The 72,089-nt window shown below is 39.7% G+C and overlaps 1 protein-coding gene and 1 pseudogene across 3 annotated transcripts; both read right to left on the bottom strand.

Moving 5' to 3' along the window:
* Positions 1-24,208: 24,208 nt before the first annotated feature.
* On the bottom strand, positions 24,209-33,863 carry LOC132091061 (zinc finger protein ZXDC-like; annotated as a pseudogene).
* Positions 33,864-39,445: 5,582 nt separating this feature from the next.
* Positions 39,446-57,733, bottom strand: thumpd3 (THUMP domain containing 3). Of its 3 annotated transcripts, none has more exons than XM_059571293.1 (10): positions 57,627-57,733; positions 56,752-56,930; positions 45,785-45,862; positions 45,224-45,676; positions 44,507-44,637; positions 43,565-43,634; positions 43,371-43,486; positions 40,235-40,339; positions 39,947-40,070; positions 39,446-39,799 (listed from the first exon to the last, which is right to left on the bottom strand). In XM_059571293.1, the coding sequence occupies exons 2-10, from the start codon at positions 56,911-56,913 to the stop codon at positions 39,611-39,613; spliced, it is 1,428 nt and encodes a 475-aa protein (XP_059427276.1). In that variant the 5' UTR covers positions 56,914-56,930; positions 57,627-57,733; the 3' UTR covers positions 39,446-39,610. The 3 variants fall into 3 exon arrangements, with proteins under 3 accessions (XP_059427276.1, XP_059427274.1, XP_059427275.1); XM_059571291.1 differs by lacking the exon at positions 57,627-57,733 and adding an exon at positions 57,198-57,320; XM_059571292.1 differs by lacking the exon at positions 57,627-57,733 and adding an exon at positions 57,113-57,216.
* Positions 57,734-72,089: the final 14,356 nt, after the last annotated feature.

Genomic DNA, 72,089 nt, shown 5'->3' on the forward strand with positions numbered 1-72,089 from the left:
TTTTTCATAAAGTATGGTGCTAGAACACCATTAATCATTTCTGTGCACTTTGTCCTGTGCATCTTGAAATGGGTAGCAGCAGTGGAGTCTGAGAAAGCAGCTCTACATGCTTCTCCAGTGTGATCACATGCTAGCATGGAACAGTGTTCAGCGATAGCTAATGCCATGGTGGCCTCAGCCTTTTTAGCGGAGTCAATTGTTTTAAGCATAAGTGGCAGGTTTTTTTGGGTGGAACTATCATAAGACTTTGCCTTTTGAGTGTGTTTTTGAGTTTTTTGTGTTTCTTTACATCGCTAAGTTTGGCGTAGAAATCAGCCTTACAATACAGACAGTGTATTATCGCCAATAAACGGCTTTAACCAGCCTTTGAATTCAGGGTTTGATTCCCACTCCTTTCTGTATTTTTGAGTGTACAGTTTCGACATGATGAGCTAGCCAGCTAGTTTAGGTTATGTCACAGAGAGGCACAAACACAGAGTGGACGAGAGTAAGTGACTGAGGCTGTGTGAGTCAAAAAAATGCAGCAATTTATTTTTGTTTAGTGATTTAATTATTTTAGACAAAGAACATTTTACATCCCATGCTGAATGTAAGCCAGGGCGGGATCAGGCGGCAGTTCGCGCACGTGATGCACCGCCGCGCAATTCATTTGCAGTCTGGACGCTGAGGGGTGAACATCTCCTGCTCTGACTGCAGCTGGGAAGGGCTGCTGCGCGAGGACTCGGCCACCTGTGAGTGCTTTGGGACGGGGGTGGGGCCCTCGGCAGCACCAGCTGCTCGTGGAGAAGAGTAAGAACGAAATGTGATTTCACGTCAGAGAGTCTCCAAAAGTCTCCAATGACAACAGAAAAAGTCGTTAGATTTGTCGCTAGTCGCTTTTTTGAAAATGTGTCGCTAGAGGGGTCTGAATACTCGCTAAATATAGCGACAAAGGCGCTAAGTTGGCAACACTGAGGTGAGCGGCTACCGGCGCCTCGTGGGAATCCTGATTGGCCACCGGCGCCTCGTGGGAATCCTAAGAGGCCATCGGCGCCTCGTGGGAATCCTGAGCAGCCACCGCCGCCTCGTGGGAATCCTGAGCGTCCACCGCCGACTCGTGGGAATCCGGAGCGGACACCGGTTCTTCGTGGGCATCGTGAGTGGACGCCGCCTCCTCGGGGGCATCGTGAGCGGACACCGCCGCCTCGGGGGACTTGCGAGCAGACACCGCCGCCTGGGGGGATTCGTGAGCGGACACTGCTGACTTGGGGGCTTCGTGAGTGGATACCGCCGCCTCTGGGACATTGTGAGTGGATGCTGCCACCTTCGGGTAACTGTGAGGGGACGCCGCCACCTCGGACAACTTGTGAGCGGACGCAAACGCCTCAGGAGGATCAGAATAGCATTCATTCTTACAACTAGACTGAACACAGGACAGCCAGACATCAACGACATGAACCAGTACATACGTGAGACAAACAAGCCCAGAACAGAAAACACAGGAAGCTTATAAAGGAAAGGCAATCAGGTAAACAGCAGGGACAAATTAAATCAAGGAATAAGGTAACGAGAGAACAGGTGAGTGGAGTTTAGGGGAAATGGAGTCCAGAGGAAAGGGAGAAACACAGGTGGAACAGCTAAAACAATAATGAGATAACAAGATGGGCGGGGTCAGAAAAAGACAGGAGAGAGCACATGGCACCAAACAAACACAACACTCACAGAAGACAGTTCTATTATTAGACTTATTGTAAATTTGGCATGAATTGTGGAGTTGAATCTTTACCAATGAAGAGAATGTAGATGGTGAACCAATAATAAACTATTTTTCTGAAATAGCTCAAAGGTTCATCTCATGAATCTTCAGTTAAAGCTTATAGACAGAGGACAACACAAGAGTTACAAATTCTGACAATGGAATTATTTTCATCTTTGTGCCCATATTTCTTTTTCCTTTTCTATATCACAATGACATTATAAAGGTTTTTTTTTTTTGGTCAGACCACAGTTTTTCTCAGTCTGGTTTTTCTGGTACATTTCTCAAATCAGAAATGAAATTCTCAAAACTACTTGTACAACTTCCACATCATCTAGTTATTTGTACACATCATAAAACCAGTTTCTCATTCTTTTGAACAAGTTGCGATTGCTTTTGTACATTCATGCAATTGATTATGCACATTTATCTGTGGTTTCCTACATTATGAGTTGCTAATGTCATGTTGCTCAAAATGTATTACATAGTTTTCTCTGCAATAGTCTTACCCCTCAAAACATCTAGTCTTGAATTCATTGTATAAGTCATTAAATGCAAAATTGTTAATCTAGTTGTCATAAACTGCCAAGCACACTTTTTATTTTTTACACATTATTATTAGACTTATAGTAAATTTGCCATGAATTGTGCAGTTGAATCTCGAGTAATGAAGAGAATGTAGATCAAACAATGATAAACCATTTTTCTCTGAAATGGCTCAAAGGTTCATCTCATGAATCTTCAGTTGGAAAGCTTATACTGTATAGACAGAGGACAACACAATAGTTACAAATTCTGAAAAATGACTTATTTTCATCTTTGTGTCCATATTTCTTTTTCCTTTTCTATATCACAATGACATTGTAAAGGTTTTGTATATTTTTTTTTCTGACAACTGAAAAAAAGTCAGACCACTAGTACAGTTTTTCTCAGTTGCTTTGGTACATTTCTCGAATCATCCTTGTGATTTGCAAAACAGTAAGTGCATTTCTCAAAACAACTCGTACAAATAGCAAAACACCATGGATTACCTGAAAAAGCCATAATTCTCAAAATCCTTAATTCATCTCTCAAAAATAAATATCTGTGTCAATGAACATGTCAGTGCCATCAGAATGACAAGTCCTTGTGTCATAGTTTACGGATAAGACAGTCAAATTGCTTAGTCATGTTGTCAATATAACAGTGTACTCTGGAAGGATGTTCTGATGTATACTATGGTAACATTTTGGATGACAGTTACTGTATTGAACAGTATGCCATATGCTTATGTATGCCATAGGATTCTGAGCAAGAGACTGGCTTTTGCAGGTAATCCATTGTGTTTTGCTATTTGTACGAGTTGTTTTGAGAAATGCACTTACAGTTTTGCAAATCTCAAGGATGATTCGAGAAATGTACCAAAGCGACTGAGAAAAACTGTAATGATTGATGTCTGAGATGTCTATTGACCCTTATTCTGGAGAAGTGAATGATTCAGCAAAAACTCAAGTAAATTTTTCTAACCCACATAGCAGATTAAATTCATTTAAGTGAAATAAAATGAGATTAAAATATCTGCACTATTGTATTAGACTATTCATCAGAAAACCTATTAATTAAACAACAATCAGTACAGTGTAGCAGCAAATGATTAAAAAAGTTGACCTTCTTGATCTGTTATGTGATCTACCATTTCATTAACGTTCTGCATATGAATCACATCACATAGGTTAGCCTTTAGTGATATTTTTCACCCCAAAATGAAAATTCTGTCAAGTTATTCCAAACGTATGAGTTTCTTTCTTCTGTTGAACACAAAGGAAGATATTTTAAGAATGTGTGTAACCAAAAATAAATTGATGGTAGCCACTGACATATAGTATAACAAAATATTATGGAAGTCAATGGGGACCAGTGACAATTTTGTGTTTTTTTTTTTGAGATTATTTGTAAGATAAAAGTCATCTCCTTATTGCATAGACCTCATAATATAGATAGATAGATAGATAGATAGATAGATAGATAGATAGATAGATAGATAGATAGATAGATAGATATTACGTTCCTACTCATTTACAAAAAAACAAAAAAAAAAACCTTTTTGAAGAAGTGTTCCAGTCTGCTTTTAAATCCCTTCACAGCACTGAAACAGAAATGGTAATTTTTTTTTAATGATCTGTTACTAGCCACTGACTCAGATGATTATGCTGTTCTCATGATACTGTACACTATAACATCATGAATTTATTGCATTGTATTGGCATTAAATGTATTTTTTGGAGAGGTTTCGATCTTATCTGTCTGACATAAGTTTTTCTGTCTGCCATGAGAATTTTGTGTCCTCCTCATCATCTATTTTGTCCCTCAAGTCCCTCAAGGATTCATTCTTGGACCTATCCTGTTCTCCTTATATATGCTTCTCTTATTAGATAGATAGATAGATAGATAGATAGATAGATAGATAGATAGATAGATAGATAGATAGATAGATAGATAGATAGATAGATAGATAGATAGATCTTTAGTTACTATGCCGCCCGCAGTTGGAATCAACTTCCAGAAGAGATCAGATGTGCTAAAACACTTGTCACATTTAAATCTAGACTTAAAACTCATCTGTTTAGCTGTGCATTTATTGAATGAGCTCTGTGCAATGTCCGAACTGATTGCACTATATTTTCACTGTTTTTTATTTTATTTTATTCTATGTAAAATCATTTTCTAACTGTTTTAAATTCATTTGTTAAATAAGTAAATTTTTTAATAATTTTAAAAGTTTTAAAATTGCTTGTTTTATTCATTATTATTTTACTTTCTTTTATGTAAAGCACTTTGAATTACCATTTGTGTACGAAATGTACTATATAAATAAACTTGCCTTGCCTTATTTTCTGGAAGTATGAAATCTCATTCACTGTTAGGCAGATTATACACAGCTTTCTCAGCCTTTGAAAAAGAAACATGCAAATTCCATAGCACCATTGATGGACTTTCTTAAGGATATTAAAGCCTGGATGGCATTAATCTAAATGTCCTCTTATCGAGATGCTATAAAATCATAAACCTGTGTAATTATAGACATTGACTTTAAAGTGGATAAACAAATTAAACCAGTTCTACTAGTTTTTCCAGTTGAAGCAATTATCCAACATCAACAGATGGTAAGAATTAATCAATGAGATAAACTACTGGTGCATTTTGATAGGATAGCATCTCGCAGTTGATGGAGATTTGTGGGATGCACATCCAGGACACGAAGCTCCCGTTCCACCACATCCCAAAGATGCTCTATTGGGTTGAGATCTGGTGACTGTGGGGGCCATTTTAGTACAGTGAACTCATTGACATGTTCAAGAAACCAATTTGAAATGATTCGAGCTTTGTGACATGGTGCATTATCCTGCTGGAAATAGCCATCAGAGGATGGGTACATGGTGTTCATAAAGGGTTGGACATGGTCAGAAACAATTCTCAGGTAGGCCGTGGCATTTAAATGATGCCCAATTGGCACTAAGGGGCCTAAAGTGTGCCAAGAAAACATCCCCCACACCATTACACCACCACCACCACCAGCCTGCATAATGGTAACAAGGCATGATGGATCCATGTTCTCGTTCTGTTTACGCCAAATTCTGACTCTACCATCTGAATGTCTCAACAGAAATCGAGACTCATCAGACTAGGCAACATTTTTCCAGTCTTCAACTGTCCAATTTTTGTGAGCTTGTGCAAATTGTAGCCGCTTTTTCCTATTTGTAGTGGAGATGAGTGGTACCCGGTGGGGTCTTTTGCTGTTGGCCCATTCTCCTCTGACCTCTAGCATCAACAAGGCATTTTCGCCCACAGGACTGCCTCATACTGGATGTTTTTCCCTTTTCACAATATTCTTTGTAAACCCTAGAAATGGTTGAGCGTGAAAATCCCAGTAACTGAGCAGATTGTGAAATACTCAGACCGGCCGGTCTGGCACCAACAACCATGCCATGCTCAAAATTGCTTAAATCACCTTTCTTTCCCACCTTTTTTTCTTTCTTTTGAAATTAGGAGATTGTCTTGACCAGGACCACACCCGTAAATGCATTGAAGCAACTGCCATGTGATTGGTTGATTAGATAATTGCATTAATGAGAAATTGAACAGGTGTTCTTAATAATCCTTTAGGTGAGTGTGTATATACATATATATGCTCTGTGTAAAAAGTGTTATGTCACTGAAATGGAAATGTCCTTTTGATTGAATATGCATGTATGTGTTTCTGATTTAGAAAGCATTGATGATGTGAGCCCATTCAAAATCCCTGAACACAATGATTTTTTCCATATGAGGAACAAAGAAAAATCTCAGAGGAAACTGGGATTGTCAGCTCAGATTCAACATTCTGTTGAATTAAGTAGCCAGTTTATTATTCATTTATATTTTTTCAATAATTACAAGTTTTTTAGGACCTACTTTAATGATCACTGTGATGTCCCCTTCAGTGGGAAACCAGAGATCTGTTGAAGAACCTCAGGATCTGTTGAATCTAATGACTGAGGTGGAAGAGCAGAATCTTTCCCTCATCCAAGTCAAGTCAAGTCACCTTTATTTATAAAGCGCTTTAAACAAAATAAATTGTGTCAAAGCAACTGAACAACAATCATTAGGAAAACAGTGTGTCAATAATGCAAAATGTCAGTTAAAGGCAGTTCATCATTGAATTCAGTGATGACATCTCTGTTCAGTTTAAATAGTGTCTGTGCATTTATTTGCAATCAAGTCAACAATATTGCTGTAGATGAAGAGTCCCCATCTAAGCAAGCCAGAGGCGACAGCGACAAGGAACCGAAACTCCATCTGACCAGACAAAAGCAGCAGTTTAATTCCAGGCTGCAGCAAAGTCAGATTGTGCAGAAGAATCATCTGTTTCCTGTGGCCTTGTCCTGGTGGTCATCTGAGACAAGGTCTTTACAGGGGATCTGTATCTGGGGCTCTAGTTGTCCTCGTCTCCGCTGTCTTTCAGGGATGTAGAGGTTCTTTCTAGGTGCCGATCCACCATCACGTACTGGATCTGGGTGACTGCAGTGACCCTCTGATCTGGATACGGACTGGAACTGGTGGCTACGGTGACCTCGGAATAAGAGAGAAACAGACTAATATTAGCGTAGATGCCATTCTTCTAATGATGTAGCAAGTACATCGGGTGTTATGGGAAGTGTTCCCGGTTCCGGTTTACCTAATTAATGCAGCCTAAAAATCCTTTAACGGATTTGGATATTAAAAGCATATTAGTATGTTATGTGTAAGCCAGGTTAAACAGATGGGTCTTTAACCTAGATTTAAACTGCAAGAGTGTGTCTGCCTCCCGAACAATGTTAGGTAGGTTATTCCAGAGTTTAGGCGCCAAATAGGAAAAGGATCTGCCGCCCGCAGTTGATTTTGATATTCTAGGTATTATCAAATTGCCTGAGTTTTGAGAATGTAGCGGACGTGGAGGATTATAATTTAATAGGAGCTCATTCAAATACTGAGGTGCTAAACCATTCAGAGCTTTATAAGTAATAAGCAATAATTTAAAACCTATACGATGTTTGATAGGGAGCCAGTGCAGTGTTGACAGGACCGGGCTAATATTGTCATACTTCCTGGTTCTTGTAAGAACTCTTGTTGCTGCATTTTGGACTAGCTGTAGTTTGTTTACTAAGGCTGCATTTACACTGCAGGTCTTGGTGCCCAAATCCGATTTTCTGACTATATCCGATTTTTCTGACGACCCGCTTACATCATCTTTAAAAAGTGACCGATATCCGATTTTTGCATTTACACTATACACTGCTGAAACTACCAAACGTAGACGTTCTGACCCGGAAAAGGAAGTAAAACAACACGAAATACAATGGATGCAGATGCAAATAAAATTATACAGTGTTTTGCTTTCCACAATATTTTGAAAAGTCAACAAAAAAAAAAATCAGCTTAACATTGGTCTTGTATGGCGGAGAAAAAAAAGGAGAGCCCTTTATTTCTGTGTCTCTTCGCCCCAAAGACTTAAAAGACATGAAACCTCCACATTGCTCCACTGTGTGTAATCTTCGTCCTCCATCGCGCCTATAATAAGTCATGTGATCTCAGTTGACGTCACTTTTTTAATGACATATGACTCACATTTACTGGGGAATATCCGATATCCGATGTCTGCTTACATGACACATGTAAATGCACGTATCCGATTCATATCCGTATAATATATTTATTACCACATATGAATGAGGCCTGAATCCGATCTAAGAAAATCGGAATCCATGCGTTTTTTTCCTGCGTACACGTTCACCGGTCATATCCGATCTGTGCCACATGAGAGGAAAAAATTGGATTTGGGTCACTTGAACCATGCAGTGTAAATGGGGCCTTAGAGTGCTGAACAACCACCCAATAAAGCTTTACAATAATCCAACCTTGAGGTCATAAGTGCATGGATTAACATTTCTGCATTTGACATTGAGAGGCCGTAATTTAGATGTATTTTTGAGATGGAAAAAGTATTACAAATGCTAGAAACATGGCTTTCTAAGGAAAGATTGCTATCAAATAGCACACCTAGGCTCCTAACTGATGATGAAGAATTGACAGCAGCCATCAAGTCATAGACAGTGTTCTAGGTTATTACATGCAGAGTTTTTAGGTCCTATAATTAACACCTATGTTTTTTCAGAATTTAGCAGTAAGAAATTACTCGTCATCCAGTTTTTTATATCGACTATGCATTCCATTAGTTTTTCAAATTGGTGTGTTTCTCCAGGCCGCGAAAAAATATAGAGATGAGTATCATCAGCATAACAGTGAAAGCTAACACCATGTTTCCTGATGATATCTCCCAAGGGTAACATATAAAGCTTAAAGAGTAGTGGCCCTAGTACTGAGCCTTGAGGTACTCCATACTGCACTTGTGATCGATATAATACCTCTTCATTCACTGCTACGAATTGATGGCAGTCATATAAGTACAATTTAAACCATGCTAATGCACTGCCATTAATGCCAACAGTGATCAAGTCTATGAAAAAGAATATTGTGGTCAAAAGTGTCAAACGCAGCAGTAAGATCCAATAGAACTAATAGAGAGATACAACCACGATCAGATGATAAGAGCAGGTAATTTGTTACTCTAAGGAGAGCAGTCTCAGTACTATGATACGGTCTAAATACTGAAATCCTAAATCCAAAACACTAGAGAAATAGAAGAGGCTTTGGAGGAGTTCAGACAGAATGCTGAACTGACTTGCATAAACGTGTGTATTTGTGTGCACCAAGATATTTTTTTTAATTTATTCCAGTAAAAAATACTATTTGTTTGTGTGTTTACAAGGAGTCTGAATCAAAGCAGCTAAAAGAGCAGATTGATATCATGACTGATACCATTCAGAGGGAGAAAGAGAGAGCAGCAGAGCTGGAAATGAAAGCCAAATTGTTCAGCTTTGAACAGTTTAAACCAGAGGACCAGGTAAGATATTTGTCTTTTGATGTCCTACTTTGTCATTTTCTTTGTAACTTGCAGTGACAAACAAAACACCTGTTGATTAAAACAATTTATCATGATTTCTGTGTTGACATGATCGTGAATTTCAAATTCTTAACATTTTGTATACTGAATATTTTCCCTTCCAAATGTAATGCATTCAGTTTCTGAATAAAAAGCAATATATTTTTTGCCACTAGTCTGCAGAAGTCCACTGTTGGCTTTTTCATTAAGTGTGATTCACTCACTGACATGTCATCTTGAAAGAACTATTATTTATAAATATGCATGTAAGAAGGATTTAAGAAAAGCATATTAAACACAGTGTTATTCATATTTAATATTTAATAAATCTCACATGTTAACATGATAACTTTGGCAGCCTGTTTAGATCTGAACTGATACATAATGAGTTGCAGAAAGTGTCTGGATTGTAAAATCTTTCTCTATAAACTTCCAAGTGAACAGTTAATGAAAAATAGTGATTTTAACTGTTTTAATTCAGTTCGATTAAAGGTAGTAAGGGCACTGACAGGTTAATGACCTCGATGAGCCAGATCCAACAATGTACAGGTGTGGTTGGAGAAAGACACAAACTGACACAAATTAACTTTGTAAGTACAGCCCTGGGGTCATTTTACCTAAAGAATGTTCTCCATTCTGGCTACAGTCAGTTGATTTTATGTTTTAAAGGTGTGAACTCAAAAACATAGCCAAATACTAGCAGTTAACACTAGCTGACAGCCATTGAGGAAATATTTGGGGAGCTTCTGGATAATGCAGATATGATTCCAAAAGACCAATGAGTATAGCTGAATGTGCCAAAGAGAAAGAGAGGAGAATGAGGTGACCTCATCCAGATCTACAGTACTGTGCAAAAGTCTTCTTAGGCCACTATTATTTTCACCAACTAAAATGGTGAAACAGTTATTTCTATCTTTTGCAGTAGTTTGTTATGAAATAACACATTTCAAGAAACCTACCTGCAAAGCAACCTGAAAAAATATGTGCAGGTGTACCCAAATGGTGGTCACACCAAATGTTTAATTTAGTTAATATAAGTTAATTTGATATATACAATATTTATGACATTATTTTTTCCTAACATTTTTCACAGTACTGTAGTGTTGTAGGATTCTTGAAGCATCTTGGAGATGTTGCCATCCTCTTTCTGGATTTAGTATGTCTAAATTTTTTCTGATTCATCCAGAACGACTGGATGATGATGAGATCAGATCTTTGTGTGGAGCACTGGCTGTTGTCAGATTCCTAATGCACACCTTACGGGAAGTCGTGGCCTAGGGGTTAGAGAGTTTGACTCCTAACCCTAGGGTTGTGGGTTCAAATCCTGGGCCGGCAATAACACGACTTAGATGCCCTTGAGCAAGGCATCGAATCCCAAACTGCTCCCTGGGCGCTGCAGCATAAATGGCTGCCCACTGCTCTGGGTGTGTGTTCACAGTGTGTGTGTGTGTGTGTGTGTGTTCGCTGCTCTGTGTGTGTGCACTCGGGATGGGTTAAATGCAGAACATGAATGTTACGCTAAATGTCATGTCCCTTTTCACTTCACACAAAATCTCACTAGATTATTACAAATAATGGCAAAAGGGATGTTTGAAAACTGATACATGACACACTACAGCAAAAGATAAAAATAACTGACCATTTTTAAAACCATTTTTTGTTGGTGAAAATACTAGTGATTTTAGACTGTTGCACAGTAGTGTACATCTAAATAAATGAACATTTCCACGACATTCTAATTTATTGAGATGCACCTGTATTAGCTTAAAAACTTCAAGCAAATATATTAGGTGAAAGAGGTTCAGCTGCCAAAAACATTTTGGCAATACATGCATTACATAATACGAAATAATGTGAATTGAGTAACAACTAAGGAAAATCCCTAATTCAGTATCTCAGAAAATTAGAATATTGTGAAAAGGTTCAATATTGAAGACACCTGGTGCCACACTCTAATCAGCTAATTAACGCAAATCACCTGCAAAGGCCTTTAAATGGTCTCTCATTCAGCTACACAATCATGGGGACAACTGCTGACTTGACAGTTGTCCAAAAGATGACCGTTGACACCTTGCACAAGGAGGGCAAGACATAAAAGGTCATTGCAAAATAGGCTGGCTGTTCACAGTGCGCTGTGTCCAAGCACATTAATAGAGAGGCGAAGGGAAGGAAAAGATGTGGTAGAAAAAAAGTGTACAACCAATAGGGATAACCGCATCCTGGAGAGGATTGTGAAACAAAACCCATTCAAAAATGTGGGGGAGATTCACAAAGAGTGGACTGCAGCTGGAGTCAGTGCTTCAAGAACCACTACGCACAGACGTATGCAAGACATGGGTTTCAGCTGTCGCTTTCCTTGTGTCAAGCCACTCTTGAACAGCACACAGCGTCAGAAGCGTCTCTCGCCTGGGCTATAGACAAAAAGGACTGGACTGCTGCTGAGTGGTCCAAAGTTATGTTCTCTGATGAAACTTAATTTTGCATTTGCTTTGGAAATCAGGGTCCCCAAGTCTGGGGGAAGAGAGGATAGGCACACAATCCACGTTGTTTGAGGTCCAGTGTAAAGTTTCCACAGTCATTGATGCTTTGTGGTGCCATGTCATCTGCTGGTGTTGGTCCACTGTGTTTTCTGAGGTCCAAGGTCAACGAGCCATATACCAGGAAGTTTTAGCGCACTTCATGCTTCCTGCTGCTGACCAACTTTATGGAGATGCAGATTTCATTTTCCAACAGGACTTGGCACCTGCACACAGTGCCAAAGCTACCAGTACCTGGTTTAAGGACCATGGTATCCCTGTTCTTAACTGGCCAGCAAACTCGCCTGACCTTAACCCCATAGAAAATGTATGGGGTATTGTGAAAACGAAGACGCGATATGTCAGATCCAACAATGCAGAAGAGCTGAAGGCCACTATCAGAGCAACCTGGGCTCTCATAACACCTGAGCAGTGCCACAGACTGATCGACTCCATGCCACGCCGCATTGCTGCAGTAATTCAGGCAAAAGGAGCCCCAACTAAGTATTAAGTGCTGTACATGCTCATACTTTTCATGTTCATACTTTTCAGTTGGCCAAGATTTCTAAAAAACCTTTCTTTGTATTGGTCTTAAGTAATATTCTAATTTTCTGAGATACTGAATTTGGGATTTTCCTTAGTTGTCAGTTATAATCATGAAAATTAAAAGAAATAAACAGTTGAAATATATCAGTATGTGTGTAATGAATGAATATAATATACAAGTTTCACTTTTAGAATGGAAGTAGTGAAATAAATCAACTTTTTGGTGATATTCTAATTAGAGCAGATCAGTGATGATGTTCACTGCCATTAATCGTTTATGTGCTCACAAATCATTATACTGAAATATGAACTTTAGAAAAATCGAGCCAAAATTCAAAAATCAAGTCACATGATCAAAATTTAAAAAAAAAACTAAATGTGCATTGTTTTTGGTCAAATTATCTATCTGTATGGAACACAGTACTATTATGACTTCATGTATTAAACATGAATGCAATGATTTTCTTAAATTAGATGATGATGAAAACCAGTGGAGGCACTGAGAAAAGGTACAAGATCATCTGTGAAAGAGACTGAGAGACTAAGGGGAGACAGCCTGACATGGGTCTTTTAGAGGCATGTTCTGTTTCCACCATTACTCCAGGTCTTGTAAATTGATGGTGCTCCCAGTGAATTGGGAGTTATCAGATGCATTTTGATCTTCAGTCATGACTGTCGGTTCTTACAAGAGATAATATTTAGGTACGTTTGCAGGATACTGTGTAACAGAGTTGCAGTAACCAAATTTCAAAATACAATGGGAAAATTATGGCACATAATCGCAATGGATATATATGGGCCATTCTACAGAATTGATGCAAAGTCTTTTCCCCCAAAAAATGATATGCATGCAAACTGTATCATATCTAAGGTAAAAAAAAAATTGTCACTACTGAAACACAGTAATAAGTTAATTAGAAGGGTTTTATTGACCTATTAAGATTCAGCTTACATCTAAGTTGTAAAAACATTTTTTTCTATTTTATAAAATCTTTCCGGAGGTTAATCAATTGCAATTACATTTTTACCAATATTTAAATTTCAATTAATGAGATTTGTTGTATTTTGGATAAAATATTTATTTGTAAAATGCAAAAGGTTGATCATACTGATTTCAGAGTTAAGGATTTGTTAGTTTGAAAATATTTCTTCCAAATATGAGAATTGTGTTTCCTTTGTGGTTGTGACGGTTCCGTTAGTGACAATTTTATGGGATATCACCACAAACCAAGGACAAAAAGTAGTGCAATGATTATGAGGCAAGTAGGTGTATGAACCCGTAGGATGTTGACAGGCAGATCCACAGTGAGCTGAGAGTGTGAACATGAGGTCTGTGAACTCAACTGGAAAGCCAGGTCTCCATCTGCAGCAGGGTCATCCTACAACAAACACACTCAAATCAATATACAGTACAGAAGTGATAACCAGAGGTCGACCAATGTTTTTTTCACTGGCCGATGCAGAAATGTAGAAATCAGGGCAGCTGATGACCAATATATGATGCTGATATGTTGGAGCTGATTTTTTTTTATTCATCTCATAAAAGTGAGTGCGAGCAAATTATTATTGCAGGGTACAAGATAGTAATAGTAGTAGTGGCCCAATTTAGAGTAATACCACATGGCTCAAAACTTAAGCACCTTCTCTTAAAAAAGTTCTGAAGCATGCTTTTTGTAGGGCTGGGTATTGTTCAAAATCTTTCGATCCGGTGCCAATTTCGATACCTCAGTTTCGATACCGGTTTCTAACAATACTTTTTTCGATACCATATGTTTTAAAATCCATTTCAACATCAACACAAATACATTAAACACAAAACTTTTATTTTTCACCTTAATTAAAACAAATTCTTGTAACACTTCACACTCAGGATAACATTATTAATACAACTGGTTGTGCTTTTTGGATAGGGGTGCCCCATTCAGGGGCGGACTGGGACCAAAAAGTTGCCCTGGACTTTCTGGCCCACAGCAGCCCACCACATCATAACGCAAAAGCCCCTGTTTTGATGTCATTTATTAATTTAATATTTAAGTAACAGTTTGGGGATTTTAACCAATAGGGCAACTGATCCTGTATTGAAAAAAAAAAGAAAAAAAAAGAACAGCAGCTGTTCATTTAGCGACTCCTGTTGAGCGATACATGCTCATCAAAACAGAAACATTCTTCTAGAACTCACACTTCGCATTCAGTTATCAGATCCATACGAATCATGCATGAAATAAAAGTTTATAAACTCAAAGCTTTATGTGCTTTACAGATGAACTTGAAGTCTTTATTCATTCGAGATGTTCAATAGATAATCTTTGGCTCGGTAATACAAGTTCATGATCCGATTAGTGAACCGATGATTCCTTTCAATCTTCGAGTCAATCTTTTAAAATAATAATTTATTTTGTTTAACGAAACGAGTGTGTAAACCAGTGTTTCACAAACTGGATAGATCTGAGGTGCAGGGCTCGCAAAATCGTTAGCCCTAATCGTTAGGCTATTGTGTTTTCCAGTCCGATGGGCTATCGTGATAATGATGTAACATTTGATTCGCGTTGCACTTGATTGCACTTGTTTCTAAATATTGCTGATTCAAGCATTTTAAACAATTTGCGCGCGTTCGGAGCTGGTGCTCACTCATTCAAAGCATGCGCAGCGAGCAGCATTTTAGACAATGCGCGTACAGAGAATTAATTCATCTTTCACGTATCGTATTCTGAATGAACACAGAGGGTGCTTCTCAATTCATATTTGTGCATCCTCGTTTCCTTTCCTCGCTTCCTTTCCTCGTGTCTTAGCTCCACCCTTTCAGGATGCGAGGGAAGGACGCAAGGAAAAGACGTGAGGATGGAGGACTTGAATCAAGTGAAATGATTTATCCTCGCTACCTTCAGCGTTACTTCAAAGTGACATCAGCTGTAATTAAAGGGATCTGCCCTTATGTTGTTAAAGTTTGTTAATTAAGACATTCATACTAAATATTAATAAAGCAAGATGCCCTGTTTGAAATATATGACATGCATGGTTTATTTGAAGTGAAAAGGTAAAATATAAATAAAAATTGTTACAACAGATGTGAAGGGGGAGGAGAATTTATACGTGCGTCACGTTAAGTCGATAAAATACTTCCGCATAGGATACACCTGTGTATCCTCGCTCATCTCTCCTCATGAAGCCTCCTCGATCCTCGTCTCCTCGTGGTGCAATTAGAGAATTGAGATGTCCTTCAAGATGGCTGTGTTCGATCGGTTTCCGGGTCATAGGATGGAGGACGGAGGAGCGAGGAGACGAGTAGGGATATTGAGAAGCACCCAGAGAGTCTCTCTCTCTCTGTTTTTTAGACGACGTGAAAGGGGGCGTGTTTCAAGATACGCAATGGAGTAGACCAAACTAAACAGGGAGGGACGGAGGGCAAAACACTCATTCAAACAAATGCTTCATTAACACCGGCTTATCGCATATGTTGCACTTTGCTGACTCGGCATCCATTTTTATAAAGTGTAGCCACAATTTAGACCTCTTTGGCATTGTAAAACGGAAACGTTTTGAGAAAAAAACAACTACACTTGTGTTGTGTGACTGCGAGTATCTTCAGTTCCCTGAATAGGTCACTTCGATGCTGCAGTGACGTCACCACGTATGGGAACACCTTCGGTGTGACGAATGTCTGAAGCCCTATACCATCCCGCCAATCCTATTGGCCAAATAGCGCGTGGCACCGCCCATGCATGCGTACGCATATATATACCTGGTGCCGCGCGCCATTTCACTCAGATTTAATTCCTTCAGTAACGATCGAAGCGAATCTGTGCCATATTATCTCGCGTTCAACAGTGATCGTTACGAGCAGTATACTCCTCTCCGTGGACGCGATGAGTCAACGAAAGGTAAGAGCCGTATGATGGGTTATCACGAGGAGGCACTTATGAGAGGTTCGTTGCAGCCTCTCTACAGGTTCTCTCCCTGATAGCCTACGGCTACAGTAAAATATATAAGAAAGTATCCGCGCTCTGGAGTGTATTTCTTAAAGGACAACTCCGGTATTTAACACCTTGAGTCTATTTTGTAGTTTGTTTTGGATGAGCAAGAGTGGTGGACAAATAAATTTTGACAATGGTTCCTGTCGCGACTTTTTGACTATTTTAGAATTGCCCATGACCGCATTTGAATGGGAGTCAATGGCCATGCACAAACATGCCTTTAAAACAACCCTTAACGTTCGTTTTCGAAACTGTGCAACTCACCGAGTGGTTAGTGGTGTTCGTTGATGATTAAAAACAAATATATCGGCACAATGTATGATTTCGATCCGTTTATTTTTCTATTTTTTCAGATACCTCACAACCGCGTATAAACTTCCGCTCGATATTTGAGTCTGAAGCGTTGGCACTCCCGACCACTTGATGACGATAACGTGTCTAGCTAGCGCATAGAGTAAAAAAAAAAGGTTTCGTGGGAAAGTCACTCTCACAGTCGAGTTCAACTACCAGGCTTTAACATTGCATCCAATATGGTAAAACTTTGTGCGGTCAGAAAACTGCGGTAAAATCCCTAAAAATAGGAGTTGTCATCGGATTCCTTTCCACAACTTTGAACGAGTAAAGTTTTGGCTTTTATTCCTCGGGTTTGACATAAACACCCCTTTAGATGTTCTTCGAAAAGCTGACCATCGTGTTTGTGCATTTCACTTTCGGGACGAGGACTATGTTAAATCTACAGGTTCTCGAAAAAAGTCTCCGAAGAAACTCTATCTGAAAAGGACAGCTGTAACGTACCGACGCTCAGTGGACCAACGCAAGACGAAGAAGACCTTGGGGTAAGCTAAACAACATAAAATGATGTGTTATTTGTATGCAGTGCGGCCATTTCACTCGCACATGCGAGTAAATATTTCGGCGCGCGAACGTGAAAAAATATTTGGGCGCACTCGTGCGAGTTTTTGTGTGGGAGAAAAACGTTGTCTGAGGAAAATCTTACTCCGAGCGAACCGAGCGAAAAGACCATAGAAGACTACAACCACATGTAAACAGCCCCCTTTCCGTTTCCGGTAGCGATGTAATATCAACGAGCAATGAGTCCTCCAACGGAAATTAATGTGATTTTACAAAATGCCAAATAAAACACTGCAGAAAATGTATTTCGCTACGCTACTTGTTTTTAATCATCAACGAACACCACTAACCACTCGGTGAGTTGCACAGTTTCGAAAACAAACATTAAGGGTTGTTTTAAAGGCATGTTTGTGCATGGCCATTGACTCCCATTCAAATGCGGTCATGGGCAATTCTAAAATAGTCAAAAAGTCGCGACAGGAACCATTGTCAAAATTTCTTAGTCCACCACTCTTGTTCATCCAAAACAAACTACAAAATAGACTCAAGGTGTTAAATACCGGAGTTGTCCTTTAAGTCGCCTCGCGTCTAACCCCCACCGTTTCGCTTCTGCGGTCGCCGAGGCCCGGCACGAGGTGTTGGTTAGGGGCGATATGTGCGGCTTGACTATGAATACAGTGATGCACTGGAGTTCCATGTGCTCGCTCTCCCCACTCGAGCGCGTTAATCAGCAGTTTTGCTCTTCAAACTTTGTTTGTCCGACTGCGGCCTCGAACTCTGAGTAGGCTCTGGCCGGCATACGCGGTTCTCTCCCTCCGAGCGGACAGGAGAAACGCGCCTCTCCTTCCTCAGTGAGCTATTTATGTGGCTACTCGCATGGTGGATTACGGCTCACACAGACGCCGCGTTTTCGCTAGCGGCTTGGCCCGATGTTTATCTTGTTGGATTAAATCCTGCCGTGGATACGCTTCAGGATTATATACAACGAAACGCAGCGAGTTTGACGCACACGCTTTTCTTTCATGTTAAAATGCCAGGGACTGTGCCCTCCACTGAGAGTGCTGTTGGACTGCTAATGTACATCTACCCTCTCACTGCAGTCCCCACACTCTAACTTTGACTGTCTCGCAGCAAAGGCACCTCGAGCGTCATTGAACTGAGCTATCCTTCGCGCGCCCCCTCAGACACTCTGCACAATCTAGCCTTCAGAGTTTGAGGGACGGCGCGGAGGCTGGCAAAGATGGCCAGTGTATGAATGCTCACACAGCTGCCGCGTTCTCGCTAGCGGCGTGGCTCGATGTTTATCTTGTTGGATTAAATCCTGCCGTGGATACGCTTCAGGATTATACACAACGAAACGCAGCGAGTTTGACGCATGCGTTTTCCTTCATGTTTGCCAGGGACTGTGCCGTCCACCAGAGAGTGCTGTTGGATTTCTATGCACATCTAACCCTCTCACTGCAGTCCCCACACTCTACATTGACTGCCTCGCAGCAAACAGTGCTTCGAGCAGCATTGGATTGAGCTGTAACGCCAAACGTTCCCTCAGACACTCTGCGCAATCCAGCTTTCAGAATTCGAGGGGCGATTCAAGGGTCCTGCACAGACGACCCATTTATGACGGCTCGCACAGCCGCCACTTTTCGCTAGCGGCAGAGCCCGATGTTCAATCTGTTGGCCTAATTCCTGCCGTGGACACGTTTCAGGATTATACACAACGAGACGCAACGGCTCTTATAGACTTCCCCTGTGCACGAACGCCACAAGCTTTTCGTGCCCGGACATTTTAACATGTATGACAGCGTTGCAGGAAGCGGAAAATTTGAGACCGCTAGTATGGCTAAGGGAAGTCGTGGCCTAATGGTTAGAGAGTCGGACTGGCAATCGAAAGGTTGTGAGTTCGAGTCTCGGGCCGGCAGGAATTGTGGGTGGGGTGAGTGCATGTACAGTTCTCTCTCCACCCTCAATACCACGACTTAGGTGCCCTTGAGCAAGGCACTGAACCCCCAACTGCTCCCCGGGCGCCGCAGCATAAATGGCTGCCCACTGCTCTGGGTGTGTGTTCACAGTGTGTGTGTGTGTGTGTGTGTTCACTGCTCTGTGTGTGTGCACTTCGGATGGGTTAAATGCAGAGCACAAATTCTGAGTATGGGTCACCATACTTGGCTGAATGTCACTTCACTTTCACTTTCACTTTCACACTTTCACTATGGTCTTGGGCCGTGTGTGAACGCTTGCCCGACATTTCTCTATGGGTGTTACGCACAATTTGTCACGGATACACCATTCAGTTTCAATAAGGCCCGCCTCCTTTCCGCAGATTTCTTTCCACGGTGGCGAAACCGATGGAAATAGCGGTGCTGCGACAGGAGATGTCAACTCTGCTGAGCAAAGGGGCTATAGAGGAAGTACACCCCTCTCAGATGGAGGAAGGGTTTTTACAGCCGTTATTTTGTGGTAAAAAAAAAAAAGACGGCGGATTACGAACCATTTTGGATTTACACCATCTGAATCTTGCACTCAGGCGAGAAAATTCAAGATATTGATGGTAAAGTCTATTTTGTCTCAGATTCAACCAAACGATTGGTTTGTCACGATCGATCTGAAGGATGCATTTTTTTTTTTCATATTCAGATCATCAAGAGACTCAGGAAGTTCCTCAGATTCGCTTTAGAGGGCAAAGCGTATCAGTACTTTCTCAAAGTGCATGGATGGAGCTCTGGCCCCGTTGCGGCTCCAGGGCGTTCGTGTTTGAACTATTTTAGGCGATTGGCTGGTGTTAGCGCAATCGCAGACTCAAGCACACTCTCACGGGGATCTTGTGCTGAATCATTTAACAGCCTGGGCTTACGCATGAAATCCAAGAGAAGTGTTTTAATCCCCTCTCAACGGATAACCTTCTGGGATTAGAGTTGGACTCTCGCGCGATGACAGCGAAGCTTTCTCTCCCGCGCGCTCAGTCGATTGCATCATGCGTGCGGCGCTTCAGAGCGGGTCACGCAGTGACAGTGAGATTGTGCCTCAGACTTGGGTCTTATGGCAACGGCATTCCCTGTAACTCGTCTGGGATTACTTCACATGCTCCCTTTTCAGTGGTGGACGAAAAGATGGAATGTTTCACCCCGTTGTCTTCCGCATCGGACGATTCCGGTGACACGGCGGTATGTGATGTCGCTAAAACTATGTATGTCAACCGAATTCTCCTGACCGGAGTTCGGCTGGGGATTTGTGCTTCCCGAGAGACTGTCACGACGGATGCGTCTTTGACCGACTGGGGAGCTGTTTGTCAAGGGAGTTGGCACATAAACAGGTTGGAATTACTGGCGTTTTTTTCTGGCTCTCCAGTATTTCTCGAATCTGCTGATCGGCCGTCATGTGCTGCTCAGATCAGACAACACAGCGGTTGTGTCATACCTGAATCATCAGAGAAGATTATGCTCTCGCCCCCTGTGCAGGCTGGCGAGATATGTTCTTTTGGTTTCAGAACATATTTCTATCGATCCGAGCTGTTCATGTCCCCGGACGTTGGACTTCGGAGCGAATTTGCTATCCAGGCAGACTCTGGAGCAAGCGGAATGGGGATTGCTCCCCCAAACGGTGAGTCTCCTATGGCAGATTTTCGGGGAAGCGAAGTGGATTTATTTGCGTCGAACACGACTACGCATTGCCCGCTTTGGTTCTCCCTATGCCCTCCAGCACCCCTGGGCTTGGATGCATTAGCCCACAACTGGCCCAGGACCAGTTTGTATGCGTTTTTCCCCAATCCGTCTGATTTCGGCGGTATTATGCAGAATACGGGTGGACAGGGTGGAACAGCTGCTGCTGGTGGCTCCGCGGTGGCACACACAGCCGTGGTTTGTGGATCTGATCAATCTGTTAGCAGGCTCTCCATGGGAGATTCCCTTCAGACAGGATTTATTATCACAAGCACAGGGACTGATTTGGCACCCGAGGCCAGATCTATGGAATCTGTGGGCGTGGATTCTGAGCGGAGTGCGTTAATATATCCCGGTCTTTCTGCTGAAACTACAGAGACTATACTGAATTCTAGAGCAGCTTCTATGAGACGCATATATGCTTTCAAGTGGAGACTGTTTACGACCTGGTGTGACATTCATAATATGGATCCAGTTTACTGCCCAGTGGTGTCAGTACTGGAGTTCCTTCAGGACCGTTTTTCGGATGGAGTGACACCAGCTACCCTAACGGTTTACGTGGCAGCCATTCAGCTTACCACGAATATATAAATGGTGCCTCAGTGGGCCGTCAAACACTGGTTTCTCGTTCATACAGGGTGCGCGACGGCTGAGGCCTTTCCGCCCCGTGCGAGTTCCTTCATGGATTTTCCATTGTGTTGCATGGTTTATCAGGGCATCTGTTTGAGCCCTTGGAAATTGTTCCGGATAAATCCTGACTTTAAAACACTTCTTATGGCTTTATTCTCTCCCAAGGGAGTTGGGGATTTACAGGCTTTTTCTGTCTCATCCTCGTGCATGGAGTTTGCACCGGGCTCTGTGAAAGTGTTGTTGCGACCAAGGTCTAATTATGTCCCTAATGTCGCATCTAATCCCTTTCGCTTTCAGCAGGTGGTCCTGGAGGCTTTATCCCCTGCTGTGGCGGAGTCTGGAGATCTAAGTCTTTGCCCTGTGAGAGCTTAAGACTTATTTGGATCGTACTGCCCCATGGTTGAGTCTGACCAGCTGTTTGTCTGTTTGGACAAAGGAATAAAGGCCATGCGGTTACAAACAACGCATGTCCCATTGGCTGGTGGAGGCAATATCTTTAGCCTATGAGGCGCGTGGGCTCGCTTCGCCCTTAGGAGATTCCACGAGAGCAGTGGCTTCTTCTCAAGCCTTTCTCAGTGGATCTTCTATGGATGATATCTGTGCTGCGGCAGGCTGGTCCTCACCGAGCACTTTTATCAAGTCTTACAGTCTGGATGTGAGGATGGCTCCTGGCTCCCGGGTTCTCTCCGCTTGAGCAGATGCTTCCTTGGATCCCAGCTATCAGGTACGTCAGGCGTTATGGTATAGCGTACCCATACGTGGTGACGTCACCGCAGCATCAAAGTGACCTATGAAAGGGAACATCTCGGTTACGTATGTAACCTTGGTTCCCTGAATAGGGAACGAGATGCTGCGGTTCTGGCCGTGCCGTACCTTGATAGCATTCTTCTTCTTCAGTCTTGAAATCTGAGTGAAATGGCGCGCGGCACCAGGTATATATATGCGTACGCATGCATGGGCGGTGCCACACGCTATTTGGCCAATAGGATTGGCGGGATGGTATAGGGCTTCAGACATTCGTCACACCGAAGGTGTTCCCATACGTGGTGACGTCACCGCAGCATCTCGTTCCCTATTCAGGGAACCAAGGTTACATACGTAACCGAGATGAAATCCTCCCCGTCACGTGGTGGTGGAAAGCCAATCACGGAGAATTTAGGTCCTTACATGCATGTATGCTACAAGCTCACACAGACACAGCTGCTTGGCAAAAAAAAAAAAAAAAAAACACCGCGCTTGGCTTTTGGAATTGAAATTTGGCACCGAAAGATAAATAATTTTTTGATAATCATAGTATCAAAGTTTTTCGTTTGATACCATAAAGGCATCGAAGTTCAGTACCCAGCACTAGCTTTTTGATTATGTTTATTGACAAACATATCATACAGACTGCAAATAAATTCTCTGCCAGCAGGAGGTGCTGTTGGAGCGGAGATATAACGGTTTCCCCGGTAACGGCTGTTATCAAATAAGCACTGCTCACAAGCTACTTTATCAGGCATTGCAGAAAAGACTAAATTAAAATGACGTCAAAGCTCAGTCGGTTCTTTTCAAATATACATTCATTTAAAAACACCCACGCTGGATTTTAATTTTGAAATGTAATGCTCCATTTATTTAATGAAGTATAAGCCTTTTGGGAAATCTATTTGTGGCAGTCAGTTTTGATATAGATATGAGCCATCACAAATAACTTAATGTATAGGAAACATATAGCAAACTGCTATAAGTCAAATGGCCATAGTGATAACAAAAATAAAAGATTTTACACATTACACAGCCTGCTGCTCATAACAGTGTGCCGACTATGAGCGATGACATCGTGGAGGATATCGACGGACCTACAAACACATTTCATGAGAAATTTACGTGCATGTTATAATCAGCCCAGAAGTTATGTGTGAATTGAACGTGTTTCTACTTCCAAATGCAAATGACTTGTTACATTTACAGTATGAAAGAGTTAACTTTACAGCATCAATTCTTGTAGGATAAAACGTAATTCCACTTTCGAAATTTGTTTTTTTCTCCTGCCATTAGCTGAAGCTGTGTGTAAACAAGCTGGTGCTGCTGAGTGTGAGCTGCTCTGTCTCTCAAGCAGCCTCAGAGGTAGTTTAGCAACAACGCTTAGCTGCCCGCCTTGCGCCTGCCTATAAATCATCTTAATCTGCAGCACAATCGACCCCCCCCCCCCCCATCATCTCACCTGCAGCAGCTGAATCTGTACAAATTTTGCGCCTGCCACCAGATCCCGGATAGGTAGCTCACTATTTCCTGTAGCAGCTCCTTCTTCAAAATGAGCACCAGAATTAGTTGGTGGAGCAGAGCTGGTGCCCTTTAATCCCTTAGTCTTTCTTTGGCCAGTCTCAGAGGAACATATTGAAGAGAATGGACCTTTCGGTTTTCTCCTCTTGGCGAGCTGAATGGCCCTGTAGTCTGTGCGTGCTGATCCACTGCTCTCCTAATGGATTACCAAAAGAATGCATTATGCATTTAGACTTCTTGGTTACCTTGTGGTAAAATGACTGAAGAATGAACATTTAACCAAATTAAAAATAATATAATTAATGGGACAGTTTACCCAAAAATGAGGGCGAGTAATTACAGAATTGTCATTTTTGGGTGAACTAACCATTCTATTTTCAGAAAGTTTAAGATCAACTCTTTAATACAAACCATAGCCGGGCACGTGACTGAGGGCAACTCTGTTATATTCTGTCCACTGTAGGATACACTGTGGCTGGAGAACACAAACTGACACATCCCCTTACTGCCATCTGACTGAGCCATGACCTCCACCCTGCTTAACAAGGGTCTGACGGCTGTTTCACTGCCTGGCAAGTCAGCCTTTGCCTGCAGAGAGAGTAATTCCGGTACAGGGGTCACCCCCAGAGCCATGGAGGAAAGCGAGGTGGGGAGAGAAGGAACAAAAGAGGAACTGAGTGCTGGAGGAAGAGCCGATGTCAGTGAGGAAAGAGACTGAGTGAGCGATGAAGAAAGAGTTTGCGTGAGAGTAGATGGTGATTCTACAGTCAAGGGATTGCAGGAATTCAGAGTGTGGAGTTGTTCTGAAGATGCAGTACTTTGAATAGTTAGAGCAGTCAGAATTCTCAGCTCTTCTGGGTTGACTGTTTTCACATCATCCAAATGCAATCTGGCATGGGGCAACCCCCCTCCACCTCCTCCAGTAGCCAATCCAGTGTCTAATACATGTACGCCCATATCTTGTCCAGATGCTGAAATGAGAGGATCCAGAGTTTTTGCCCCATTATGGGCTGAGCTGACTGATGCTGGATCTATTGTGAGGATTCCAGTGTTAACCAGAGGCATGTCCAATGTGAAGGATCCTGTCCCAATACTGCCTTCACTGCCAACAGCGGTGGTGCCAGGATATGCAGGGATGCTGGAGAAGAGAGAAGACAAGTCCAGACTGCTGAGTTCAGCTCCTGCAGGTCCTGGTGGGGCACTGACAGCCTGTGAAGTGCTTGTCAGCTCACTGCTGGGGGTGAGAGTGGTTGTGTCATCCAACTGACCTAACACATCTGCAGAAAGAAGAACAGAACATAATCAGAATGACAGGCCCCATAGCAAGTGTGCTGATAGATACATATATTAGGGGTGTAACGGGTGAATTTTCTGGCATGCATGTGTACCGAACAAATCATTAAAAAAAAATTCTGGAAATTCTGACAATAAATGCCATTTTGGTGTTCCTTGAGGTGTGACAGATCGCTGTATAAGCGCCTTAGTTCTTACGGCAGCACGAACATCTGTTCATTTTTACTTCGTTTTAATGCGAAATAAACATGAATTAGCATCTCATGCCTCATGTAATCGCAAAATCATTGTTTCACTCAAGGAAAGATGTTAACAAAATATCACATAGCATTTAATTTACCTCAGGCAACTCAACAGTGTCATAGTTCATTAGTTCACCAGAGAACTGGAGTCTAAATAAAAGCATTTGGCAAAATATAAAACTGTATACTCATTTTACTTTAACTTACTTATACACATACTGTATATTAAATAAATGAAACGAGTTATGACTGCGTAAATTATTATATTTCAACAAACAAATAAATTGTATAATTTAGAAGTTCATTTAAAAACATGGAGTGCAATTTACATGTTTACATGTTTTTTTTTATTTGAGTGTTGGATTATTATAGTATAAAATATATATTAATTAAATAAGTTTGGGCTCATTAATTGTAACCTTATAGTAAGGTAAAACAATCCCTATTGTTGAGAGCAGAAGCTGAGGTAAAATTTTATAATTTAGATTTGAAGAAAAATTATAATTTAACTTAGAGAAATTTGTTCAGTAAAACAGTTTAAATTAAAAAAAGAAAACACTGTTCAGTATTTTTTCCTCCTGCTGTACTGAAACCATATACCAAACCGTGATGTCAGAACTGAGGTTCAGTACGTACAGAACGGTTATGTTTATAAATACTAACTTCCCCAAAACTAAAAGACATCATAGCCTGATTTTCTTCTACAAAAACACACAAAAAAGGTTCTGCAATACCCATTCTGCTCATTACTATACAATAAGTGTGCAGTAATGTTTGCGTTGTCATGTAAATGAGCAGCATGTCTAATCTTATGTTCCATAGAAAAATGTGTTTTGAAGGAAAAGAGAGTAAGGGGGTTTAATGTTTTTTTTTTTATGTTTATTTATTTATTTCAACAGGGACAATGTGCAAAAAAAAACATTAATTAAAGATGCTTTGCACCAGATTTAGCTCAAGCTAGTTTCCATCTGCAGTCCCCGAGCAGGTGAATTACAATACAAAATATACAATATAAAATGTAATTAGTCACTCAAATACAACTATTAATTCATTCATTCTCCATTACACCCATCAGTCAGTAAATCATACCAAAATTACTACAATAAAACTTAACTAAAAATCATATTTACATACACCGTTATCTATGCTGACACGACTGGTTTTCCAATAGCACTTTCCTAGTATTGCGAGAAAAATCTTTCAGGTCTAAGGTAAGTTTCAGACTCTGTGGGAGTTTGTTCCATTCTTTGATGCCTTTAAATGAGAAGGCTGTGCAAAGGCCGAGCCACGTTTAGGCAGTCTACAATCATTGCAACTTGTGGACCTGGAGCTCCTAGTCATCTGTTCAGAACAGAGCTGGACAAATGTTTTCAGGGGAGGAGGCGCAATATTATTTACAATTTTAAAAACTAATGGCACATTGGCATACACAATTATATTATCAAAGTTTAACATGCTGTATTTTCCAAGAATCAGACAGTGATGATATCTCAGTGGCTTTTTGTCTAAAACTTTAACAGCTTGATTATATAAAGATTTTAAAGGTTTTATTGCTGTTTCACTCGTCTGTGACCAACAAGAAATACAGTAATTGATATGAGGAATTATCATTGCCTCCAAGTAAATTTTTGAAGCATCATGAGTCAATGTATTCCTAATATGTCTAAAAACAGACAAACTGTATTTTAGTGTGCTGCAATTTTTCTTAACATGTTTTTTGAAAGTGAAGCAGTGCTTTAAGTGGGCCGGTACGCAAGGGTACTCAGTACCACCACTTCCAAATATAGCTCTTGAGCGTACCGCCACCTCTCCGTGCGGCCAGAACGTGCTTTTAGCGTATTTAGCTTACCGGTACGCTCATTTGGACATCTGTTTTAATGGAGGTTTTAATCTTTTGCCTGCGCTGCCGCTTTTCAGTGCGCCCTTCACAATGTAAGAGTCCTAATTCATCCCACCGAGAGCAGAGACTACATAACCCATACACCCTTGAGTTTAACAAGTGAATAGCGCATGCGTCACTTTTTCACTTTTGTCGCTGTCAGTCAACGTGGCAGGCGGAGAGGGTGTGTGTTACACGCATACCCTGCTCTATAAATATTCAAATACAGTGTACAACACTTAATTTGCTCTCCTGGCTTCAGAATCTGAGTACTATAACATCACGATCAGAATCAGATGACTCACTGACTGACACCCCACCAAGCCTGAATAATATTGCTGCAGGTCAGACGCAAGCTAATGAAGTAATGCAGTAGCTCTTTCAGGTAGGGTGACCAGACGTCCCGAAAAATTCGGGACAGTCCCGAAATCTAAACTGTTGTCCCGAATCCCGAATCTGGCCCTAATTGTCCCGAAAATTATACTAAAGCAAAATCTTGAGTAGTTATTGTCTGATAAACATTAAAAACTGTCTGCGGAGGTTGAGTCGTCCTGCAATCAGCCCCCACTGGCTGCTCATTGGCTGCAGCATCTTTTTTCTAAGTTAAAAAAAAATACCGTAGGCGGCTAGGCACGAATTAAGATATTCATTTATCTAATTAACAGAGGTGGAAAGAGTACAAAAATATTCTACTCAAGTAAAAGTACCATTACATTAATGAAATTTTACTTAAGTACAAGTAAAAGTACCAGTCTAAAAATCTACTCAAGTAAAAGTAAAAAGTAGCTCATTTAAAATTTACTCAGAGTAAAAATTACTTAGTTACATTTTAACAGTGGGAGGGAGTCAAAAATGGGACAGGCCAAGGGTGTCAAACTCAGTTCCTGGAGGGCCACAGTCCTGCACAGTTTAGATTTAACCCTAATTAAACACACCTGATCCAGCTAATCTAATCATTTAGGTTTATTTGAAAACTACATGATATGTGTGCTGGAGCAGGGTTAAAACTAAACTCTGCAGGGCTACGACCCTCCAGGAACTGAGTTTGACACCCCTGGGATAGGTCTATTAATCTCAAACTAGTGGTTTTTAATTAAAGGAATCAGTTATTTAGAATAATAAAACATTTGGGCTGTTACCAGGCAAACCAGTATCAACAAACTCATCTTTTAATGCAGAGGAAATGCAGAAGATTCATTGGAAGTGGCATTTAGATGTATTACACTGTTTAGTGCAGGACAAGAATGCATTTAACCTGCAGTTACAAATGCATGAATAATATTTTGATATACAAGACATAAAATGTTGAATACTCATTTGAAATTATAAGAAATTAATTATTTAAAAAAATCAAAAGATACTTTAAATGTGATATTAAAATGGCCAGTATGTGTCAGCAAGTCACTGTTAATAAGTGAGTCATTGCGATTGAACCGAATCATTTAAACGGTTGATTCATTCAGGAACGAAACACTGTCACGTTGCTCAGAGACGCAAAACTGTGCTTTGGTGGCTGTGTTTGGAATTATTTTCGGTTGTAGAAATAGAGCTAAAAAAAGGCAATATGGTGTCTAAAACGCAAGTCTCTTAATTAACTTGTTTACTGAACTGTTATATATATATGTATGTATGTATGTATATATTCATGATGATTTTTGGAGGAAAAGACTGCATTCTTTGTGTGATTTTGATTTAATGTATGAAATTATATAAATATGTGAATTTTCTACCCCTATATCTTCAATTTTGTGATCATTCTAAATGCATTTTAGGAGACTGAATCACACAGTGAAAGAACGCACTATAAGCGCGCACATCATTAAAACAAAAAAACATGATATTATCGCAGATGATATATATAGCAAACTCCTCGCCACTGTCTTTTTGGCTAATTTGTGCAAAACCTCTTGCTAAAATGTCAAAGCTTCATTTTAACCACCAATGCAACGATGCAATTATTTAGCTTACCTCTACATTCTTGCGAAGGGTTGATGTCTTGTCGAGATTTTATAAGCTGCTAGTTTGGTCTTCCTAGGCAAGTACAGCTTACACTGCATAATAGAGCATACACATGGCCAGGGGTTCACTTCATTTCCTTCGAGTTCAACTTCAGAATATGACGGGGTTTCGTTTTCTGCGGTGTCTGCACCACTAACGCCTGTTTTGACCGTCTGCATCTTTCTTGTGATTTTAGCGCCAGTTTGCCCTCCTGCCCATTATTTACTGACGTAGTTTCCAGGGAGCGATTTTTTTTTTTTTTTACTCAGTAATTAATGTGTTTTAAAATGTAGCGAAGTACAATACTTTAAACAAAATATACTTAAGTAAAAGTAAAATTACAGATTTAAAAAATTACTTTAAAAAGTATTAGTACACAAAAAAGCTACTCAATTACAGTAACGCGAGTAAATGTAATTCGTTACTTTCCACCTCTGCTAATTAATCTATATGCAGAAAGACAATATGACCTTTTTGTCCCCTTTGTGTTTTAAAGCTTGATGAAGAGAGCGCAAGTTCAGCTGCAGCTGCGAGGAGGACAGTGATGCACGCGTACAGGAGTGATTGACAGTTCGCGGCACTGTGTACAAAAAATAAGTTTAAGCTCATTAGAGTTAGCATTACAGAAAGGTCTGATTTACGCACTGTTACAACAGTCATTGTTTTTCTTTTTACAATGACATTTGAGTTCATGATTTTAATGTTGTTGTTTCTTGTGGCAGACTAAAGAGTAATGACAGACGGTTGATCTTTGAATAAAAATGTGTTTAGTTAAGGTTTGAAATTCATTATCTTTTATTATAGGCTACGAAATCTAATATCATAAGCCCCTGATCCCATCACCCAAGACCCCCAGCCACATCAAAAAAAAAAAACATATATATATATATATATATAGGCTATAATAGAGTACTGGCACCTCTTTTGGGCCACTTAAAGCACTGAAGTGAAGGTTGAATCCAAAACAAGGCCTAGATATTTAAATTCCTTCACTACTTTTATTTGACTCTGATTTGCATAAAAGCATGGAAAGGAGGACTTTAGCCGTTGTGTTTTGGTAAAATTCATTGCTACTGTTTTATTTACATTCAGTGTGAGCGAGGCTGAGAAAAGCCAATTTAAGATGTTTCCCACAACATTGGTTAGTTTATTAGCTACACTGGTCGCATCGCTTCCATGCACGTAAACTACAGTATCGTCCACGTACATCTGCATGTCCACCTTACTGCACACTGAAGGAAGATCATTTATGTAAAGCGCGAACAGCAATGGCCCAAGAACACAGCCTAGTGAGATATGATTCTACCCACTGTAGTTCACTTAGTGATAAATTATAGTTGCTAAGCTTCCTCAGTAGCACAGAGTGGTTGACCGTGTCAAACGCCTTGCTTAGATCCAAAAACATGGCGCCCACGACCCCGCCCTTTTCCAGCTTTGCCTTCACCACCTCAATAAAGTAACAACATACAGTTTCGGTGGAATGGTGTTTTCTATATCCAAATTGCATGGGATGTACCATATTATTTTTGTTTCACAATGTCCTAAAGCCTAATGTCTTGTTACGTAATATACATCTCGGAAGTTGTGTATATAGGAGTACCTGGGCTGAGGTTGTGGTGTTTAAGCATGTGTGTCTTGAGACTGCTGCGTGATGAGAAGTGTTTGGTGCAACCGGCAACAGGACAGCGACTCCTTAGACTGACTCCATCCTGCATGTGCTTCTTAGATTGAATGTAGAGACTACTCCAAGCTGAAAACTTTGCATTACAACCTGAATATTTACACACAAAATGAAAATTACAAAATTAAATCTAAAACAGCACTGTGATAAGTAAATTTACGGTAGTGACCAAAAATTCAACATCCATAACTCAAATACACTGTACAATAAAAACACGATTTTTAGCTGATTAAATACAGCTAAACTGACCTGTTGCTGTAGGGTTGGGTATCAAAAAGCGGTTCCATTTTAGGACCGGTTACAAATTTCCAAGAACCGATATTCAATAAGACATATGCAGGTTGAGGTACATGTTCCTGGTTTGTGTCCGCTCCGTGTATTTCCACTGTAGAAAAGGTTGTTCCAGGCCGAAACTGACGGCAGTTGAGAAAGAAAACATACATGTAAAGTATTTTTAGATCTGCGTGCATTGTGTTGAAGAGACAACAGCCTAATAAGCCCACTTAATCAAATAACAAAAAATCATTCACTGATCTTGACTGAATATATTTAATAACTTAGATTATTTTATATTATATTTATAAAAAGAAAACTATGCAATGTTTTTAAACATTTTATTACAGTTTCTGTACCAGAAATTTTGTTAAGATGTATTTATTTATGATATTGCCAATTGATTTGTTTTTTTCCTATCTTATTACTGACTGTTTACTTGTCTTTAACACTTTTAAATTATTTAAAATTTATATTAATTTAGATGTTTTTGCTTCGGTATTTTTTTAAAAGCATAAGCAAAATTCCTCTTGCAGTGAGTGATCTGTAGGCTGCTGATTTTTGCTCATGTTATTCAGCTGCGACAGAATGCTCTGTAAAAAGACAGAATAAATGTTTGACTTATTTTTTTTTTATATATTGGAATTTTTATCTTATTGGAATCAAAACAAGGAATCAGTAAAAATCGAAATCGATAAGCAGAATCGAAATCGATAAAATTCAAACAATACCCAACCCTAGCGTTAAGTTTCACCAGCACCAAAAAAATATGCGCCGTTTACATGCTTGCTTATGCATGTAGTGTGCAACTGGCATAAGCCCAGATATTTTTGGTTGACATGCGTAGATATTAATTAAAAAAATTAAAATGTGGCTAAACTAACAATGGCCCATGCCACTGAACACCATCAGATTCAGAGGCATTGAAGATGCAATTGAAACTCTAAAGAAAGTGTTTTCAATTTTTGGGCTTTGATTCTTTATTCTCATCAATATGATTATCTCTATTATTTTATTAACAAGAATATACTAGTTCTTGAACATCTTAAATAATTACCTTCTACATGACATTCAAATGGCTTGGTACCCAGGTATGTGATACTGTGCCACTTCAGGTGCTCGGCCCGTGTAAAGGATTTCCCACAGCCTTCCTCTGGACATGCAAACCGTCTGTCATCATCGTGCTTCCTGTGAATAAAGATCAACATCTAATGAATCACTTTCAGCGGCATGCTGAAAAATATGTACTTTATTTTGAAATTAAGTTATATGTTTAGGCTTTTTTGCCTTTATTTTGTGAGAACAGCAGATTGAGAGGATATACAGTGAACATGTGCATGCATGTATGGGTATATGAGGGTCAAACTTATGCTCCTCACCGTCTGTGCCTGAGCAATTTAGACATGCTTGTAAAAGTCCAACCACAGGACTCAGAATCACAAACAAATGGTCTTTCACCTGTGAAGGAAAAGTGAGAGTGGGATGTTAGAAAACTAAAAATATTACTTTAATCCAAGTATATGCTTATTTGTTCACGAGTGTGACTGCGGAGATGTATTTTGAGTCGACAAGCTTTGTCACATCGCTTGTCACAGCCAGGATAGGTACAAGTGAATTGAGTCATTTCTCTGAAGTGTGTCCTGTTGTGGGAAAACAGGGCACTGAAAGTGATGAAAGTCTTCTCACATCCTGAGGAAACAGTTGGTATTGTTGGTATTACTACCTGTAATATTGCTTATTGTCACCTTTGGCCTAGAAATTGGTTAAGATATCAATTCAACTCACCTGGGAACTCACACTTATGTGGTCTCTCTGGTTCAAAGTGTGTTCTCTGATGATTAGCGAGTCTTGTGGCAGTGCGAAACCTCTCACTGCATACTTCACAGATAAATGCATTTTCCTGATCATGTGCTTTAACATGAGCTTTTAGATTGTAAACTGTGGTGAAGCGACGACCACAATTTTTTCCATTCACATTTATAAGGCTTTGTCATGAGATTGCAGGTGGCGTTTCAGCTTGTATGATGTCGTGAAGGACCAATCACATCCCTCCACTGTGCACTTGAAGGGACGCTGGTCCTCTGTGTGCAGAACCAAGTGGATTTTGAGATTTTGCCTGGTATCAAAGGTGCTGGAACAGCCCGGCTGGGGACATCTATACTTTACTACAGAACCTTTTTTGGTCAAACCTAACACAGTTAAAAAGTTTATTGGCTGTAGTTCTTTAAAACTAATTGCTTTGCTTTTTGAATTTTGGCAAATACTACTATCATCTTCTATAGCACAAATGCTTCCTTCTTCTTGCTTAATTCTTGCTAGCAAGAGTCCAGAGTAACACCCATTTCTGATAGAGAACAGTCATCAGCTAGAGTCAACCGTGAATCACTGCTGGCGAATCTGGCTTTACGCTCATCTTGTAGACTTGAGTTAACATTGCTAATTTTCCCAATAGACTTACTACCCCCATCATAATTGAACAGCAAAAGATCTTCATTGTCTTTCATTCCCAAATGTTCTTTTAAGCTTATTATGACATGCTCCTTGTAAGCGTAGCCCTCTGGTGGGGTGGCTAGGGTCAAGATTCCATTTTCAATAGTTACAATAATACTCTGATTGTTAATCATGATGGTCCCAGAGAACGTTTCATGCACAGGTATTTGAGTCCCTTCAAGACCAAAGTCCCCAGTACTGCTGGACTCTTGATTTGCATAATCCACGATATTCATTTCAGGTGCAACCCTGTTCTCTGGAACAAACGCAGGTATATTATTTTTTGTGACACACTGCATCAGTTCTGTTGAATGTTCAACTACACTATTGCTGAGCATATCTACAGTAGAGACCTTTGGCGTTTGACTGACCCCAGCAGAGCCTTCTGACAATACTGGATCTCTATTCTCAGCCAAAAGACAGATCTCATGTCTAACATTTTGGTATGTTGTCTCAGATCTGAAATTTAAATTACTGTGGCCTGACAAATGTCCCGATTTGGATGTTCTGTTTAAGTTTTCATCTGAATATACTGGGAAACTGATAGTCTTTGACATGGGCGGTGATGATGCTGATCCATTTTCTTCAGCTTTATGTTGAAAGCTCATTTGTCGTTCCCTACTGTCATCTTTTTTTGTGCACTATGTTAAAAACCACGTATAGTTCCTCTGGGCCCTTGTTTGACGAGGAGTTGCTGAGAATCCACTCTGTCGTGAGTCTTTGTTCACAGCTCTCGGTGTCCAGAAGAGGAAGCGCCATTTGCAGATCGTTGTCATCATGTTCAATTGCCCTCTCAAACTCGGAAGGCAGCAAGTCAAATTCATTAAACACCTTTTGTTTGGACGCATTCACGTCACCAAGTTCGGCATCTGCTGACTGAACATCATATTTCTTACCATGGTTGTTTTGAAGAAACAGAGAGGTACCGCTGCCATTTCCAGCAACTTGAAGCGATGAGGATCTGGCCCGGTTGTTGTTGTTGGTACTGAGTGTTTTTGGTGTCAGTAAGCCACTGGATTTCCATCTTGGTGTCCCTGTAGCAGCGGCTCATGAAAGCTCCGCCCTTCACATATGACAGCCCGATTCCTATAGGCCGGTATAGATATTGCGTCATACCAAGTGTTGCCAACTTTAGCGACTTATTATATTTGTCGCTAGATTAGCGACTTTCTTTTCCAAAAAAAAGCGACTTCTTTGACAAATCTTAGCGAATCTCTTTTTGGAACATCTCTCTCTCTCTCTCTCTCTGGAAACTTTATTTGCTTGTGTTGATTAGGTGTTCTCAAATAACTGTTTATTTTTGGTTTTAAAACAAAAAGAGCAATAATAAGCAAGCAACAATAACAGCAAGAATAAGGCATGACTTTTTAGCTATCTATGAAGAAGGTGGAACATTTTGAGGACATTTGGAGTGAAGAAAATTTGTGTTGGGTTGATGATGTGTTGTCTTTTTCTTAGATTATGGGATTATGTAATGAGGTGTTTTGTTATGCTTTCATTTAATTAGTTTATTATTGCATCGCAGACAGAAGCCGGCCTTATCCTCGCCGCTTCAGCCGTCGTTCCTGCTGCGCTATCTGGCACCTATATCCTTTCACACTTTTGCTTGTGTATGTGTGTGTGTGTGTTTGCCCCGCGACACACTCCTTCTGAAAGAGCCGAAGCATTGTTATAAAATGCCTAGTTTTTCTAAGCGCGGCTCGTGCAGAGCCTCCCTCAGTGACAGGGACTGCCACATCCTGTGTGTTTCCTGCCTGGGAAGAAATCATGCTGACCACCCGCTTTCCAAGGGCGGCTGCCCGGAATGCGACGCCATGCCTATGTCGACCCTTCGGGCTCGTCTAGCCTCTTTTGACTTGGACCCCACCCCTCCTCTTCTCTCTTCTGGGCCGCGCCTTAAAAAGCACTGTTCACAGAGAATGCCGCCAGACATTCCTGAGAAGGCTCGCATGCCGGGTAACTCCCCGTGTGCATCGCTCTCTGTGTCCCCACCTTCGGGCCAGCCCCCCGCCGTGCATCTCGAGTCTGTCGGGGACAACGCAGAAGAGGACAGCTGCTCTCTTCTAGTTTCTGAGAGCGAAGGTTGGTCGGGCTCTTTCCCGGACCCTTCCACACAAGTCGAGCAGTGTGCGGTCAAGCTTTGACGCGGAGCTCCTCCGCCTTCTCACCCAGGCCATCGAAGACCTCTGCCTCGATTGGTCTCTGCCTGAGGAACCCGCGCCCAGCAGGCTGGATGGCTGTTTCCTGCCCGGGCGATGCTCAACACCTCATGCTAAGCCTGCTTCCTTCCTGCCAGAACTCCACGAGGAGCTGACTAAAAGCTGGAAGGTGCCATTTTCTGCTAGGCTGCGACTACTGTCTCTTCGACACTCTCTCTCGTTGACGGGGCGAAGGACAAAGGCTACCTCTCCATTCCTGCCATAGAGGAGCCGGTTGCAACATACCTGTGCCCGCCTTCCACTGGATGGTGCTCTAAGCCATCGCTGCCTACATAAGCCTGCAGGACAACTTCGGCTTTGATTGGTCGCGCTTACAATGCTGCCGGCACCCGCGGCCTGACCTATGGGTCCTGCACGTCTGGGCCATCAACGGGTACCTGCGGACCTCCCAGAGGGAGTGTCGAACACTATTACACAGGCGAGAACGCCTTCTACTAGAAGGCTTTACGCCTCAAAGTGGTCAGTGTTTTCTGGTTGGTGCTCGGGTCAGAACATAGACCCAGAACGCTGTAGTGTTGTGGAGATCCTCTCCTTCCTTCAGGAGCTGTTGGAAAAGGGCAGATCCCCACCACGTTCAAAGTGTACGTGGCTGCCATAGCAGCGTTTTGTCGAAACTATGCTTGGCCAGTCACTGGGAAGGAACGATCTCATCATTAGTTTCCTGAGAGGTGCTAGGAGATTAAACCCTCCCTTGCCCCCTCTGGTTCCGATCTGGGATCTCTCCATGGTCCTGGACGCTATGTAGGGCATCCTTTTCGAACCGCTGCAGTCTGTGGATCTGCGGTATCTTTCATTTAAGACCGCATTCCTTGTGGCTCTCGCCTCAGTCAAGTGAGTAGGTGACCTGCATGCGCTCTCTGTTAGTGCTGCGTTTATCCAGTTTGGACCTAATGACTCTAAAGTCATTCTCAAAACGAGACACAGTTATGTCCCCAAAGTAACTTCCACTCCGTTCAGGGCACAAGTCATTTCACTGTCAGCTCTTCCAAGATCTGATAGCAAGGACGTTGTGAACCTCCTCTGCCAGGTCAGTATGCTGAGGATATATGTTGAACGATCTGCTGTTTTCAGACAGTCAGACCAGCTCTTTGTTTCTTTTGGTGGCCGTTCTAAGGGGCTAGCCACTTCGAAACAGAGCCTTTCCAGATGGATAGTTGATGCTATCGCTCTGGCTTATGAGTATAAGGGCTTTTGCTGCCCGCTGGGCATCAGAGCTCATACCCCAAGAGGCATGTACTCCTCATGGGCATGGTCAAGTGGTGTTTTACTCCAGGACATTTGTATGGCGGCAGGCTGGGCCTCCCCATCTACATTCATTAGGTTCTAAAACCTGGAAGTTCCTGCCTTGCAGGCTAAGCTGTTGTCAGTCTAGGTGTATATCCACTGATTTGTCGGACTCTGTGTCATGCAAACAGTGTTTTATGAGTGTGCTGATAGCACGGAGCTAAGCCTAACAGATCTGACTGTCATACTGTGATAAGCACATTTGTCCTTAGATGGTCATATTATATTCTCGGACCCACGTTGTTGGTCTGGATTTACCCACGATTTTGTATACCTTGGGAACATGCCCTGGGGAATATATGTGTGGATGTTAATACGCACGCACAGCGTTTTACATTGGGTTCACCGTAGCATAAGCTAGCTTACGCATCACGAAAGGACTCTCGTAAGAGAATGCTCTCGGTTACTAACGTAACCTCGGTTCTCTCTAGATGAGAGAATGAGTGTTGCATAACCCTGCCGTGCTAGTGCCACGTTCTGTTTTTCGCTTCATCAATGAAAAACCGTAACGTAACCTATCTGGACTCATCTTATATGGACATAAGCCACGCCCATTTTGGTGGGGCGTGATGTGCATGGGTGCTCTCATTGGTGCCTACGTCACGAGCAGTCCGATAGGTTACAGCAGTTGCTGCAGAGCGACCAATAGGCACGCAAGCTGTGTCGCCTAGGCCTTTATTAATTTATAAATTAATGCAAAATTAAGGATAATTTTTTGGCTTCAGTATTCTCGAGAAAAAGGGATTTTCCTCTCATCTAGAGAGAACCGAGGTTATGTTAGTAACCAAGAGCGTTATGTAGTCTTAAACGGCCACATTTAAGTCACTATTTCATATTTATCCAGTAGACTGACAACAGAAACAGTAAATTATATAATTGATTTTTTTTTGAGAATTTACCTAATTTCAAATACAGTATTTGAGCACACAAAGGTAAACAAATATAAAATGCAATATGGCGCGATTACATCATAAATATGCCAATTAGCGCATGAAGTCATCGAGCGACATTAGCAATAGCAACTTTTCAAAATGACTTTAGCTACTTTCCATTGAAAGATGTTGGCAACACTGATTTCAAGAAATAAAAAATTATCTCATTGGCATTAACTGAAAACTGCATTATGTGTTAGTGTGTTTTGACCAAGATGAAAAAACAGGATGTGTCAGTACATACTTAACATATTTTGCAAAACCTTAAAGGTTTAGTTCACCCAAAAATGGAAATTAAGCTGTTTTATTCACCCATGTGGCATCCTAGGTGTATATGACTTTCTTCTTTCAGACGAATCCAGAGTTATATTAAAATTGTCTTTGATCTTTCAAGCTGTTTAATCCCACTCAGTGAGTGTTCCATATATCAGCCCAAAAGAAGTTAAAGGGATACTCCACCCCAATATGAAAATTGTCATTAATCACTTAGCCCTGTTATTCCAAACCCGTAACAGCTTCGTTCATCTTTGGAATAAAATTTAAGATGTTTTGGATGAAAACTGGGAGGTCTGAGACTTGTCCCATAGACTGCCAATTAAATAACACTGTCAAGGTCCAGCAAAGTATGAAAAGCATCATCAGAATAGTCCTTCTACCATCAGTGGTTCAACTGTAACATTATGAAATGATGAGAATAATTTTTGTATGCGAATTAAAAAAATAAAATACTTTATTCAACAATTCCTTTGTCAACAGTCTCCTCTGTGTCTCTTCATATCACCATATGCTGCGTATGCTCTTCTGTGTCAGCCGCGCCACAACTATGCACATCCTTGTGGTGCAGCTGATAACATTGACACGCTGTCTTGTCAAGGCTGGATCCGCAAAATCAGAGGGTCTTTAGCACATTTCCTCAGACATTAAGTTTTCCCAAGACATTTTAACTTACTGAGATGCACCTGTACATATATACATAGATTCCTTTTCGAAAGAAACTTGTTTTTTGGCATATTCACCAAACTTAGGTGGGATTTCCTTTGTGTTTTTTTTTTTTTTTTTTTTTTTTTTGTGCAAAATGTTTACTGTATACAATTAAAAACATTATAAAATGTTCATTTTTTAAAGTTTTGAGAAAATGAGAGATGGTTTTGAGAAATGCATTTTAGCAATTCTAAATGAAAGAAAAACTGTAATAAAGAAAAACCATAATAAAGTGTCTTTATGGTTCTATTGCTTGGACTTATGTCACTGTTAGACTGTTAAACATGTGTATGCGTATGATGTATTGGATGTCCATGTACCTTAAGTATCACACCCTGTGCACACCCCTACTGAAATAATCTAAAACATAACTTTTAATTTAAAGCAATAAAAAAAAAAATATATATATGGCTGGTCAAAGCCAGCTGGTGCAGGGTGAACAAATGATTTGCAGTGGTACTTCGTAACTGTCTTTTCAAAAATAAATAAATCACACCTTGAACTGAACAAACATATGAACATTTTATTATTTTGGAATCGGGATAGATTATGTCTTGATTGAACTAATAAAAAAAAGACAGAAAAGACAAACTTTGGCCTTTTAACTTAAAAAAAATAAAAATAAAAGGAGGAACACAAAGGCCATTGCTAATTTGTCTGTCAAGCTTCTCACTCACTAGCATCCTTCATACTCCCTTTTTGTGACCCTGTTGCAGTATGAGGTTCCATTACATCTTCAGAAGTGGTGCCAAAAACTACTGCTGTTCTTTTGAGAACAAAAACACCAGCATGCAGTCCTCCCACATTCACCCAAACAGTGTGCAATTTCCGCCACAGCCCCTCCGTCTGTGACAATGCCTGCAAAAGATGGTTAAAATACTGTGTTACATTATACATCACAAGGACCTAGTTAAGACTCATGTATTTAATATATTAAACTTAAGGAAGAAGAAAAAAAAATGAACCACATTATGAACTCTGAAAAGGATCTCATAATAACTATACCTTCAAGAAACATTTTTTATCTTGGGTCAGCAGTACAGCTTTTCCTGTACCAGGTTTACAAACTCGAGCCATTTCTCGAAGACATGAAGGGTATAATTCCCAGTTCTTCTTCTTGGATCCCATTCTTTAACACACACACACACACACACACACACACACACACACACACACACACACACACACACAAACAGTAAAAAAAAAAAAAAAAAAATCATCAATAATATGATTTTTAATTTCAATAAACTGAAATAATTCTAAAATTGCATAGCTCCAGATGTCGGTCAGTACCTTTTTCCAAATGGCATGTCAGTAATGATGACATCCACTGAACTGCTTCTCATGGGTAGATTGCATAAGTCCCACTGAACTATGTCTAAGGGCAAGCCTGAAGAGCTACAAATACAACATAAAACCCTGAGAATATATGGACAGTGAACAATAATACAATGTTTGTGTGTGTGTGTGTGTGTGTGTGTGTGTATATATATACCGTATATATAAGGGGGTGTGTGACTGACAAAAATAAATCCCTATATTTTCTTGGATTTTATCGATAACAATTAGATGATATTTTAGAGTGTGTTATTGTGCTGGTATCTTAAGGACTGCCGTGGACAGCTGACTCCTAATGTTCTTGATATTCTTCATATTCTATGTGGTGGTCAGTTCACAGAGAAATTAATCTATCAATTTTTAAATGGACTTTTACCTTTTACAGGCATTTTTTACCTTTATAAAGACTTTTTTCTTAAAATGTGCATTATCTTTTGAGTCAAATTCTTACATTTAATCAGTGAATTAGAATAATTAGGCATTTGGGGTGTTACCAAACAAATGAAATCAGTATCAAAATTAATCGCCAGCAGGTGGCAGCAATTCACTGTTAATAAGAAAGTCATTGCATATGAACAAAATCATTTAAAAGGTTGATTCATTCAGGAACTAAAAGATGTCATGATAACTTTTTGCTGTGCAATATATTGCCATAAGCAATAATACTATTTTAATTTTAAAGACAATTTTATGCCACTGAATATAATTATGATGTAATGGCCTTATAATGCAAGGCGGCCTACACACTTCCAAATGACAACAAACTTTTAATTTGTAAGAATATTTAGATCATTGAAAAAATTTGAAATTAAAAAAATGGTAAAACATTTTCAAACTAAAAGTGCAAAGTAACAAGCAGAAAAAAAGCAAGATGCAAAATTTTTTTTATTTGAACTAGCACCTCATAACTACACCACATTATGTTCGAGAAGCTGCAAAAGACACGGACACAAGTGGAATGCAACAAACATGGTGAAATTAATATATATATATATATATATTGACTGTTGCGACAGGCCTATGAAATTATTTCAATATATACATTTTCTGTCCCCATATCTTGAATTTTGTGATCGTTCTAAATGCATTTTAATATACTGAATCATGCAGTGAAAGAACACTCTAAATACGCAAGCGCACTAGTCTTGACTGCATGCACTCTGTAGAGAGGTTTTGAATAAATGTAGCAAAATAATTGGGATATCACATTGAATAACAATTGGGATATCACAGACGATATATAAATCGCACACCCCAAAAAAAAAATATATATATACAGTCGTGGCCAAAAGTTTTGAGAATTACATAAATATTGGAAATTGGAAAAGTTGCTGCTTAAGTTTTTATAATAGCAATTTGCATATACTCCAGAATGTTATGAAGAGTGATCAGATGAATTGCATAGTCCTTCTTTGCCATGAAAATTAACTTAATCCCAAAAAAACCTTTCCACTGCATTTCATTGCTGTCATTAAATGACCTGCTGAGATCATTTCAGTAATCGTCTTGTTAACTCAGGTGAGAATGTTGACGAGCACAAGGCTGGAGATCATTATGTCAGGCTGATTGGGTTAGAATGGCAGACTTGACATGTTAAAAGGAGGGTGATGCTTGAAATCATTGTTCTTCCATTGTTAACCATGGTGACCTGCAAAGAAACGCGTGCAGCCATCATTGCGTTGCATAAAAATGGCTTCACAGGCAAGGATATTGTGGCTACTAAGATTGCACCTAAATCAACAATTTATAGGATCATCAAGAACTTCAAGGAAAGAGGTTCAATTCTTGTAAAGAAGGCTTCAGGGCGTACAAGAAAGTCCAGCAAGCGCCAGGATCGTCTCCTAAAGAGGATTCAGCTGTGGGATCGGAGTGCCATCAGTGCAGAGCTTGCTCAGGAATGGCAGCAGGCAGGTGTGAGCGTATCTGCACGCACAGTGAGGCGAAGACTTTTGGAAGATGGCCTGGTGTCAAAAAGGGCAGCAAAGAAGCCACTTCTCTCCAAAAAAAAACATCAGGGACAGATTGATCTTCTGCAGAAACTATAGTAAATGGACTGCTGAGGACTGGGGCAAAGTCATATTCTCCGATGAAGCCCCTTTCCGATTGTTTGGGGCATCTGGAAAAAGGCTTGTCCGGAGAAGAAAAGGTGAGCGCTACCATCAGTCCTGTGTCATGCCAACAGTAAAGCATCCTGACACCATTCATGTGTGGGGTTGCTTCTCATAAAAAGGGAGTGGGCTCACTCACAATTCTGCCCAAAAACACAGCCATGAATAAAGAAAGGTACCAAAACACCCTCCAACAGCAACTTCTTCCAACAATCCAACAACAGTTTGGTGAAGAACAATGCATTTTCCAGCACGATGGAGCACCGTGCCATAAGGCAAAAGTGATAACTAAGTGGCTCGGGGACCAGAATGTTGAAATTTTGGGTCCATGGCCTGGAAACTCCCCAGATCTTAATCCCATTGAGAACTTGTGGTCAATCCTCAGGAGGCGGGTGGACAAACAAAAACCCACTAATTCTGACAAAACTCCAAGAAGTGATTATGAAAGAATGGGTTGCTATCAGTCAGGATTTGGCCCAGAAGTTGATTGAGAGCATGCCCAGTCGAATTGCAGAGGTCCTGAAAAAGAAGGGCCAACACTGCAAATACTGACTCTGCATAAATGTCATGTAATTGTCGATAAAAGCCTTTGAAACCTATGAAGTGCTTGTAATTATATTTCAGTACATCATAGAAACAACTGAAACAAAGATCTAAAAGCAGTTTAGCAGCAAACTTTTTGAAAACTAATATTTATGTAATTCTCAAAACTTTTGGCCACGATTGTGTATATATATATGCTACTAACTGGAATATATCTTCCTAAAATAAAAAGTTTAGGTTGAAGTACTAAAATTACTAAAACTAAAATTGTATTAAAGCAAAAAAAAAAAAAAAAAGCATATAAAAAAAAATACAAGAAGCACAAACTGATAAAAATAATAAAAAATAAATAAAATAACCTATTCCAAAATATGAATACAACTATAGTATAAGTAATTCAAAATGATAGTAAAAGGTTGACTGGACACAAGCTTCCTTACCTTCCTCCATCATGTGTTCTCTTTAGAATGTGCTTGATATTAGAACGGGACCGGCTGACTGCTGTGCCATTGTTGTCTCCAGCTAAAAAGAATGAATTCTGCCACTCCATAACTCCCTGTTAAAAAAAATGTTAATAATTCACCTCATGAAAGAGAAATATACAGACTGAAAAGTTTAATTACATTTTACAAACCTCTAAAGGTATTGCTCCAGTTCCACACATAGGATCTACAATCACATCCGACACTTGTGGCTTGCAAAGTCTGAAATATATTATTTTTTTGTATCATCATACACACACACACACACACACACATATATATATATATATATATATATATATATATATATATATATATATATATATATATATACACATATACACACACACACACACACACACACACACACATACAGTTAGAGATGCAATTGTTTTCTTTCTTGCATTTCCTTCAATTTATAAGCATTACAGGTACAGGTACTATCACTACAAGAGTCTGTTTTGAGGGGGCTATGCACATTCAGTTTGGCATGTGAATGAATCTTGTTCATCTTGGAGAAGAATCATTTGTCATTACCTGTGGTGATAACAGTCATGGTGTTTAGTAGCTTCCCTTGGTAGATTTGTATATGCAAATTGTACTAGATCCTCATTTTAAGTAATAGTACTCCAGTCTTAAGTGTCACATAATCGTTCAAAAATCATTCTAATATGCAGATTTGCTGCTCAAGAAGCATTTCTTATTCCTCAAGGTGAAAATACCTGTGCTGCTTAATATTTGTGGAAACTGTGATGCTATCATTTAAAAGTTTGGAGATTTATTCACTAAAAACTTTTAACAAGGATGCATTGAATTGATCAAAAACTATTTAAAATATTATAAAATTACATATTTTAAAATACATGCTATACTTTTCAACTGTTTAAAGGATCATGTAACACAGATGTATGGTGTATAGCTGCTGAAAATTCATCTTTGCAATCTCAGGGATACATTTTAAATGTGAAACTTCCAAACAACAGGAGTGGTTTTGTGGCACTTTATCTAGTATAGTACCATGAGGTAAAATTATGACATTGTGATAACCCCTACTGAAATTATTGCAAGCAATACTTTACATAATTGTTGCTTACCTAAGCATGCCGTAAGCCAGTGTAGAACGTAGAGTAGTCGGGCCAAAGTGAGTGATATTTCTTCTATGTAGACTCTCCACTGTGAGAGCAATACCAACAATAACTTCATTATTGTGGATATTCAACAGCACCTAGTAAATAAGCAAGAAACATTTGTTACAAGCACTTTTTTTTACTGAACCTTTATTACTACTTTACACAACATCACACTGGACTGCAATACACAACATACATACATAATATACATAATATACACACACACACTAAAAAAATATTAAGGTTAAAAATAGTTTCTAACTTGATTTAGGAGAAACTCTTCAAAATAATGGGTGTTAGTCCTAATTTTAGGACTCTTAAAACTTGGGTCAGAGTGGTCAAGAGGACTCCTAATTTACGAAGACCAAATCACAAGCAATCCTAATATGTTTGCTGCAGGCAATCTGCCTTGGAACATAAACATTTTTAGAAAGATTCCACAATAATTTCCCTTTAATTTGTCCTGTCCTTCATGTACAAGCTGGGCAAGAGATGAATCTAGTTCTTGCATCTACTTTAGTTTTCTTTTGCACAAAATCATACTATCAGCCATGATTATTCCCATCTGTTAAATAAAAGGCTGCTTATATGCATATTTGCTTATTGTTTATGAAAGACACACATGCAAGTGACCTTTTTAGGAGAACACTTAGTGACAATACAGTGTTTTGTGAACTTTACCTCAACATCAAATTTAGTCATATCTGCTTTCCACTGAAAGAATTCTTGCACAGCTCCACCAAAGTCTCGGGCAGCATCATTTGAGGTGAAGCAGTGTTTGTCTCCAGCTCTGTTGCATGTTACTCGAAACTTAAGAGGTGTCCCCCCTGGTTCCTGATCCTGGATTTCAGAGCGTTTTTCTTCCTCAGAATCATTTTCGGGCTGAGAAGAAACATCTCTTTGGTTTCCCTTCACTTCTAGAGCCTCAAGATCTTCCCAGAGCTCTTCCGTATCTGATGGGACAGTATCAGTAGATTTGGTGCCAACATTGCCACACTGATCTGACTTGGTGGGTTTAGTTCTTTTCCGACGTCCTTTCTTCTTTTTTATAGAATTGTTCAACTTCCAGACTTCTAAGGCATTGGTCCAAGGTAACTTGGCAGCCAGCTCTTGCCAATCTATTTGCACTTCCTCCTGTTAAATAGGCATTAAAACAAATGATTACCAGTGCAGTAAGTTTGGTGGGAAGCACATAATTGAAAACCAGTTTTTAAAAAATAACTACTAAAATATTGAACATACCTTTGTGGTTTTGAATTGGTAGTCGTCATATTCTTTTACCACAACAAACAGATTGTCTAGAGACTTTAGCTGATGTACCTTCAGATATAAATAAATAAATAAATATGAGGCAAAAAGACAGTGCAGCTTTATTCATTCATGCGGTTTCAAACCAATACGACTTTTTCCATGAAACACAAAACTAGAAATTTTCAAGAACTATACTGGTCATTTATTTAATAGCAATTAACAGAAGATATTGAGGATCTTGAGGCTTAAGTTTAAAAGGATGCAGAAGCACCATAAAAGTATCATAAATGTCTTTTGACACAAGAGGGCATTGTAATACGTTTCTGTAATAAGGTGTACTGTAAGTTTCAGAACTGAGAAAAAAAGGGGGAAAGAAATTACTGAAACCAATGAAAAATAAATAAATAAAAACATCTAATTCCAGATGTTAAATCCTCTAAACCAACAACATGTTAGACCCCATTCCATCTAAGGTCCTAAAAGAGGTGCTTCCAGAAGTCATAGATCCTCTTCTGACCATAATTAATTTGTCATTGTCATTAGGATATGTCCACATAACCTTCAAACTGGCTGTTATTAAGCCTCTCATAAAAAATTAAAATAAAAAAACAACTAGACCCCAAAGAACTAGTTAATTACAGACGGATCTTGAATCTTCCTATTCTGTCCAAGATACTAGAAAAGTTAGTATCCTCACAATTATATTCCTTCTTCGAGAAAAATGGTATCTGTGAGGACTTCCAGTCAGGATTCAGACTGTATCATAGTACTGAAACTGCACTCCTTAGAGTTACAAATGACCTGCTCTTATAATGTGATCGTGGTTGTATCTCTCTATTAGTGCTATTGAATCTTAGTGCTGCATTAGGCACTATTGACCACAACATTCTCTTGAATAGACTAGAAAACTTTGCTGGCATTAATAGAAGTGCATTAACATGGTTCAAATCTTACTTATCGGACTTGCATCAATTCGTTGCAGTGAATGAAGAGGTATTATATCGATCACAAGTGCAGTATGTGGTACCTCAAGGCTCAGTACTAGAGCGGTTACATTTCATGCTTTGTTATCCTTTGGATATATCATCAGGAAGCATAGTTTTAGCTTTCACTGTTATGCTGATGTTCAGCACTATATATTTTTTGCGGCCTGAAGAAACATACCGATTTGAAAAATTAATGGAATGCATAGTCGATATAGAATCACAAATTAGGAGTTATTTCTTACTGCTATATTCAGAAAAAAACAGGTGGTAGGACCTAAAAACTAGAACATGCTCCAGGACTTGGATGGCTGCTCTGTCAATTCTTCATCATCAGTTAGGAACCTGGGTGTGCTACTTGATAGCAATCTTTTCTCTGAAAGCCACATTTCTAGCATTTGTAAAACTGCATTTTTCATCTCAAAAATATATCTAAATTTCGAACTATGCTCTCAATGTCAAATGCAGGAATGTTAATTTATGCTTACATGACCTCAAGGTTAGAATATTATAATGCTTTATTGGGTGGTTGTTCTGCAAGCTTAAAATCTAGCTATTCCAAAATGCCGCAGCTAGAGTTCTTACTAGGTTCTGTCAACACTGCACTGGCTCCCTATCAAACATTGTATAGATTTTAAAATCTTGCTTATTACTAATAAAGGCCTGAATGATTTAGCACCTCAGTATTTGAACAAGCTCTTACTGCTCTATAGTCCTCCATGACACGTCCGCTGGATTCTCAAAACTCAATACCTAGAATATCAAAATCAACTGCAGGCAGCAGATCCTTTCCCTATTTAGCATCCAAACTCTGGAATAACCTACCCTAAAATTGTTCAGGACACAGACACAGTTTAAGTCTAAATTAAAAACCCATCTCTTTAACCTGGCTTACACACAACACACCAACACATTTCTCATAATCAAATCCATTAAAGGATTTCAAGGCTGCATTAATTAGGAAATCCAGAACCGGGAATACTTCCCATAACACACAATGTACTTGTTACATTGTTAAAAGAATGGCATCTACACTAATATTAGTCTGTTTCTCTCTTATTCTGAGGTCACCGTAGCCACCAGATCCAGTCTGAATCCAGATCAGATGTTCATTGCAGTCACCCGGATCCGGTACGTATCCAGCCTAGATTGTGGATGAGCAAATAGAGAGGACCTCTACAGTAGAGATTTTTCTATAGCCGATTTCTATAGTCAATCATTTACATAAGTTTTAGAGCATTGTGGCGGGAGAGGCGTGGTTTAGCGAAGTCTGCAACGGGAGAACGACTGAGGAGAGGAGCGGTGGTAAGTGGATCAGGTGAAAGACAATTAACACCTGGGTCTCGTTACAGTGATTGGCGTGGGAACCGGCATTTAAGCTGGCGGAGGACCAGCAGAGGACGAGAGAGACGGGGACTCGTGGGAGTAACGAGCTGGAGAACAGCCGAGCGCGAGAAATGAAGACTGCAAAGGGAAACGTCGAAAGAGACAGTGAAGTGCGCGCACCTGCCGCGTTTGTTTATTTTTGTTTTATTAATAAAGTGTAAATAAAATATCCCACGAGCCCCATACGCCGACCCCGGTCTCCTTCCTCTTTATTGAACTGAACTCACTACACTGGTGCCGAAACCCGGGAGGAAGGAGAACAATTCCGCCATGCAGACTCCGTCAGGATCATCGACATCGCCATTCGCGGACATCATACCATCGCTCGCGGGCCTGCATCAGGAACAACACAAAGCCCTGCTGGATCTGCGGGCCGACCATGACCGCTGGTTTCAGGCCATGATGTAGGCCCAGCAGGAGGACCGCGAGCTGTTCCGGAGCTTGCTGGACCGGGAGGGTCGGATGAGGACGGCCTCCCCCAGTGCCGGCCCCGCCCCCCACATGCCGCTCATGAAGATGGGGCCAACGGAGGCGTTCCTCGACCTCTTTGAGAAGACGGCGGAGGCATGTGGGTGGCCGATGGACAGCTGGTCTGTCCGGGTGATCCCACTGCTGTCAGGGGAGGCCCAGAAGGCTGCCCAACAACTGCCCGTCCTGAACCTCCTGGTCTATGCCGATCTTAGAAGAGCCATCCTCCAGAGGGTCGGCCTCAGCCCAAACAACATCGTCAGCGCTTCCAGTCGCTGGAGCTGATCGAAGCGGGCCGACCCTTTGTCTTGGCACAGCAGCTCCGGGTCTCGTGCCGCAAATGGCTGTTGGCAGGAGGAAGCGACGCAGAGACCATCATCAGCACGGTGGTCCTGGAACAGTTCATCTCCCGTCTCCCGAAGAAGACTGCCCAGTGGGTCCAGTGCTACCGCCCGGCGTCGCTGGATCTGGCCATCCAACTGGCGGAGGATCAGCTGGCGGCGTGCTCCGGGGTTGGCGAGCCCCTTCCTTCTGTCTCTCTCTCTTCCCCTGTCTCCCCCTCCCTCCCTGCCCCGAAATCTGTCCCTCTCCCTAGGTCTCATTGGGCGGGCTGTACCAAATACCCGTGAGTATTAAGGGGGATACCTATCAGGCTTTGGTGGATTCAGGTATCAACCAGACCTCCATCCATCAAAGTCTGATGCAATCCGGGGCATTGGATACGGGCCACATGGTTAAGGTGAGGTGTGTGCACGGGGATATAGTGGAATACCCCGTAAAAGCCATAGCCATTAAATTTAGGAGCCAAAAGCATAATGTGGAGGTGGTCGTTAGTCCGCGCCTCCGGCATCCGCTAATCTTGGGAACTAATTGGCCCGCGTTTCAGCAATTATTGGGGTATTTAACAGTGGATGCCGTCGGGGGAAAGAACCGTCCGGGGGGCGGGGCGAGCGTGCATGTGGGAGAATCTGTGCCAGGACCTAGCGGGGTGGTCTAAGGGGAACCGAGCGGCGTGGCGAGGCTAAACCTTTCCAGTCACAATGACTTTCCCCTGGAACAATCCCAGGACAAAACACTCAAACACGCCTTCGAGCAGGTCCGTTCTATCGATGGGCAGGTCCTCTACCCTGAGCATCCGCTATCCCCTCCGTATTTTGCCATTATCAAGGACCGGTTGTATCGAGTGACCCGCGACACTAAGACAAAAGAAGATACAACCCACTTGTTAGTACCTCGGAGCCGTTAGTACCACGGCTCTCTATGGAGAATTTGCTTCAGGCCCAGGACAGACAAAGCCAGCTGTATAACCGGGAGACTAAGCTGCGAGAATTTGCACCAGGAGATAAAGTGCTCGTATTACTGCCAACCTCTAGCTCCAAATTACTGGACAAGTGGCAAGGACCCTTTGAGGTCACACTGCGGATAGGAGATCTCAATTATGAGGTAGTACGAACAGATAGAGGCGACTCACGGCAAATCTACCACCTCAACCTCTTTAAAAAATGGAGCACGGAGGAGTCAGTGCTGCTAGCGACGGCAGTAAGTGAGGAGGAGGATCTTGGGCCGGAAGCGATTACTGGCACTGACCCTAGGAGGGGATCACCTCTCGCCCTCGCAGCTCACTGACATTGCACATTTGCAGGTAGAATTTGCGGACGTGTTTTCGCCCCTACCTGGTACCTACGGACCTGATTCAGCACCACATTGGGTGTCGTAGTTCGCAGCCGGCCATAAAGATTGCCTGAACACAAGAAGAAAGTAGTTCAGACTGAATTAGAGGCCATGCTGGGGATGGGAGTAATCGAGGAGTCACACATTGATTGGGCGAGCCCGATAGTTTTGGTGCCTAAAATGGACGGCTCGGTGCGGTTTTGTGTAGACTATCGCAGGGTGAATGCAGTTTCCAAGTTTGATGCTTATCCAGTGCCAATGGAGCATGTGAGGGCGGTCCTCAGGGCGCTGAGACGGGCGGGACTAACGGCCAACCCAAAGAAGTGTGCAATTGAGCGGGTGGAGGTAAAGTATCTGGGCTTCCACTTGGGCCACGGAATATTCCTCGTTATTCGGACCTCACCAGCCCGTTGACTGACCTCACTTAAAAGGAGGTACCGGATACGGTCCAGTGGACAGAGCAGTGCCAACAGGCCTTTACCCGAGTTAAGGCTGCCCTGTGTGGCGGGCCACTCCTGCACTCTCCTAATTTTTCTCCTAAATTTTTTTTTTTTTGCAGACTGACGCATCGGACAGGGGGCTGGGCGTGGTCCTGTCCCAGGAGGTGGAGGACCGCCCGGTGCTGTACATTAGTCGGAAGCTCTCAAAGAGAGAGACTAATTACAGCACCATAGAGAAGGAGTGTTTGGCCATCAGGTGGGCGGTGCTCACCTTTCGCTATTACCTCCTGGGCCGGGAGTTCACCCTCTGCTCGGACCACGCGCCCCTCCAGTGGCTCCACCGCATGAAGGATACCAACGCGCGAATCACCCGTTGGTATCTAGCTTTACAGCCATTTAAGTTCAAGGTGATTCACAGGCTGGGGGCACAGATGGCTGTCGCCGACTTCCTCTCTAGTAATGGGGGGGGGGGGGGGGGGGCTGCAGGCCGGATGACTTGATAATTTTTCAAGTTTGTTGGAACATAAATGTAAACTTAAATATACATTTAAATAAATAGAATTTTATAAAAAAAATCTAACTGAACAATATAAAAAATTAAATATAAAAAATAAATAACAGTTGTGCTGCAAACACACTAGCAACATTTGTGTTTGGTATAAATGACACAGAACATCTAAAGTGCATTCCAATTTCAAACTTACATCGCAGTCTGTTCATTATTAAAACAAAGTAAAGTCAACCAAACATATGAAAGGTTACACTGGTCAGTTTAAATAGACCGTAGTATACCGGTCCACTCTGCTGTTATGCCAAGGACATTTTTGCTCATGTGAAGAGTATGATCTTTTCCATCTAGTTTTTGTGGCTTTTGCACATAATAATAATACCGCTGCAGACGCATTTTGCAGCATTAAGGTTATTAATTGATCTTTAACTTAAACGATGATCGATCATGGAATTGATCGAATATTGACATCCCTAAATGCAAATGAGTTGGATGGAAACCTGGCTATTGTCTGGATCAAACCATGCTTCCGAACAAATGTCATTCACCGTTCTGGGCAGCTCCAGGACAGCTCACTCTTTCCGAGCACGGTGCTGTCTGTTAGCGGGGCGGAGTAATGTAGCCACGCTGTAGTGTTTGTGAGAGCTGCCAACTTCTCCACCCCATTTACAGAGTGAAATTCTCTGACTACCTTTATCTCCCAGGACTGTTATTGAATTTTCCTAAAGTTTTGGCTTGGGGTCCTTCACAGGTGGAAGCAGGGTCCTTCACGCGGAAGCAGCACTTTCCACCGCACCAATAACACGGGGCTGCCTGCCGACTTGCCTGACATAAATTGCCACTACTAAACATGGATATCGGCCGATGCAGATATATAAAAAATGACAAATATCGGCCCGATATATCAGTCGACCTCTACTCTACAGTCCTAAATGTCAGCGGAGACCAGGACAACTAGATAAGCCCCAGAGACAGATCCTTAGTCAAGACCTTGTCTCCTAGACAGCCACTGGGATAAGACCACAGGAAACAGATGAATCTTCTGCACAATCTGACTTTGCTGCAGCCTGGAATTGAACTGCTGGTTTCGTCTGGCCAGAGAAGAACTGAGCCTGGTTTCTCACAAGGTTTTTTCTCTATTCTGTCACAGATGGAGTTTTGGTTCCTTGCTGCTGTCGCCTCTGGCTTGCTTAGTTGGGGACACTTAATTTCCAGTGATATCGTCAACATGATTGCACAGATACTATTTAAACTGAACTGAGCTGGATGATGACATCACTGAATTCAATGATGAACTGCCTTTTTTATTATTGACACAATTTTGCTATTTAATGCTGTTCAGTTGCTTTGTCATAATCTGTAATGTTTAGAGTGCTATGTAAATACAGCTGACTTGACCTGTCTCTCTCAAATAAATAAATAAAAACTGCAAAAGTTTACACCATTTTAAATTGTCCTTGTTATAGTGTAATTATACATAAGTACAGAGTAATAATAACTACATGTACTTAATGTTTAGGGTTAGGCTTCGAGATATTGCATGCAATTATGCAAAATTAATTGTTATAACAGTAATTACATATAATGTGTAAGATGGACATCTTAAAATAGTGTTAACCTGCAAAAATAACTGAACAAAGGTCACAATATGTAGTTAAGGTAACAAATGAGAAGGTACTGTACACCTAAAGGCACAATTTTTGCAAATTTTTTCAATGTAAATGAGAGCAAGATGGATGCCATTTATCAATGAGACATGGTTCATGTGCCTTACAATGAAAACCACATTTGTAAGTCAAGTTAAAAGATCAAGCCATGTCTCCATTCCACTGGAGCAGTGGTTCTCAAATCTGTCCTGAAGTACCCCCAGCTCTGCACATTTTGTATGTCTCCCTCATCTTTCACATCTGATTGAACTCATCAGCTCATTAGTGGAGACTGCAAGTCCTGAAGTAGGCGTGTCAGATATAGGGAGACATTCAAAATGTGCAGTGTTGGCGATACTTCATGGAGACTGTTCCTGGATCAGCAGGGTACTCTAATAAAGTAGCAGTTGCTGGGACAGATTTTAGGCACCAATTCTGCTTGAAAAAGATTTTTACGATTTTTAGATTTTATTTTTACGATTAATCGATTAATCTTTATGTACTTATATTTTAGTTTTGCCCATTTTTTCCAATTAAATTATTAACAAAGGGTCTTTATCATTCAACAGACTTTTAGAGATTTTAACCATTTTGCATTGTCATATCCTCATCAAAAATATACCTGGAGTTTTGTTTTATTATGTGTTAGTAATCCTTTGTCAAACTCTTCTGCAATCAAAACACTGACCCATACTCTAGCTAATTTCACAAGATTTCAAATAATGTTTTCACCATGGCAGTCCTTAGGGCTCCTAAAGTAGTTAAACATCCCGAACAAAGCTTATTAAGGAATCTTTCAGAAAATATTTTCACGAAGAATAAGAATAAAACAGAATAAATTTGCAGTACATTGCATTTTATTATTATTTTTCCTGTAAACACGCAACTTATACCTGGGAAACAGCTTTATAGCTTATGCTGTGAAATTGTAAACAATCCTTCGAATAAAGTGCCAGTGGCATGAAACCTGAATGGAACTCACATTTTAAAGTAAAATCCATCAGAAGGTTGTCCAGAGAAAAAAAAATTGACACACACAAAAAAACCTGCTGTGTGAACAAGAGCAGTGAATACTTAGAAAAAAAAGTGCACTTCAAATACATTTAAACATTTACCTCTCTCTCATACAGTCATAATTAGGCTGCAAGACTGAATTATGAACTGGTAAACGACAAACTGATCACAGAAAATGTTTGTAAATCTTTAAATGTTAACTATTAAAAAGCAATGTTATTAGCTTTTACGACTAAACATTTGCAAACAACATTGTACTGGAGAATCTGCACAAATAAAAGTCTTAAACAGTTCAGTAGTGCAGAGTTTACAGGTTACTCTTCTTTATTGAAGGCTCAAAGTAAAGTTCTCCCACACTTTAATGGATGACTTCGTTCGATTAGTTATATCTTCTGCCTTTTTTCTTTTTCTTTCTCGAGCTTACTCCACTGCCGTCTGTCTCCACCATCTCGCTGAATGCTGCAGACGCAGTTCGGGAAGCACGTGACATAAAACGAAGCCAGCTATTGGCTATTCGCTACTTCTCCTGCTGTAGTGGCTGAATAAAACCTGCGGTGGCTCATTACTGCCAGACTTTGGTCATCACAGATTTAAAATATGCACAAAATGAGCCGCTTACGGCAAATAAAAGTTGTTTAGCAACTAATCGATGACTAAATTAGTTGACAACTATTTTAAAAATCGATTTTAATCGATTAAATCGAATAGTTGTTTCAGCTCTAATGTGATCTAATCCTGTTTACATTAAATAAGCCTGCTCAAGAGCAGGTTTATGCCCTGCTTCTGTGACAGCAACTCGGAGATGAGCTTTGAAGAACCAAACAATCCAAGATAAAGCCAAATCGTCAACAATCAAATCCAGCGAACTAAGGGGCAATTTACACAATGTTTTCATCCAAAAACAGGAAACTCTGCAGTTTGCCTGTTTGTTTACACTACAATGTTGTTTTGGGGACTGAAAACTAATTTTTTAAAACGTGTTTCAAAGTGCAAGTTTTTTTAAATGACACCATTAGTTTCCGTGTAAACACCCAAAACGGGAATCTTTGAAATTGGTGATGTCATGAATGTGCGTAGTACGTGTTAGGCATGTAGACATGCGCAGTATGTGTTGATGTTAAAATTAATCATTTACAAACATGCACAATGGTGGAGTATATGGTACTGTTGTTGCTGCTCAAGAGTTTGCTAACACTTCTTCAGCAAAGTGTGGATTTACTTCAATATCACAACCAACAGCAGAGATGCATCATATTATAAAACATATCGTCACTTCCCTACAGGTAAAGTTTACTAACAAGGTGACAGTGCCAACTACTGGCCTGTCATATGTAATACAGCATTTTTGGCCCTTTTCGTATATGTATAAACAAGAATAATTTTGAAAACATTGTCGTTAAAAACACAAGGGACAATTTTCGCGTTTTTGTCTACATCGTTGTCGTGTAAACGTACCGTGAGTTGGCAACATATGAAGAATGGACCCCTGCTTGTTTTTTGATCATTCAAAAAAAATAATTATGTTGCTTGCAATGGGATCGTATTTCATTCCTTTAATAAAAATGGTAAGCATACAGAGTCTTTTACTTTTGTGGTCCTGTGAAGTTTTATTATTTGCTTGAAATAAATGTTTGTAACGTTGTGATTCACGTCATGCTGGTTGGTTTGTTCACATAATTTATTTTTTCTTTATTGCCATGAAAAAAAAAATGAAAATGCACTTATTTTGTACACAACAAATAGCTTTATTGAAAGTTGTTGTTTTTTTATACGCTTATAGCGTCATGTGTCATTTACAAAAAGCTTCACACTTTGTGGCAGAGCTCAGTAAAAAAAATTTTATCGATTCTCATTTTTACGAAACTATATTAGTATAGCCTGTTTTCAGTTAATGAACGGAAGGAACACTGTAGCATGCCTCCCATCCAATAAATCTTAAGCTTTGAGCTTTGTTACTTTTGATATGAAATGAGGTCTCAGATTTCAAATTCTGTCCATTTTATTACTAAGTTCAAACAATAAATGCCGTTTTATCGCTGTAGAGCCTCTACAAGAGAAGTGGCACTGATAATCTCCTCTGCTTCAGTGCCAGTTTCAGCATGAAATATAAACACCCGAAGGCATGTTAAAAGAGAGTACATCTTACCGAAATCCGTATGTGTCTCATGTGATCTCTCAATCAGTGTTTCAACCATGAAAAGACGCAAGTAAAACAGCTTGTAAACAATGTCACATAACGTCACACTTACCTCAGAAAAAAACATATTTGGTGAAGAAACTAGAAAAAATCATTTTAGAGAAGAATTTTGTTAAATATATGCACCACATAACAATTTTTACTGTTCTTCAATATTTTATTTTTGTTTGAATATATCCATCAAGTTTTTATGACAGCCACCATTTAAATGTTTATATTTCAAAAAGAATTGGAGTTATGTAAATGTAACTTATAATAAAAACTTCACTGAGTGTCATTTAAGTGTTATGTGCATACAAATCATTTAATTTTAACCTTCAATATTATTAGTCAGTACCAACTGGGTCTCATGTATATGTTACAGTATTATAAGAAATATAAATATAAAGTTTGTCATGTACTGTGTAATAATCGATATCGAATGGAATCGGAAATAGAATTGCAAGCTTGTGAATCAGAATCAAACCCCAGCCCTACTATGCGGCATGCCAGAGCTTTTAATGGCACGTGTTTTACTGAAAACCGGATGTGTCGCTAGCGGCTTCTGTTCGTATGCCATGCCAGTATGTTAAACAGACACTTGATAGAGCCTCATTGTCGTTACAAAATGCCAAGTTATGTGAAACACACTAGAATACGACTGACCTTAAGAAGCTTATCAGTTGTTATATCAAAATAAATTCTTCCTCTGTTTTTGCTGACTCTAGCAGTGGCCTCAAGCTTCTCCTGAACCTCCTCCGCTGCAGTGTGCTCGAATCCCGTCGGAACAGTCGCTCCGATTGTGACAGTCTGATCAAGCTCCTGCATTATCAGCTCCAGATAAACTGCAATAGAAAAAATAAAATAAAAAATACACCCGAGACTAAAGGTGGAGTTTTCCTGATAATATGACTTAAGCCTGAAGTACTTTAAACATCGACTTGTAACGTTTGCTGAATAATTTAGAAAAATCTAACTGGTTCTCAGTTTGCCTGCTAGTAAGCTATGAGAGCATTTAAGGGCTGACGCATTAATAACTCAGTCATTCGTACAGTAACATTACACTAACAATATAGCTAAACCCGGGGGGAAACATAAGCAAGAGAAGTTACCTCTTCTTTCTTCTTGTTTCGTTAAACCGTTTAACGCAGACTGACATAATGCATTACTGCCACCTACCGCTAACATGGAACAAAGATCATTACCTTTTCCCCAAGACCTTTGAAGTTTTTTCACTGATAAAAGTCAAATGATAAATCATATTTAATCATAACGTGGTAGCATAAACTATAAAAAAAATTCTAAAAAGATGAATATAAATCTAACACAATACTGTCAAAATTACAAATATATAAATTGTTACAAATGACCACTTTAAAGCTTAATCAAACACTACATTTCAAATGAATTATGCAAATTATCAAATGCAAATAACATGCTACATCAGGCAAGTCAGTTGTTACCTAGGAGGATCTTATCAGGTACATAGTATAAAAATGTGTTCTTCATTTAAAGCATGAGATAACATTTGGCTGACAGACCTTCAACCCTTTGATTTTTGACCAGAATTTTGGTTTGTCACCTAGATGAGCCCCAGAGACAGATCTCCAGCAAAGACACCTCAACGACCATCGGTACAAGACCATGGGACCAGATCATCTGGTCAGAGTAGAACTGCCCTCACGACTGAGCCTGGTTTTTCCAAGCTTTTTTCTCCATTCTGTCACCAGTGAAGTTTTAGTTCCTTGCCACTGTCTGTTGCTTTCGGCTTGCTTGGTTGTGGACACTTGATTGACTGCACAGACACTATTAGAAGAGAGCTGAACTGGATGGTGACATTGCTGAATCATCAATGAATTGACTTTAGTTAAAAAAAAGACTCTTTGTCATTGTCATTTTGCATTATTGACAAACTATTTTCCTGTTGACCTTGTAAAGCTGAGTTGACAAACAGTATTGTATAAACTAAAGCACCAAATGAATAAATGTGACTTGAATCAAATGGTTTAGTCAGTTCCATCCCCATAATACAGCTTGATTGTGGCTACTCAATTGCAATTAACCTACATTTCAATGGTGCATAAAATAAAATCAAAAGAAAAAGCAGATAATAAATAGTATTTATTCTCCATAGTAGGTTCCAAGAGCAATGATGCTCAATCCTGCTCCTGGAGCTGCACCTTCCTGCAGAGTTCAATTCCAAAATTGCTCAACACACCTGTCTATAATTATCAAGTGCTCCTGAAGATTTTTAATTAGCTGGTTCAGGTCTATTTGACTAGGGTTGGAGCTGAACTTTGCAGGAAGGTAGATCTCCAGGAACAGGAGTGAAACTCCAAGGGCGTTCTTTTAAAATCAATGCATAGGGTTCCACCAGGAGAGGGCACTCATGCAACTTAAGCAATGATTAGTGGTCCAGTGGTTGGGACACTGTTCCTGAAGGCCCCCCTACAGTCGTTCTAAGGCTTCCCAGCTTGACCGCTTCTCTACGCAGAAGAGAAGGTGACAGTGATAAACCTGTATGATTATTTCTTCACAGTGACTATTATGGTGTAAATACAGTGTAACCAATATTTTCCTTATTTTTCCATTACTGCCTTCATATCAGTAATGCTAATTATAATTATAGTATTTTGATAGTATAAAAATGATTGAATATAAATGCAAATGAATGAAAATCACATGTAGTCTCCCAATGGTTTACATCATGTGCAATGAGGCTTATCAAGAGACAGCTACAAAAATGCCGCCGAGTCACATACACTTGTGAGACATGTCTCCAGAAGACTCCACGATAACTGATACTCTTCTTTTCTTCCAGAGAGCTGTGTGTGAGCACTGCACGGACACCCAGCACTCGAAAGCATGGAGTACAGACAGAGACAGTTTATAAGGACTTTGGTACAGATAGCGGGGCACCAGCGAACCTCACTTGGACACATTGCCAACGTTACCTTCAATAAATTCACGCCTTTATTGAATTCCCCTTGCTGTGTGATTCTTCACCCCATTACACACTTAATTGGAAACACTACAATTACTTAAATTTGTGGTCTGTTACAAAAATGTGTAAATAAAGCTCTGTAAAAATGTTATGAATTTTTACAACACTGTGTTGTAAAATGTGTCTTATAAAGTTCTACACACTTGTGGTCTTCACACCCACATGAAAGTCTTGGGACAGGCCCAGAGACTGCAAGTGTGCAGGTCTTCCTGGTTTGTCCTGCAATGTTTAACTCAATCCCTTATCAAACATGTTACAATTACTTGACAGTTCCACGTAGATGTGTAAATTCTGAAGGATGCCATCTAGACAACTGATCTGTTTTATGCTGTAATGAAGATGAGTGCTATCAAAAAGCAGGAAAAGTCCCAATTCTAAATAATTAACCTTACATGTGTAAAATCTGTTTAGGCAAAATTCTGACATTAAATGTGATTTAATCAAATTTTAATGCAAAATGAGGAGACCAAATGTGCAGTTGGGCAAAGCTTATGGTTCATGGGTAACAATCAACAACAACAAATTATTTTAAAATATTTTGTTACTCTTTTAAAACTTTGTTTTTTTTTTCTTTTTAAGAATTTTTAAATTTGATGTCCTTTTTAAATTTTTAATATTTCAAAAACTTATAGAAACAGGTAAAGAGATCTGAGTTCTATTTAGACTTGATCTTTTTTTTTTTAGCATAATCTTTTTTTTATTATTAATATTATTATTATTATTTGAAAAGCCACCACACATGAATAGACATTAGTCAGTGAATAGAGTTATCAAAAAAGGGAATAAAAATAAAAAGAATAAAAAAAATAAAATGTACAAAAAACAGGGTTGCCAACTCTCACACGCATCTGGCGTGACTCTCACGCTTGGACTTCAGCGTGAGATTGATGCTGAAAGCGTGTGTGTCACGCCAGATGCGTGAGAGTTGGCAACCCTGCAAAAAATAACAGCATACTCTCTTGGCCGATATATTTTAATCATAGACTTAAAAAAAAAAGAAAGAAATAAAAGAAATGAAAAAAAAAGGCGTCCTCAAAGTATCTGACCAATTATCAACTACTTCCGGGTCGCCTCTCATGGAACAACTTTTTTCTGTAGTTTCCCTTCTAATGATTCATTTCTGTATATCAAACATTTTCTCTTTGAAAAGCTGTTATATGCAACGCGATATGCAGAAAGGATCAGTAAATTGCTAGGCAATATTTTTTAAATGGACATAATTTTTTACTAAAACCAAGCGACCGACATTTGCAAACAAAAATAATCGGAATGCCTTAATCATCAATGTTATGTTTTTATCTTTTTAATTTTGTATAATTATTTTTTTGTTCCTTAAACCGAGTAAATCACACAGTGGATACTGATGTCAGCCTGCGAATGTGCGTTGTTCAAAAATCGTCCAAGTTGGATAAACTTTTTCCAAACACAAAAGCAGATTAACGCTGATAGAAGGTAAGTGTTCATAATGTGTGCGCTGTGATAATTGTTACGTAAATTTATAGTTTTACACTATAAGTTACATTAATGTATACATTTTAATATCGTGTTGTTATATTCAAGGCTGCCAACTCTCACGCATTCAGCGTGAGTCTCCCAATTCTCACGCTCTCACACCACACCCCCATATTCTCACGCAGACTCGTGCAGCAGTGAGAAAAAAAAAATCGCGCCGCATGATTTCGCAAAGCAACGCGCAGAGAGACCAGACAGACAGTGTAGTGAATTTTTTGTGACAATTGTGACGGAAATACTTTATTCCCATAAACTGTGTAGTAAGCCGTTCTCCCTCCCATCTGCACCTTGTGAATTGTGAACGCAGGTAGAGGACTGCATTGGGTTCGGGGACCCCCGAGACCCAACGCAAATCTCGCGGGAGCGGGCAGTTTTACCTTTGCTGCGGGCGGGAGTGGGCGGTCAGAAAATTTCGCGGGAGACCCGCGGGCAATGGTGGTGTGTAGTAGAAATGGAGAAAATTAAAGCTGCTGTTTACTTGACAAAATCAAAGGAAGGCAAGTCAAACTTCTGGAAACAAACAAAATGTGTTTTATTTTGAGCATTCCAGCCAGAGCATGTGAGAGGAGCGGAGTGCTAAAATTTCCTGAAGAGCGCTGAGCGCCTTCTGGAGATTCTGCTCTGCTCACTCAACCCAGTCAATAATCCATGCTTTCTTTAAGTGCATTTTATCTTGTGTGTGCTTTTCACAGGCTTTATAATCTAGGTGTATTTTGTAAAGATCTACTCACATTTCATCTCGTGTGTGTGTGTGTGTGTGTGTGTGTGTGTGTGTGTGTGTGTGTGTGTGTTTGTGTTTTGTTAAATTGAAGTTAGTTGAAGTAATTGAAGTAATTTTGAGTTAAATTGAAAAAAGGTTCTTCTCTTGCCTGCGGGTGTCGCTGTTGGACAGTGTTTTCTCTACTTCCTGTTGGCCTTGTGTAACATTTTGTAGCTCCGTGTAGCTGTTTTTATTTTATTTTTTTCTCTAGAATCTTTATCTTACTATCACTCTGTTTTTTAAAGTGGTAAAATATAACTTAATTCACACCATATTTCTGATATTATCGATCAATCTTATCAGATTAACTTTGATCGTTCACTTTTATTTTATTTCCGTGAGTGCAGTACACCTGCAAAGCGTTAGCACTCGTTAGCTTGTCATTAGCGTTTTCATTCGAACCTATCGCTGTTTTCTTTTCTCCTCTCCCTCGCTCCAGTTTTTCACAAGTTCATCAAACAACCGCAGTAAGAATTTTCATCAAGCACGGTGAGTAATGGCTTCTCCTATCATTGTTTCTTGCACCTCTTGCCACATGTACAGTTTATCTATCTCTGTCGCTGATGAGGGATTCACATGTGATAAATGCAGGGAAATAGTTAGGCTGACAGAGAAGATTTCAGAATTAGAGACACGCATCCAAACTTTAATTGAGGATAGTAAAAATGTTAGGGCTCTAGATACGGCTTTGGATGCGTCTAGCTCAGGGATTCCTGTACATTGTTCGGTTCCGGAAACAGAGCCCCAGCAGCAGGGCAACTGGGTGACAGTGAGGCAGCGTAGTCGTGGGTCAAAACACCGCTCTTCTGTTCCGATCAAAACATTAAACAGGTTCTCCCCACTCAGTGATGCACCCACTGAGAAACCTGATGAAAGTGCTCTAGTTATTGGTGATTCTATTGTACGGAACGTGAATATAGAGACACCAGCCACCATAGTCAAATGTTTACCGGGAGCCAGAGCGCCTGACATCTTGGCAAATTTAAAAGTGCTGGCTAATGCTAAACGTAAATACAGTAAGATTGTTATTCATGCCGGCGCTAATGATGTTCGACTTCGCCAGTCGGAGATCACTAAAAATAACATTAAAGAGGTGTGTGAACTTGCAAGCACGATGTCAGACACTGTAATATGCTCTGGTCCCCTCCCTGCTTACCGTGGTGACGAGATGCATAGCAGATTGTCATCACTCAATGCCTGGATGTCTAAGTGGTGCCCACAGAATAACATAGGTTTCATAGACAATTGGACGAGCTTTTGGGGCAGACCTGACCTGTTTAAAAGAGATGGTCTTCATCCCTCCTGGGGTGGCGCCACTCTTCTCTCTAGAAATATGGCAAATAGTCTTAGTGTTTATACTTGACTAACTGGGGCCCAGGTCAGGAAGCAGACAGACTGGCTAAACCGACCGTCTGCTAGCTGCCTCCCGTCACAGAGGTCAGTTAATTCTCAGCACATAGAGACTTTTTCACCTAGATATCACACTATAGAGACTGTGTCTGTTCCCCGAACTAGAAAAAACAAAAAACGTCCAAACCAGGTTAAGATTAACAATTTAATTGAGGTTCAACAAATAAAAAACAGAAGCAATATGGATAAACAAATGATAAAGCTTGGCTTATTGAATATCAGATCCCTTTCTACGAAAACACTTTTTGTAAATAATATGATCACTGATCATAATATAGATGTACTCTGTTTGACAGAAACCTGGCTAAAACCTGATGATTACATTATTTTAAATGAGTCCACCCCCCAAGATTACTGTTATAAACATGAGCCACGTCTAAAAGGCAAAGGTGGAGGTGTTGCTTCAATTTATAACAACGTTTTCAGGATTTCTCAGAGGGCAGGCTACAAGTATAACTCGTTTGAAGTAATGGTACTTCATATAACATTATCCAAAGAAACAAATGTTAATGATAAATCCCCTGTTATGTTTGTACTGGCTACTGTATACAGGCCACCAGGGCACCATACACACTTTATTAGAGAGTTTGGTGATTTTACATCTGAGTTAGTTCTGGCTGCAGATAAAGTTTTAATAGTTGGTGATTTTAATATCCATGTTGATAATGAAAACGATGCATTGGGATCAGCATTTATAGACATTCTGAACTCTATTGGTGTTAGACAACACGTTTCAGGACCTACTCATTGTCGAAATCATACTCTAGATTTAATACTGTCACATGGAATTGATGTTGATGGTGTTGAAATTATTCAGCCAAGTGATGATATCTCAGATCATTATTTAGTTCTTTGCAAAATTCATATAGCCAAAATTGTAAATTCTACTTCTTGTTACAAGTATGGAAGAACCATCATTTCTAACACAAAAGACTGCTTTTTAAGTTATCTTCCTGATGTATCCAAATTCCTTAGCATATCCAAAACCTCAGAACAACTTGATGATGTAACAGAAACTATGGACTCTCTCTTTTCTAGCACTTTAAATAAAGTTGCTCCTTTACGCTTAAGGAAGGTTAAGGAAAACAGTTTGACACCATGGTATAATGAGCATACTCGCACCCTAAAGAGAGCAGCCCGAAAAATGGAGCGCAGCTGGAGGAAAACAAAACTAGAGGTATTTCGTATTGCTTGGCGGGAAAGTAACATATCCTACAGAAAAGCATTAAAAACTGCTAGATCCGATTACTTTTCTTCTCTTTTAGAAGAAAACAAACATAACCCCAGGTATTTATTCAATACAGTGGCTAAATTAACGAAAAATAAAGCCTCAACAAGTGTTGACATTTCCCAACACCACAGCAGTAATGAGTTTATGAACTACTTTACTTCTAAAATCGATACTATTAGAGAAAAAATTGCAACCATTCAGCCGTCAGCTACAGTATCACATCAGACAGTGCACTATAGACCCCCTGAGGAACAGTTCCACTCATTCTCTACCATAGGAGAGGAAGAATTGTATAAACTTGTTAAATCATCTAAACCAACAACATGTATGTTAGACCCTATACCATCTAAGCTCCTGAAAGAGGTGCTTCCAGAAGTCATAGATCCTCTTCTGACTATTATTAATTCCTCATTGTCATTAGGACATGTCCCCAAAACCTTCAAACTGGCTGTTATTAAGCCTCTCATCAAAAAACCACAACTTGACCCCAAAGAACTAGTTAATTATAGACCAATCTCGAATCTCCCTTTTCTGTCCAAGATACTAGAAAAGGTGGTATCCACACAATTATATTCCTTCTTAGAGAAAAATGGTATATGTGAGGATTTCCAGTCAGGATTTAGACCGTATCATAGTACTGAGACTGCTCTTCTTAGAGTTACAAATGATCTGCTCTTATAATCTGATCGTGGGTGTATCTCTCTATTAGTTTTATTGGATCTTAGTGCTGCGTTTGACACAATTGACCACAACATTCTTTTGCATAGACTTGAATACTTTGTTGGCATCAGTGGAAGTGCATTAGCATGGTTTAAATCGTACTTATATGACCGCCATCAGTTCGTAGCAGTGAATGAAGATGTATCCTATCGATCACAAGTGCAGTATGGAGTACCTCAAGGCTCAGTACTAGGGCCGCTACTCTTCACGCTTTATATGTTACCCTTGGGAGATATCATCAGGAAACATGGTGTTAGCTTTCACTGTTATGCTGATGATACTCAGCTCTATATTTCTTCGCAGCCCGGTGAAACACACCAATTTGAAAAACTAATGGATTGCATAGTCGATATAAAAAACTGGATGACGAGTAATTTCTTACTGCTAAATTCTGAAAAAACAGAGGTGTTAATTATAGGACCTAAAAACTCTGCTTGTAATAACCTAGAACACTGTCTAAGACTTGATGGTTGCTCTGTCAATTCTTCGTCATCAGTTAGGAACCTAGGTGTGCTACTTGATCGCAATCTTTCCTTAGAAAGCCACGTTTCTAGCATTTGTAAAACTGCATTTTTCCATCTCAAAAATATATCTAAATTACGGCCTATGCTCTCAATGTCAAATGCAGAAATGTTAATCCATGCATTTATGACCTCAAGGTTAGATTATTGTAATGCTTTATTGGGTGGTTGTTCTGCACGCTTAGTAAACAAACTACAGCTAGTCCAAAATGCAGCAGCAAGAGTTCTTACTAGAACCAGGAAGTATGACCATATTAGCCCGGTCCTGTCAACACTGCACTGGCTCCCTATCAAGCATCGCATAGATTTTAAAATATTGCTTATTACTTATAAAGCCCTGAATGGTTTAGCACCTCAGTATTTGAATGAGCTCCTTTTACATTATAATCCTCTACGTCCGCTACGTTCTCAAAACTCAGGCAATTTGATAATACCTAGAATATCAAAATCAACTGCAGGCGGCAGATCCTTTTCCTATTTGGCGCCCAAACTCTGGAATAACCTACCTAACATTGTTCGGGAGGCAGACACACTCTTGCAGTTTAAATCTAGATTAAAGACCCATCTCTTTAACCTGGCATACACATAACATACTAATATGCTTTTATTATCCAAATCCGTTAAAGGATTTTTAGGCTGCATTAATTAGGTGAACCGGAAACACTTCCCATAACAACCTATGTACTTGCTACATCATTAGAAGAATGGCATCTACGCTAATATTTGTCTGTTTCTCTCTTGTTCCGAGGTCACCGTGGCCACCAGATCCAGTCTGTGTCCAGATCAGAGGGTCACTGCAGTCACCCGGATCCAGTACGTATCCAGACCAGATGCTGGATCAGCACCTAGAAAGGACCTCTACATCCCTGAAAGACAGCGGAGACCAGGACAACTAGAGCCCCAGATACAGATCCCCTGTAAAGACCTTGTCTCAGAGGAGCACCAGGACAAGACCACAGGAAACAGATGATTCTTCTGCACAATCTGACTTTGCTGCAGCCTGGAATTGAACTACTGGTTTCGTCTGGTCAGAGGAGAACTGGCCCCCCAACTGAGCCTGGTTTCTCCCAAGGTTTTTTTCTCCATTCTGTCACCGATGGAGTTTCGGTTCCTTGCCGCTGTCGCCTCTGGCTTGCTTAGTTGGGGACACTTCATCTACAGCGATATCGTTGACTTGATTGCAAATAAATGGACAGACACTATTTAACTGAACAGAGATGACATAACTGAATCCAATGATGAACTGCCTTTAACTATCATCTTTGCATTATTGACACTGTTTTCCTAATGAATGTTGTTCAGTTGCTTTGACGCAATGTATTTTGTTTAAAGCGCTATATAAATAAAGGTGACATTGACATTGACATTTTGATGAGCCTGTTTTGAATGTTCTATTGCACAACAATGGCTGCTATTTTCACTGAAATAAACTTAAAGTGAACGAAAATCAAATACACTTCTTAAGTGTTTGCATTTCAGGTAGGCTGTTTGCTAAGGTTAGATTATTATATTAAATACATTTTAATTAGCCTAATACAATTAATATAATCAGGAAGAATGTAAGAATTTCGTTTTGAAAAATTGCTATTTATCAGCATGCATTTTTGTAGACAGTTAACCAAGAGTTTCGACATAAAATGTATCTAGTAGGCCTAATTGTTTATATATATATATATATATATATATATATATATATATATATATATATATATATTGTAAATATATATATAAAAATATATATATAAATATATCTAAATATATTGCCAGATTATTGTGTACAATTGATGCAGCCTCAAATCAACAGTTCTGTAATAAATCCTCCTCCATGAAGATACTGCTATTATGTTTTTTATTTTGTATTTATTTTATATAGGATTAAGTTAGCATTAGCAGAGTTGTTTGTTTTGCAGCACTGAGCAGTTATTTTTAGAGTTGTGACGTTCGCGAACGAACCGATTCTTTTGAACGGCTCATAAACATGAACGATGGGAGCCGAGTCGCCGCTGGAGGGGAGCCGTTCTTTCTGTCGTTCTTTTTTCCTATGCGTATTTCACACAGATGCACACAAATGAGCTCCTCCGACAGAACAGTTATAGGGGGAGGGGCGCACCCAGCGCAGGCCAACCCTTTATAGCGTGATGATATTAGTTATTAGTTGTGCATGTTCATTGCAGCCCACTTTGTTATTGTTCATTGACTTGAAGGGGCTGATGTCCTATTTGCAAAGTCTACAGTATGTAGTATGTAGACATTTCCATTTTATTTATTCTAATTTTATCTACTTTAAATATTTTTTGTTTTCTATCAAAATGTTCTTGTGTGATAACAATGTTCTTGTGTGAAAGTGTTTGTAGTAAAAGCTGTTTTGCACAGAAATTCATTGCAGCCGGCTTTGTTTTTGATGTTTATTTGAGTAGGTATTGTATGAATAACATAAGTCAACGTAGCTTTACACACACACACACACTTTGTACTAAAGGTAAATCCAAAATAGTGATGTCACTGTCTAAGCAGAGGGATTTGTGCAACCCTATGGAATATAGTCCACACATGACAAATGAGGTAATAATCAATATTTCAGAATAATTCAAACTCAGATATTGGTGTGTGATATCTGAGTTTTAATTATTTGACTACAAATCTCACCTCATCATTCCTCCCAGTGATTATTTCCAGGATAAACTGAGATGCCCCCAAGCTGGCTTCTTAAAACTGACTAAATATTTAAAAAGAGCCAAAAGAGCCGTTCTTTTGAATGGCTCTTTGAAAGGAACGGATCGCGAAGATCCGGATCCCCTCAAAGAGCCATAAATCCCATCACTAGTTATTTTACATAACTTTATCATAACAAAAAAGTACAAAAGCATTTCCAGAATCCAGATGACAAATATCTGGACATGCCTGGTAGTTAATGTTAATTATTGTTTTCTAAGAACAGAATGTCAAGTCAATAAAATCCCATGTTAAAAAGATTTTATTTATATCAATCACAACTCATCAATCATGTCCAGATATTTGACTGGTGGTGGTGTCAGTATGGATGTTAATCCTATTTCTGTAAAATGTTTGTGAAAATTAAATGTAAATCTCCCAAGAAATACTGTACATATACCAAATACTTTGACAAATCAATATATACTTAATACACTTCTGCTAATGCAAGGATTTTGTGTTTGTATTTTTTTCCACACCAAGCCACGCCCCTCCATAAGCCACTCCCCATGACAAAGCACCGCCCCCAAAATCTCACTCTAAGATGAGCTCAAAAGTTGGCAGCCCTCATGTCAAAGTCGAGGAGATTTGTTTTTCGAGTTACTCGTTCCGGTTGTGAATGGGCTTCGCTAATGTGACCCAAACCCCATGAGATTCAAGGACTTTAAATCGCAGATGATTTACCTTGTGATTACACGAATCGTGGATTCAAAGTAATAGTATCTTTTAACTAAATACCGTTGTTCTTGAAGATGCACATTTGTTATACTAAGATATATAATGTTTTATGTAAAAATAGGCTATGAATAATCTAAAGTTAATTTATTTTAAATGCATTTATTTTATGCGTTTTAATAACTAGCATTTAGGATGATGCATACCTACAAATAACTTATTGTAAACATTTATCACAAGTAATAAAAAATAATAAAAAATATTTATATCTAGTGTCCAGACATATTTGCTGCAACAGATAGTAATGTATTTGGTGGTGCTAAAGCATCATATTTGTTTTGACAATTGGCAAAAAAAAAAAAAAAAAGGGAGAAAATGTTGTCTTGCTTTGGAAAGCTAGCATTGATGATAACACTTCTCTGCATCCAACTGCTGTCATAACTCTTCTTCTAACCTCAGAGGTCTTATGCAGGGTCTTATCCTCTTTACATTTGGCATTAATAGGGCACGAGTCATATGGACCACTTTTATGCTGTGTTTGTTGGGATTTTTTACATGCCTAGGGCCCTTTCACTTTTGTTATAAAATATTACTATAATTTGTTCCCCAGAAGAGAAACTCTATAGTTTCCATAGTTTTAGAACAACATGAGAGTGTGTAAATGACAAAATTATCATACTAGCATTGGGCAAAAAATTTGTTTTTTTTTTTTGTTGGGGTGTAGATATATACCGAAATAATGAAAATATAAACTGAATTATGAAAATTCACTTTATAAAATGTGTAAAACCATGTTGGTCTCGAAATGAACGTGAATGATTCATCCATGTATGTTTCTTGTATTTGTTTTGACCTCATAAAGTTTAATCAAAACGTCAAACCCAATTTTTCAGTGAAAATTACTAACTTTTTTTTTCCAGTTCAGAATATCTTTAACTTATTAATGTGCTAACTACACACTGCTTCATTATAAATGAAGAGAAAACATAAAAATACATAAAATATATGACGATTTTTTTGTAAAATAGGCAAGCTTTTAATACAAATATTGCTACTAAATAAATATATACACTTTATAAACAATGTTTTATTTACTAGGACAACAGACATAATACATACAATAAAACAATAATATAGGCTAAACGTTAAAGCTACAGGAAGAACATTGTTTTAGTAAAAACGTGAATTTTGCTTTGCCTCTACTGCTCTGTGTGGGTGAATCTAAAGGCAAATTTCATGAAGAGTAACAGTACTACTTATAATACTCTCAAGCAATATGATATGACATTAAACACATAGTATGCAGTTTTCCATGAAATCCGTACAAACAATTCCTGATGTACTTGTGCATTACAGAAAAATTACATAGTGTAGCTTTAATTATCTTTCATTACAAAAACAGAATGAAAGGCTCCAATGCAGAGTGGCTTAAAAGCATTTTATACACATTCTGGGTGTGCTTTACTGCAGTATCTCTTTCTTGAGTCACAGATGAACCCTCGCACCATAATGAAAAGTTTAGAGCACAAAGAAGAGATATTGTGTGTGCGCAACACTGAGTGTATTGCATCGATTCAACAGTTTACCAAGCCTTTTAATAAGGGTTTTAAATTCTAGTAGCTGTGCTTGTGAATGATGTGTTTTTATTCAGTCCTCTTCTCCAGTGATCTCATCTAACAGACACCCGATAGCAAGTACCATACCATTCATAATCACCAATAAACTCCAGCAAAATGCAGTCATTTTAAAGAAAAGCACAGACCTTTATTTTCAAATTATGCATAAGAGAACAATGGAACATGTTGGAGGGAGTTTTAACAAGCTGAACCAATTTTGACAATGTTTCAATTCTGAATGGAGGACGAGAAGTTTCCAAACAGGAATTCCAAACAAATATATTGTCGTTTATAATGTCATCAGAAGAGCTGAAATATAGGGCATGAAATTGTTAATGGGGCTTTTTCATTAAAGTGGAAGGCCATATTTTATGAATATCAGTATACTCCTCTGGTTCGGTTATTAACAGTGAAGTACACCGCACCATCATGCCAAGATCAAAAGAGTTGCCCAAGCCCCTCAAAAGTAAGGTTGTTGTGGCCTGTGAGTAGTGAGATTAGGAACATTATGTTTCCCATTTATACATGAGCACATTTTAAACATTGATTTTCTCTGTAGTTCCATACAGTTTATAAAATGAATTCAATGATTGTCTTTTGATAGAAAAGATTTAACTCAAAGTAAAGTTTGTCAAGACAAACGTTGATGTTGGCTTCACAAAGTCTAATTTAAAGTTTATTATTTATTAATTTAATATTTTGACATTCCCCATAAACATAGTACCCTAACACTGTTCCTAGCCAAAAGAGCTTATCTTTATTTTTCTGTGATATTGTGGTGCATAGGATGGGGTCTTGAAAGGCTATTCTGGATTCTGTTTGAACTTTTCTGAATTCCATTTCAATGGTTAGATTGAAATTTTGGTAATCAAACACCATGTCTAATTAATTGAAATTATGCCTATTTAAAATTTAATATAAATCACATTTCTAGGGCCCTACAAAATTCACCCCCCCCCCTATTCTGTTTTATTTTCCCCAAATTTTCCGGATTCCCATTTAAAGTTTTTCTCCATTGGTTTGGCTCATTTCTTGAAACAGAAATTACATTCTCAAAACAACATGGACAAACCTCCAAACCACTTGGCAATTTTTCACAACAGAATGGATTTTCTCATTAATTTCATCAAATTGCAAATGTCTTAGTACATGTCTCAATGTCTCAGTACATCTTTGCAAATGATTAAGTACAGGTAGCCTACATTTAGCACAATTTCCAAGTGAATAGATCTTGTTGATCTAAACTGATTGTTGATTCTCAGTCTAATGGTTGTTCGCTCCAAAATGAGTCAGCATCATTTCATTGTGTAAGTCATCACATGCGCAATAGTCTTTTCAATTGTCAAAATTAGTCAAGAACATAATACCATGAATACGATATATGAATTATGAAATTTATTACAGCAATTGACAGTCAGGTGAAACTAGAACTTGACTAACGAAGGAGGAGTTTCACACATCTCAGATGACCAATCAAACAGTATGTTTAGTTACCTGACAGGTGCTGTCCATGACTGTGAATGCTGCCAAAAATGTATGTAAAGAGCTTGACCATGCAGGACCAGTACAATGTCTGAACATGGTGGCACCTGGCCAAGTAAATGAATAAGGGCAACTGCCTGCTGGAGGAGGAGGAGGAGAAGGAAGAAGAGGAGGAGGAAGAGGAGGAGGAGGAGGAAGAGGAGGAAGAAGAATGGTCGCATGGTCGCTGTTGGACAGTGTTTTCTCTACTTCCTGTTGGCCTTCTGTAGCAAATTGTAGCTCCGTGTAGCTGTTTTTATTTTATTTTTTTCTCTAGAATCTTTATCTTACTATCACTCTCTGTTTTTTAAAGTGGTAAAAT

Source organism: Carassius carassius, chromosome 17 (genome assembly GCF_963082965.1).
Source record: "Carassius carassius chromosome 17, fCarCar2.1, whole genome shotgun sequence".
Lineage (NCBI taxonomy): Eukaryota > Metazoa > Chordata > Actinopteri > Cypriniformes > Cyprinidae > Carassius > Carassius carassius.

What these genes read in the sequence shown, in the direction of transcription:
- thumpd3 (XM_059571291.1), bottom strand. Translation starts at nt 57,273, where the DNA reads ATGTTAGCGGTAGGTGGCAGTAATGCATTATGTCAGTCTGCGTTAAAC. An exon ending in CAACTGATAAGCTTCTTAAG is followed by an intron (nt 45,863 to 56,751) that starts GTCAGTCGTATT and finishes TTATATCTGAAG; the next exon opens with GTACATCAGCTAAAGTCTCT. An exon ending in CTGGCTTACGGCATGCTTAG is followed by an intron (nt 43,635 to 44,506) that starts GTAAGCAACAAT and finishes AATATATTTCAG; the next exon opens with ACTTTGCAAGCCACAAGTGT.